The 57,159-nt window shown below is 32.0% G+C and overlaps 5 protein-coding genes and 1 pseudogene across 8 annotated transcripts; 3 read left to right on the top strand and 3 right to left on the bottom strand.

Moving 5' to 3' along the window:
* The first annotated feature begins 990 nt into the window (after window positions 1–990).
* On the top strand, window positions 991–3,490 carry LOC121203319 (uncharacterized). The gene is made up of 4 exons (XM_041079388.1): window positions 991–1,491; window positions 1,570–1,646; window positions 1,729–1,791; window positions 2,939–3,490. Exons 1-4 carry the CDS (start codon window positions 1,084–1,086, stop codon window positions 3,360–3,362), a joined length of 972 nt encoding a protein of 323 aa, XP_040935322.1. The 5' UTR covers window positions 991–1,083; the 3' UTR covers window positions 3,363–3,490.
* Window positions 3,491–7,493: 4,003 nt separating this feature from the next.
* Window positions 7,494–8,289, top strand: LOC107897455 (histone H3.2). Its single transcript, XM_041079669.1, has one exon. It carries the CDS (start codon window positions 7,703–7,705, stop codon window positions 8,111–8,113), a length of 411 nt encoding a protein of 136 aa, XP_040935603.1. The 5' UTR covers window positions 7,494–7,702; the 3' UTR covers window positions 8,114–8,289.
* A 2,163-nt stretch (window positions 8,290–10,452) lies between these two features.
* LOC107897456 (ethylene-responsive transcription factor RAP2-12) lies at window positions 10,453–14,440 on the bottom strand. Of its 4 annotated transcripts, none has more exons than XR_005903700.1 (4): window positions 13,948–14,440; window positions 11,828–12,761; window positions 11,608–11,697; window positions 10,453–11,054 (listed from the first exon to the last, which is right to left on the bottom strand). XR_005903700.1 is itself a non-coding variant. In XM_016822925.2 (3 exons), exons 1-2 carry the CDS (start codon window positions 14,231–14,233, stop codon window positions 11,875–11,877), a joined length of 1,173 nt encoding a protein of 390 aa, XP_016678414.2. In that variant the 5' UTR covers window positions 14,234–14,440; the 3' UTR covers window positions 11,471–11,697; window positions 11,828–11,874. The 4 variants fall into 4 exon arrangements, 2 of the variants coding, with proteins under 2 accessions (XP_016678414.2, XP_016678413.2); XR_005903699.1 differs by having other exon boundaries at window positions 11,832–12,761; XM_016822925.2 differs by lacking the exon at window positions 10,453–11,054 and having other exon boundaries at window positions 11,471–11,697.
* Window positions 14,441–34,583: 20,143 nt separating this feature from the next.
* LOC107897457 (subtilisin-like protease SBT1.5) lies at window positions 34,584–37,303 on the bottom strand. The gene has a single exon (XM_041079668.1). It carries the CDS (start codon window positions 37,138–37,140, stop codon window positions 34,822–34,824), a length of 2,319 nt encoding a protein of 772 aa, XP_040935602.1. The 5' UTR covers window positions 37,141–37,303; the 3' UTR covers window positions 34,584–34,821.
* A 10,218-nt stretch (window positions 37,304–47,521) lies between these two features.
* Window positions 47,522–51,457, top strand: LOC121208524 (agamous-like MADS-box protein AGL70). The gene is made up of 3 exons (XM_041079387.1): window positions 47,522–48,052; window positions 50,907–51,065; window positions 51,392–51,457. The coding sequence occupies exons 1-3, from the start codon at window positions 47,522–47,524 to the stop codon at window positions 51,455–51,457; spliced, it is 756 nt and encodes a 251-aa protein (XP_040935321.1).
* A 4,792-nt stretch (window positions 51,458–56,249) lies between these two features.
* LOC121208523 (subtilisin-like protease SBT1.5) overlaps window positions 56,250–57,159 on the bottom strand; it is a 2,704-nt pseudogene continuing 1,794 nt past the window's right edge.

Here is a 57,159-nt window from a genome sequence, read left to right as displayed (position 1 = left end):
TAGGCTTCAACAAGCAAACTTCAATCCAATTACCCTTTATATAAGAATAAGAATGAATCTTCATAAAGTCAGCTCATATAATTTTTTTTTAACAATCTTAATATAGGTTTTGATCATATATGTTCTTTTTGACATAATGCATAGAACTACCTATAACCCCTCTTCAACCTATAAATAGGAGTATAATGCGCTTCAACACACTCAAACCTACATCATTCTACATTGGCAATAATGCTTATACTAATCGAGCTAAAATTTAATCGGCCAGCTCATGTAATTTTGAATTGCATATATCGCTAAATAAAATAAGTAGATCATATAAGAATCATTGAAAAATTATCTTAATTCAATCTTTTCTCCAATAACAAACATAAGATTATCTAGACAAAATTCTAAAAAAATACAAATAAATAACTAAAATCAAATAAGACAAATTATAAAATAAGCCTAATACGAAATATGATCCTCAATGCTCCAAAAAAAAATCAATATTGATAACAAAATTAAACTACAACCGTAAATTTTACTTTTCAAAAATAAAATTGTAAATATCATTGGAAGCTAAATATAGTTCACAATTTTTATTTTCGTTTGACAAAATTGTGAATTAAGCATGAAGTTCAAAACAAGGAAAGAAAGGGATAAAAGTAATACATGTTATGTGAAGTGTGAAAAGGAATGCATAAATTCCATTGGCTGTTCGACTATCTCACGGATTCTCCATTTCTTAATGCCTTTACGTATCCTATCCGTTGATATATCATCAATTGACGTCTTAAATTCTTGAACAAAATATTAAAAATGCGCCAAACTTTAAATCAATGCCGCTTAAAAGAGCGAATCCTATTGGCCGTCTTTCATCGCACATGGATCACGACATTAAAAACTTAGTAGCCGTCGATAACCCATTTAATCTACGGCACAGATTGACCTATTTAAAATATTTCCTAAATCCTCATTCCCGCTTTCCCTTTTATATATCCCCAGATTCACCAAATCGTTCCATCGAAAACCTTTTCCTTCAAAAAATTATAGCTTTCGAGCAATCTAAACACTCATTTTCTCATCAAATCGTTTTGACATATGGCTCGTACCAAGCAAACTGCTAGAAAATCAACCGGTGGTAAGGCTCCGCGTAAGCAGCTGGCCACTAAAGCTGCTCGGAAGTCAGCACCGGCGACCGGAGGAGTGAAGAAGCCTCACCGTTTCAGGCCAGGAACTGTAGCTCTTAGGGAAATCAGGAAGTACCAGAAGAGCACCGAACTCTTGATCCGAAAGCTTCCGTTCCAGAGGCTTGTGAGAGAAATCGCTCAAGATTTTAAGACTGATTTGAGGTTCCAAAGCAGTGCCGTTGCTGCTCTTCAAGAGGCTGCTGAAGCTTACCTTGTCGGACTGTTCGAGGATACTAATCTATGTGCTATTCATGCTAAGAGGGTTACCATTATGCCTAAAGATATCCAACTTGCTAGGAGGATTAGAGGAGAGAGAGCTTAGGTCTGTTAGTTTTTAGTTGATTGATTCCTAGAATTAGAAATCTGTACTTTTTTGTTCATTTTGTTGTATTTGCAGTCTCTGCAAATCATTAATGAAATTCTATGGAATTTTAACGGTTTCATGAAATTGCAACATATTCTTCAAGTTGCGAGGTTCAACCGTATAAGATTTGCTTGTTCTATTTCACATTTAATCTGGTGATTGTTTCTGAATCTTTTTGGCGAGGAGATGTAGAGATATGCAGCACATAGACACATTGGGACAATTGCGGATTTCAAATTCTATTGTTCCCCACAGGTGAAATCTGCTTTGTATCTGTTTTTCCAGCAGTCTGCCTTATGTTCCTTGATGCCTTTAAACATTTTTAAAGGCATTGAATTTAACTTGTAATTTTTGTCCCAGCGGATTTCAAATTCTAACGTCGTGATTAGTGAAATTTGTACCTTTAGTGCAAAATTTTTGTCATAATAACTTGGAATTTTTTGAATTAATAAAGTAAATGAAATAAAAATTTATTTAGACTAATAATATATTAAACGAATAATATGAATTTACTTACTTGTAATATTCATAATAAAATTAAATAAATTTGAAAGAGTACACTTCATATTCATATTGATACACTTCTATTGTAATTTATGTTTATTATTATTTATTATTATATTAAAGTTATGTAAAATTCAAATAGATAAAATCCTATAAATATTGAATTGCAATTTATATTTATATTAAGTTACAAGTTCACTATAGTTTTAATTATTAAAATGTATAAAATATATATATATATTAAAATAAAATATTTTAATTATTTCATACTAAATGAATTAAAAATATATTATCAAATAAATAAAAATAATTAATTTATATACTTAAAAATAAATATTCAACCTTAATTTAAATAATTAACACTATTATTATTGCGACATTGAAAAAAACTAGACATTGTATAAAAAATTTAAAATAATTACTTACATTAATTGAAATTTTAAATATATAAATAATTAACCTAAAATAATTAAACATTTAAATAAATAACGCATGAAACTTGTAAAATTTAACTTTTTAGTTTTAGGTGCATGATAAAGTATCATGTGAATGTGAAGAGCAATATGAACAAAAGGCAAAAGAAAATGGATGAATTTCATTGGCTGTTTGAATGTCACGTGGATCACTATCAAGTTCTCACTAGCTTTATTTGATCACACCCGTCCAGATATCTCATTAATGAACGGCTTAGATCGACCCTCACAATCCCGAACTTAACTGCCGTCGATAATAATAAAATATACAGTTCATATTGGCCCAATTTTAAATATTCCCGCTCCCCCAAATTTCCCTTTATATATCCCCTCCAAATTCTGTCAAATACCTCATCGAAAATACTTTCCACAGATTATCCTTCTTCGTGCAATCCGATCAGCCAAATTCTCTTATTGTCTTATTGAATTGTTCAACAAATGGCTCGTACCAAGCAAACTGCTAGGAAATCAACCGGCGGCAAGGCTCCACGTAAGCAGCTAGCCACGAAGGCTGCTCGGAAGTCAGCTCCGGCGACCGGAGGAGTGAAGAAGCCTCACCGTTTCAGGCCAGGAACTGTAGCTCTTAGGGAAATCAGGAAGTACCAGAAGAGCACCGAACTCTTGATCCGAAAGCTTCCGTTCCAGAGGCTTGTGAGAGAAATCGCTCAAGATTTCAAGACGGATTTGAGGTTCCAAAGCAGTGCCGTCGCGGCTCTTCAAGAGGCTGCCGAAGCTTATCTCGTCGGACTGTTCGAGGATACTAATCTGTGTGCTATTCATGCTAAGAGGGTTACAATCATGCCCAAAGATATCCAGCTTGCTAGGAGGATTAGAGGAGAGAGAGCTTAGGTCAGATTGTTTTTAGTTGATTGATGTTTAGGATTTGAGATCTAGGTTTTTGCTCATTTTATTGTCTTTGCAGTCTCTGCAAATGTTCGGTGTAAATCGATGAAAATTTAATGGATGCTTTACCATCATGAATCGTTTGTTCGCTGTTCTATAGCACAGCAAGTAGTCTTCGCTTCCATCAACAGAATTCTACACTTGGTTAATTGGAATTTCTTCTCTCTTTTTCTTTACTTTTTGCTATGAACTTACCCGTAAAGTACAGTCTCCATTTGACCAATCATTGTATCAATCCAATAGCTGGTCTTCAACTTCCTTTTTCCTAGCAGAGTGTTCAAGAGTTCAAGATTAAAAATAAATTTGATTCATAGATTTTTGTTATTGCCAAAATCAACACATAACGTTGAGAAACGTGTTTGTAAATTGCAGTGTTGGATATACGTACGATGTTTTAAGGGTTAAAATCAGGCTATTGAGAAATATGGTTGCTGATAACCACCCAACGTTTGTGGTGATGTTGTATTAGATACAAGTGGAATGGGTGAAGAAAAGGCTCATTTAATCATCGCTTGCAATGTTAAATGATTTTACTTGTTATCCGTAATTGTCGAGTTGCTATACATAATGTTGTACTATTTATAATTATACAAAAATGACACGTTTGAAATTTGAATTGTTAGTATAATTGGTGAGTTTTTTTATAATTGGAACACTCTGTTACATTATACTTTTTAATTGTTGAAGAGAATGAGAATTAAAATAATTATTAAGTAATTTTTCAAACGATAGTATATGATTCTCCAGAATATATTATAAGCATGAACACATAAATATTTGAGATGATTTTGATCAAATTTTTATAAAGATATATTATAAATATTAAAAATTGTACAATAAAAAGTAATTTATGTGTATTTTATAAAGTTATAACAAAAATATATTATTTAAATTCTAAAAATGTTCTAAAGTTATGACAAAAAAGTATATTATAAAAAATAATTTACGTGTTATAAAAGACTAAAAATGTTATAATATATTTATTTATATAAAGTTAAGACAAAAAAATATGTACATAAGTTATTTATGTCTCCATACTATATATAATAAAAATAATATATTTATTTTAAAAAAAATTATTATAATTTTTTCACCTTAACTTATTTATAAAAAATAACTTCCAAAACTGTGGAAAAAAATATTATTTATAAGAAATATTATAAAATTTATTGAACACTTTATAAAACATTTTTTTTATCAAAGTTATATATTATAAATTTTATATTATTTTGATTTAATTTACATATAATCAGGGGCGAAGCTAAAAATTTTTTTAAGGGCTGAAATTAGATCGTATATTTTTTACAATAATAAAAATGTAATTTCACCATTTTAATATCTATATCTTTATAACCTTTAAAGGATTAAATCAAATTTTTATCATTTTTAGGAGGGTCAAAGTGCAATTTTACCTTTACTAATTTAAATTTTTATAAATTTTAAAGGGGCCTAAATGAAAATTTTTTCATTTTAGGGGGGTTGGGACCCTTGCCAACTCTCTAGCTACTCTCCTACATATTATAAAAAAAGGTTATAACCTAATATAATTCTTTCTCCAAGTTAGGTTTGTATAAGGTTTTATAATTAAAGCTAGAGACCCTTTGCGTCTTAAATCGAATTGTTATGTGTTAGATGCTAGTTATGTAAATACAAATGGCTTTCTTGTACCATATTATGGGGGTATGATACTATTTAAAAGAAGGGAGCAAGACACAAGCACCAGAGGTGGCTTATGAACTCTTTAATTTGAGACATTCAAAACTTTGAAATTTGGTTAAGAGGATATTTGTTCTTCAGAAAATATATTTCTCATATAAACAAAATAACCTCGATATAGTATAAAAATAATAAGGTTGGATGGTGTTAGTATGTTGCATACTTTATAACCCTATTTATAAGTGGAATTAGGATGATCCATACTTTAAAGAGTATATGAAAGAATGAGATCTTAAATATATGTTAAATGTTAAAGAGAGAATCATAAGGTGCAGTATGGTGGTTGCTCACTTCATCCCTAAACCATGAGGTCGAGGATTAAATCTCTACCCATTAGGATGGAACACATTTTATGACTAATTATTTACCTCTTTGAACATCATAATTACGTTGCTTCGTTGGGTCACCACTCCATAATGAGCATGTTGTCCACTGATGTATTATGTTATCACTGCAATTATTCTCATTATGTATGGTTTTTGGCCACTCAAATTACCTGTCAACTTCTGGATTGTATAAAATTTATTAAAAATTGGATGTTGTGAATAGATGACAAAAAGGATGAACAAGGCAAGCCTTAAAAAAACAAGTGTGGTGGTTGGTGGTTATGATGAAATTGATACGTGACAAAGGACATGGGAATTACCTCTTTTGTAGCGATTCTAGAGAGTGTTTGAAGAGAAAATTAAGAATATTTAAGTTTGTCGAAATATTTCAAAAGGCTATCAATGAAACGTTAAAATCTTATTTATACCTCTGTAGAGGATGTTATAAAAGAAGTGAGGGTAAATGTGCTATAAATAATGAGTAGTGTGAACGAGACATGGATAATGGAAAATAAGATATACAAATAGTAAAAATAACTTACATTCACCTCAAACATTTTGGTTAAGAGAGTGCTATTTACATACTATACAGATGCATTGTTTATTTAACAAGGAAAAGGAGAAAGAGGAGGAGTGTGTTTATTGGAAGAAAGAATTTGCCGAAAAAATATTCAATAATAAATGAATCAGTGTGTTAGTCTGAAAGTTACGGTGTTCATCGTCTCAGGTATGGTTTGGGTTCAAGTCGCGCTGATTGTTTTGCTGTTTGGACTTTACCCTACTCTTATAATTTACAAAAAAAAAAATCAATAATAAATGAAGTTTATTATTATGAATATATAACCAACTATGCTATGTAATGTTCATTGACCATTATGATTTTTAAGAAAAGCTCAACTTAAAAAAGAAAAGAGAATGATTTTTTTATTGAATTTGGTGTTACGCCGTGCAACAATGTAGTTGGATAATGACGAGAATATTATCACTTTATACATTAAATTATATTATTATGAGGGTGTTTTTATAATTTTATATAAAAAATCGAAATATAAGTACATTTACACTAAATACTAATATAAAACTTTTTATTGAGTTTGGTGTTATGAATTAGCTGTGCACCAACTCAATTAGGTAATATGAGAACATCTTTACATTATAAAGTAAATTATATTATTTTGTGGATACTTTTGTCAATTTATATAGAAAAATAGAAATATAAATACATATAATAAGGTTTTAAGCTGAATCTTTATCATTTTTAATATTTATATTTTACCATTTAATCAAAACCTATTTTGTTATTTATATAAATTCTTTTATATCTATTATATAATTACGTGATTCATTAATATTGTGTGTGACATAATCTAATAAATATTGCATTTATATGTCAATTATTGGATAAGCATGATCTCAGCATATTTCTTTTGCTATGATAATAAAAAAAACAAGGACATAAAAAAATAAAAGGTAAAATGTGCTATAAGTCCCTTTCTTTTAAAGATTTAAAAAACTAGGTCTAATGATTAACATTGTTAATTTTTTGTTATATTCATGATAATTACGTATTTTTTTAATTGTATGGATTCCCAATGAGCTTTTTTTGAAATTTCAAAACATCACACTAACAAATTTAATAAAAAATTAATAACATTAATAGTTGGACTTGAATTTTAAAATTTGAAAGATGGAGAGACTAAATTCCTGATAATAAAAATACATGGATACAAGGACTAAATTTTCAATTTTAGAAAAGAACAGTGACTTATGTCATATTTTAACCAAAAATAAAATAAAGTATGTACTACTATGTGAATTGTGAAGTGTCAAGATCTATGGATAAATCCATTGGTTGTCCGGATATACCACGGATTGTTATGCAATGCTCACTGACTAATAGATCATATCCGTCAATATCTCCTCAGTGGACGGATTAGATCCTCTTGAATAATCATCAACGAGAAGTAAAAAATGCGCCAAAACTTTGAAACCATGCCGCTTAAAAGCAATCCTATCGGCCAATTTTCATCGTTCCACAACTTAACAGCCGTCGATAACCCATCAAATCTACGGTTCATATTGCTCCATTTAAAATATTTCCTAATTACTGATTCCCGCCTTCCCCCAAATCCCCCTTTTTATATATCCGCTTCAATTGCTCCTATTGAAAATATTTTCTTTCAAATTTTCTTCAGCTTTCTCGCAATCCAAACACCCTTATTTTCTCATCACATTGTTTAACAAATGGCTCGTACTAAGCAAACTGCGAGGAAATCAACCGGCGGCAAGGCCCCACGTAAGCAACTAGCCACGAAGGCTGCTCGGAAGTCAGCTCCGGCGACCGGAGGAGTGAAGAAGCCTCACCGTTTCAGGCCAGGAACTGTGGCTCTCAGGGAAATCAGGAAGTACCAGAAGAGCACCGAGCTCTTGATCAGAAAGCTTCCATTCCAGAGGCTTGTGAGAGAAATCGCTCAAGATTTCAAGACCGATTTAAGGTTTCAAAGCAGCGCTGTCGCCGCTCTTCAAGAAGCTGCCGAGGCTTATCTCGTCGGGCTGTTTGAAGATACTAATCTATGTGCTATTCATGCTAAGAGGGTTACCATCATGCCTAAAGATATCCAGCTTGCCAGGAGGATCAGAGGCGAGAGAGCTTAGGTTAGTTTGTTTTAGTTGACTAATGCCTAGAATAAGAGATATATGCTTGTGTTCGTTTGGTTGTATTATCTTTCTCTGCAAGTGTTAGATTTAAATCGATCGAATTTTAATGGATGCTGTATAGTTTCTTGATGTTTTCAAGAAATTTGGTTAATGAAACGGGAACAATTTCTTCATATTTTAAGGTTCACTTTATGAGAGTTGCTTTATATTCCAATTATTGTAAACATTGCCTCAAATTCCACCATTTATTTTATTGTAAATTGTTGAAGACAAGAAAATATGAAGATAATTATGTGGAGTATATACAAATTTGAATCGAACAGGGATGAGTACACACATTCCACCATGATCATAACCACAAGGTCTTGGTGTAACCAAGATTTGTGTGAAGTTATTTATGCCATCCTAACTGCCATTGGAGATAAATAAGGAGATAATTATGGGGGGATTAACTTGCGTTATTATGGGAGTTTTAATGTCCCATCTTTTTTCATAATTTTCTGGCTGTCTTTCAACAAATCAATTAAATTATTTATTGGATAAAATCTAATTTACCATTTACAAGTATGAATAAATGCAATCCAACAATTATCCCAATTGTTATAAATTGCTTTCCCAAAATTACTATATTAAGCCAAGAACTCAACAAGACATTCAAATACAATTATATAAGGTATTCAAGATCACTCAATGTCAGGTAATTTTGTTTATCTACATACTGGGGGCGTACGGAGTTGGTATCTGTTTGCGGTGGTGCGAGACCAGTCCAGAGAGTGAATTGTTGGGTTTAATCATAACTTGAATGATTGCTCAATTTTTTATGCAGAGCTCTAGAATATATGGGATGGTTTAATTTTGTTACAAAAAAAGAGAGCATGATAAGATTTTGATTCAAATAGATTATTTAGAAGTGGATAAAGCTATTCAAAAAGGTTACTCCAGGTCCTCGAATTCAGTTTTGCTTTGGCAAATTTAACAAATGTTACAAAGCATAAATCATTGAACGATACCAGAGAGTGTAATCAAACTGTTAATCTCATAACTGAAATGTCTTCTGTAGGGAAGAAAAGTATGTAGGTGGTCGAAGATGTGCTTAAGTAGCTAATCAACGCTGTTGAACAAAACAAGTCTTCAGGTGTTTTTTGTTCATATTAGTTTGATACAGTATTCTTATGTCATTTTCCACCAAAAAAACAATCATATAAGGATCTTATCAGCTGCCTATTTATGGACCCTTTTCAAGTGATTATTTAACCGGTTTAGTACATATTTATCATCATCACGAAAGCCCAATCTTACCTTCATAATTATCCTGAAATAATCTAATTCAGTTATTTGGTCGGTGTTTGAATTTAGCTCAATCAAAAGTTGGTCAGTGATTTTTTAAAATTTTAGTTATTAATTAATTCAGTTCAAAATTGAGTAATTAACCGAATTGAATAATATATATTTATATATAAATTTTTATATTAACAAGGTATTTCTTAAACTTATTTTTTATATTAATCAAAATAAATAATATACTGTATATCATATATTTTTCGAACTATTAAAAAAATAAACATTAACAATATATTTTTTATATTTTAAATTTATTTTAATTAAAAGATAAAACATATAAATTTTGGTTAACCAATCGAATTAATTAAAATATTTAGATTCGATTAATGTATTTAAAATTTTTTTAATTCAGTTAACGATTAAGCATTTTACATTTTAGATAATTTCATTAATGATAATTTAATTTAATTAATAATTAAACTGAGCATTTGAAGATCCTCCCTGTGAGAATTCCAAAACAGTTTTTATACCATATCTCTGGTTTTTCCCCCCCTAATGTACGTGTAGAATTCCTTTATTGTAGGATTGAGTCAAATTAATCTCATTAAATATAATTCCTATATTATTAAAAAATTAAATTAAAATTTAATAAAGTTAATATTTATTATTTAAAAATACAGTTTTATAGACTTAATTTTTTGAAAGCTTAGCCTTGTAAATGGAATATCTTACTCGAAATTAAACTGGAAAAGAAAAATATATATATATGATTTTCAAACATAAATGTTAACACCATTACAATTTTTACAATTTAATGTTATTTGATTTATTTAATAATATAAAAATTAAAATCATCAATTTAATAATAAAAAGACTAATTTACTGTTTTTATTTGTTTAGAAATTTTAATAAATAGCTTACTTAAAAGACATTAAGCTGTTTATCACCCAATGCATCTTTCCGGAACGATTTGTTGGATATGGTAAGGTTTGATGGGTGAAGTCATCCCTTGAAATCAAAGTGGTTATGGCTTCCCGAAAAGTAGGGCTGTAGAAGACAGGGAAAAGTGATCTAAATGATATTAAGAACTAATGGGATCACAATTATATATGATTATTGTCAATGAAAGGGCCCTCGACGCTGGTGGTGGTGGTGGTCTGATTTTGCAAGCGATGTTATGCTCCTCATGCACAATCACGAGATCCCCTTTAACGATACCTTCCTTTCATTTCACCATTTTTGATTCTCTCTTCCCGTGGTTGCGGGTTGCCAATGGCTCAGCTACCCCTTTAACAACTCTTTGATGGTGGGAAATGGGGCCTACTGCACCTAACTTGACCCCCCCCTCCATCATATATCCCTTGACATTCAGACCCTCAGCTACCAAACAAAATCCCATCATACATGGGTGACCTTATCGACACGTTCCTTTGTCGATAATAACTTCGCCATGCTCCACCAAATGCTCTACGACCCTAAATGGAAGGCAGGGCAGATCAGAAAAAGACTGTAAAATTTTCCTACTTTCCATATGACCCTTATCTATGTCCTGTCCCATGCAGCTGCACATTGCTCTGCCACGCATATGACTTCACGTGCCTCTGCTGCTGCACATTGCCAACATAATGCACCAATTTCCATAACACAACACCGGCCTCTGTTTGGGAACCAAATGTTAATTTGATTAACAACAACACTATAATTTAATTATGATCGTCTTTTCTTTACTAATTTCATTAAGTTTTATATTATATTACTTATTATCGTTAAAAATAACATATTTTGCTGAACTCAACTTCTATATGAGTCCAACTGATACCATGATAGACCAAAGTACAACCATGTGTCCTCTATTTTCATACAGACCATAGATCTCACTTGTTCAGGCATTAAAGGACATCTCTAAACTCTTTCTAAAGCTGATACAGAAAATCTGAATGATGCACCCACACTAAAAAATAGATAAACAGCGTAATCCATTTGAACCTACTAAGGTACTATCGATTTGAACATTAACCTAAAATAATAAGTAGACCATGTTAAAGCACTAAAAGAGAGCATGCGAGAATCAAATAGCAGAATTTAAAACATTCATATGTTTTTCAGTATTCAAACATAAACAAATTCAGACACAATCACTTTTACAGTCACTCAAATTTAAAATTTAGTCCAAAGTCCACAAAAAAAACACATAAAAAAAGGGTACATACTAAGAACCTCTGAAAGCAGTGCAGGCAAGGCTTATGCATGCATATAGCTTGGTTTTTACTTCAACTTCACAACAGATTTTGACCAAATTCCTGAGAGAAGTAAAAAGAAAAAAAAAAAAACAAAGGTATAAATAAATCAACATTTTGTTCAATAAAGACAAAATCATTTTTATAACACAAACTAATAAAGCAGCTGCCAGAGGGGTTGTGAAAAACTCACTAACATGTTGCTTTATTTACAAACACTAGTTATTATGGAAAGTTCGTTCAGAAAACACCCTCCGCCATGGCAGGGAAATCATCAAAGTTCCAAAGATCCATCGGGTTTCCACCATCCTGTGTTGCATCTCCATTGAGGAAGGCATCAATAGTGGCGTCCCAGTTTCCTTCAATAAATGGTGGCATTTGGAAGTATTTCATCTGGTTGTCCAAAGCCAACAGCTCGTCCGACAAGGTCTTTGCGGAGTTCTCTTCAGCATGCATAAGATTGTCAGAACTTGGTTTCAGCTTCTTGCTAGGGTTAGCATCCTCAAGAAACTCTTCACCCACTACAGAAGCTTCAAGAATGGATGATATTTCAGGAGTTCTGGCACCCTGTTCTCCCCAGCCATAGTCGGAACAATTGATGGAGTTACTTCCCTGGTCCGAATTGAAGTACAAGGGGGCATTATCTGATTGATTAAATCCAGCATCTATAGACGTAGGAACAGGGTCCACATATGCAAACTGATTGACCAGTGGCTTCTCTTCTACGAAACCCATGGTATCGAAGTATTCCTGCTCAGGCTGGCTCAAGTAATTGTAATTCTGGTTGAGATTTAGCTGAACAGGGCTCAAATTCGACTTGGAAAGTGGTTTCTGAGAATTTGTCTTGACCGCACACTTTGGAGAGGTACGCGGAGTCTCGTTAGGGAAGTTCACCTTCGCTTTCTTACCACGAATTCTCCGCGCCTCAGCATCATAAGCTCTCGCAGCTTCTTCAGCAGTATTGAAAGTTCCTAACCAGACCCTAACCCCTTTCCTTGGGTCACGGATCTCAGCAGCCCATTTACCCCATGGGCGCTGCCGGATTCCACGATACTGGTTCTTCCTCTTTCTTTTCGCACATTTCTCAGCTTGACCATTGAATTGCATGGATTTTTCAGAGTTCGAACCTTCAATGATAGAACAAAAAGAAGATTTTAATATCATACAGATACAAGAACCATAAATAAACATTACTCATCCATGAAAAACTACAAATCACAACATAACTGTCACAAGGAAATATAATTTAGGACCTTTAACTGCAAGAAAATCATGAGACAGGCCTTTTTAGTGACTACATCCCAGAAATTATTAATCCGGGCATCGATTCTCAAATTATATTTCGTCCATACCAATTAAAAAATAAAAATAAAAGAACTTTGATCTCTCCTTTTGAAGATAGAAAACATATCTCCTTCATATCAAGATCTCAAACAACATTTGACAAAAGGAAAGAAGTACAAATACAAAGAAACCATACAGATCGGTCACAATGAAACAATTAAAAGTTAATTTAAATAGAAATTTTACTAATTAATATTGAATAAAAGTTTATTTTTAAAAGATTTATAGGTAAACAACAGAAAAGTTCAATTTCAATATAAATATATTTTTAATAAACAGAAAAAATATAAGATTTCAAAGTTAATTTTAACAATATTCAAAGAACAAAAACCCAGAATTACAAAATTAGGTGATATGTGCTTATAGAAAATCTCATTATTATTACAGATCTTCATTTACTCAAGTTGAAGAAGCTTTAAATTGCTAAAGCTTCATGATAAAACTTCTACTAGTATCTTTTTCATGTAATTTTTCGGCTTAAAACCAAAAATCTTAAAGGGCTAAAGGAAAAATATTTGACTTTCTAAAGTAGAGAAAGCAAAGAAATACGGCAAGGAAAAAAAAGAGAATTAAAAAGGAAAAGCTTATATATATATATAAATGTATAACCAGAGAAACATCTAGAAAAAGCTGGAAAATAAAGAACAATTATAAAAAATAAAAAGATTTAACAAAATTTCAACTGAAAATACTAGCCAAAGTATTCAAGAAGCCTAATTCTATTTTATCAAATAACCAAATAAACAAGGAAAATTCTACAAGAAGTCAACAACTGTTGAGCAATATAACAAAAAAAAATGTCACCAGCAATTAATCAATGATCTAACCCAATTAAACCTTCAAAATTATTACAGGAACAATAAAAATGAAAGATTAGCAATGAAGGAAAAGGTTTATTTCTACCAAGAAAAAAAAAAGTAACACAAAATAACAAAAGTAGAAAAATCAAGAGAGGAAATCATTATTTACCATGAGATACAGCAGAAGCAGGTTTCTTTGTAGCGTTAAAAGCAAAGGGCTTTACATCAGCCAAAACATCATCAACATCATAATCATCTATATCAGATTCTTCATCTTTGAACTCCTGAAAGTCAGTCTCGAAATCATCGCCCAAGTCGATCACGGGCTTCGAGTATCTCTTACCCGACCCCTTCTTCAACCCGGATTTTTTCAGATCGGGCCACAAGAAATCGGCCGTCAATCGTCGCGACCGCGACGGCGGTATGAAATCGGAGATAATAGCACCTCCACACATGGTGGTACAAAGAGAAAAAAGAAGTTCAGCACAAAAATTTTCAGAGAATTGAGCTTGAAATGACGATAAATTGCTACGAACAAGTAAACGATTCCTTTTATCTTTTGGGTTGTTGGGTAGTGAAATAAATGGGTTGGTTTTTAGGAGAATTAGCGGGGCTAATAATGTGTATTTATATTTCTTGCGGAGGAAATAATGGAACCCCTCATTTTACTTTTTCACCCTTGCTCCACTAATGAAATTACCCATTTTTGTTTTTCTTTTTAAATTTTATTAATTTTTAACAAAATATTATTTGTGCTGAATTAAAAATGAGTGAAAATTAATTATTTTAAAAATAATTTTTAAATTAAGTCATTACTTGATTAATTTATTATATTTAAATTTATATTATTCACACATAAAAATATGAAATACCAACATGTATATATACGATTGATGTTTATTGTAACTATGTATATTCTAGAATATTGTACTTTCCATATTAATGATAATTAAAGAAATCCATTTATTTTGATATAATTATAATTTATTTTTTCAAAATCAAATAAATCATTATTTTATAGCCTTGATTATTTATAATAATAATAATATTACTTTTAAGAAATAGTGTTTGTGAAGAATCAAAATAACTCCGACTTAAATAGTGAGAGCTAATTGTAATGATAAATTTTAATAGAAAAAAAAAGAGAAGCAAATATATTTTGTAATGATAAGATTAAAAGACTCTTTTAATTCGTTGATGAGACAAATCTTTTTGCTTGTGTATGACATGTGAAGTTGTTTTGCAATTGCAGTAACATTGTCTTTTCTCTATAAATGTATTATACAAGTCAAGTAAGATTACATTTTGAACTATTTATTAAAGATTGAGTAGATTAATTTCTATAGTTTTTTTATAAAATTAATTTTAAAAAAATTAATTAATTATGTAAATAATTTATTCTTTGATAAAATACATAAATAACTTAAAATTTACAATAAAAGTTAATGGAGCCAAAATGTTTAGCGCCGCTAACATGCCACGTCAACAGTCGAGATAAAAAATTAATTTTTTAATGGAGTTATATAAAATGGCATCACCTGTATAAATATTAGAAAAATACTATTTTTTGATAAAATGGGGGCTTTAAACAAATATAAATACTAATTAAATAATTTGGTGCCACCAAATTCTAAGGCACCTTTTGTCCTTTTTCTGGTTTTTTAAATTTTTTTTCTTTTTTTCTTTATTATTATTTTTTAATTTGTTTTAACAAAAAAAAACTAAAAATCCCAATTCAATCAATCTTTTAGCCTTAATTCAACCGGTTTGTATCGATTCCCAACCCATTCGACCGATCTAATCTAGTTCAAACAACACTATAAATAAGTAGGTATTTGATTTATGAAAAAACATTTTATACATAGAGGGGAGTAAGATAAATTTTAAAAATTAGGGATAAAATTAAAAAAATTGTGTTAAACTGACTTAAATTGAATTATTAATTTCTTGGAAGGACCAAAAGCTGTAAATTTTCATTTAGTTAAAACTTAAAAGAGACAAAATACAGCTGTTCAATTCAAGAGGGCCTAAAAATGCATTAATAACATCTAATTAAGGGGACACTCATTTAGGATGTAAACTGTATGAAACTTAAACAAAATTAAAAATTGTAACGTATTTTAAATACTAATTCTTTAATATATATATACACAATTTTATTGTAGATTTTGATTATATATATTCTATTTATTACGCATTTCACATGAGCATGACACTAAAAATTGAATTAATATAATGATTTTTTTAGATGTCCAACTTATATATTTTAGTTTTTTATTTATTTTTTTGTCTCTTTTAATTTTTAATTTGTATTTTTTGTCAAATTATCTCAAGATAAATGAAAATTTTAACTTTAATGACATGGCATAGACACGGATTTCCACATAAATGACACGTTAGCATTTAATTAATTTTTTAAAATGGTTTTATAAGTTGTTTGATTTTTTAATTTTAAAAATTAATTAAATACTGATATGTCATTTACATGACAATGTACGTGTATACACTATTAACAAAATAAAAGAAAAAAGATTAAGTTTTCCATTCATTTTAAGGTGATTTAACAAAAAAATACGACGTGGAATTTAAAAACTGAAAAAAGCAAAAAACTATATGGAGGGGTAAAATGACATTTTTTATAAAATTGAAGGGCAAAGGAATTATTAAACCAAATAGAATAAACTATTGTTTTATAAAGCACCCGAGGCTGGTGTTTGCCTAATGCAGGAGGAGCGTGTACGTTTCTTCAACAGATTTGACCCATTATCTTATTCACTTCACGAGTTTTTCCACGCACCCTTCAACAATTCAATCCCTTCTTCATTGATTTTGCACATGGATGTGTTGTTTAATAAATAGATACATCAAGGTGAAAATAGAAATTTAACATCTAATTACAACCATCATTTTCTTCTTTTCTATCGACATCCAAAAATTGAATTCCCATTATTTCAACTAAAAATTGTTCATCTATTTATCTCACACATATAAAGAATTGAAATTTATTATGAAAATAGATACAAACCCATTTTTTATAAAAATTATTTTGCAACTATTTTTTTTTTAGTTTCGCTGTAAGTTTTTGTTTGGATTATTTAATTAAAACGATTATAATTTGATTGTTGAATTATTTAAAAGTTTTTATTTAAATTATTAAATTATTAAATTATTTATATATTTTTATTAAAGTTAAAGTTTCATTGGTAAGTAGGGGCAAAATTGGGGGCTGGTAGGCCCCGACCTCCCAGAATAGTAGGCCTTTAAAATTTTTAAAATTTTAAATTAATAATGATAAAATTATATTTTAATCCTCCTAAAAATATAAAAAATTGATTTAATCTTTTAAAAATTATAAATATATAGGCTATTAAAATGATGAAATTGTATTTTTGCTATTGTAAAAATTACAATTTAATTTCAGCCCCTAAAAAATTTTTGGTTTCTCCATTGCTAGTGACCTCCAAGCAATGATTCGATGATCAGTATGGTGGATAAGTACCCATCGATGAGTAGAAGAACATATTTTAAATTCAAGTCGATCTGAAGGTTAGTGTCAAATATTAGAGAAAAAAACTGTTTGAATTTTGGTTTATAGATTCTTACGTTTAAAGATGTTTCATAAAAAAAAATTGAATTATAGAAAAAAGGAGTAAGATACCTTTCAATTGGTACAAATAGTGCGAATAACGAGAGCCATATATTATCGATTTTAACAGCCTAATGACTTAAATAAAAAACTTTAGAATAATTTAATGACTAAATTATAATTTTTTTTAAAATTAAAAATCAAAATCAAAATTTACTTATAATTTAATAACTACCTGTGTAAATTACAATTTATGTTGCTTTTTAATTCCATAATCATAAATTTTAAAAAATAAAAGCATATCATAAAATCAAATAAATAATTTATTTGTAAAAATTGGTTCTAAAATTACACCAATTTTAATTTATACTTTATATAACAGAGGATGTAATAAAGAGTAATGGTTATGTTGTTGTGGCCTCTTCTCTCTTTTTATGGTCACATTGTAAGTGATTCGCGTTCGATACTGGCTTCAACTCAAATCTCTCTCAATTTTCATCACAGTTACGCTAAATCGTGATTTTGATGTGTTATTACATAAAGGCTCCACTCTCGACATCTACACGCGGTACATGACACCTGTCATTTTTTCAGTCGTTTGATTTGCTAATGGTTTGATCGCAGTTTTACTTTGACTTCAAGGGTTCGTGGCTTGGTGTGTATGGCCTTTGTGCTTTTATTATACTTTGCTTTGATGATATATGAAAAATGCACGTGGCACTCTGGAAATATGCTACCTGCCCACCTCAACCCCTGTCTGCAACTTTACTTACCTTTTGTTTTTTTTTTTGTTGTGTTTCCAGTGCACATAAATCAACAAATTTCAATAGAGCTTCCTCCTTATTATTATATGCCCAATTTTAATTATATTGATTTCTCACTTCTAGATCAATCCTTGTAACTTTAGAAAACAACTGTTAGAATTTAGTTTTAACCTTTTTCGGAGACGGAGAGATAATACTTCCGTCATTTCAGCTGAGTTTCACGAAACAAATATCTTAAAATAAAAGTGAATGTTTGATTGAAGAATAATTTTTTTTCAAAGTGAATCGGGTTCATAGGTCTTATTTTATTATCTTACATCAATTTGAAATATTTTTTAATAGAGTCAAGTGAGATGAAATTTAAATTAAATTGAATTGAATAAAATTATTTGAATTAAATTAAAAAGACAAACATGTTAAATAAAAATATTATTACATTATAACTAATTCCATGCACATAAATTAATTAGCTTAAAATTATAAATTTTTCTATATATTTTTTAGAATTTTTATAAATATTTTGAATTATTTTGTAATTTTATTGAGAGAGACCAAATTGCTTACTTTCAAAGTTGATAAGGATCAAAATAGTATTTACACCAATTTTTTATTCGAATTGTGAAATTCAACTCGACTCAAACTCGAAACTTGAATCAAGTTATTCAAATTGACTCAATTAACTCGAAATTAGAATTTTTTTCTCGATTCGAATCGAATTTTGCTCACCCATATCTTGATGAGCTAGAAGGTTTTACTCATTCTCTAGCAAATGAGTGATTGTCTCATATTTAATCTGATTCATTACTTTAATTTGTGATATGAGATTCCAGACTTATTGAGAGGTTCTCAAAGCACAGAAGAAGAAAGGATCTAATTTTCTTTAATTTTTATTTTTCTTAAGTTGTTCGAAAACGTATATTATTTTTACTTTATAACTCTTTTTATTAATAAGAGGATGCGAATTTACATTTTAAAAAAAAATTGTTCTGAATTATTTAATATTTTTATATCATCCTAATTTATCGCATTTTCAGGGGAACTAAAATTTGGGTTTATTATATATTCAAAAATAAAATTATCTTTTTCTTATAAAAGCTTGTAACGTGCTTGGTTTTAGGATTTTAAGGGAAAGAAACGTGATACGGGAAAATTGTACTCAGAGTTTTCTCTTTTCAATATTTGATTTAGTTTTATTTTGTTAAGAAATTAAAATTACAATTATTAAAAATTTAATAACGTTGAAATTAGGTATTTAGAATATAAATTAAATTAATAAAATTTGAAATTAATAATAACACATATAAGTAAAGAATGAAAATAAAAATTAGTTTAAATTGTAAATAAAAGAAAAATTAATTGACTGAGTATATTAAATTAAAAATATAAAATGCACTCTAAATATTTATATATTATTGTCATTTTTCTTGAGTTAGTATTGAGATTAAAAGTTTAGTCGAAGTGATAAAGAAAATGTTTTATAGAGGCTGGTGGCGTGGATTCAAATATTAGTATTTGCAACTTTTTATTAGTTTTGACTGAAAAGGAAAATACAAACATCCCGTTATAATAATATAACTTGTTTTAAGATATGTAAGGAGATTGAGTTTATGTCGAGTTGACTCGTGACATTAATTCAGTCACGTACTTAAATAATAGTATAGATACATATATATAGGTTGAAAAATTCTCAAGTCTTTGTACTTTTTGTATATATAGAATTTAGTCCCTTTATTTTTATTTTCAAAAATTTAGTCCCTCTATTTTTTTGGGTTTAAAATTTTAAGTCTATTTGTTAAAATCGTTAAATTTATTCTATTAAAATCTTTTGTGTGACATTTTGAAATAGTAGAAATACTCACTTGATAGTCATATAACAAAATACATGACATTGCAATAGACGGAATTTAACAGAAGATTTTCAACAGTATTTACATTTGGACCTAAATTTTTAAATTCAAAAAATAAAAGAAATAAATTTTAAATATATGAAAAGTATAAGAACTTGAAGCATACTTTAATCTTATACATTTAGACCTATTTTGACTCTTGGGTTTTTTGGATGAACTAATCTCCCTTGCTTCGTTTTGACTTCCTCCATATTGTATCACCGCATTAATATGGATAATTATAACCACAATAAACCGTTATAAAACATGTTCGAACTGAAATCGAAATACATTTGGATCTAAATCAAAATAAATTTAAATAAAATTTATTTAAACTAAAATAATACTGATAAAATTTAAATCAAAATTCAAAATTTTCGGTAACCAACCTTTGTTAAGCACTTAAGCCTAAGCACATAAGTCAACAGGTGAAAAAGGAAAACATTGACTCCAAACATATAATATAACCACATGTTTCCCAAACTCATGTGATCATATTCTTCCATCCACTACCAACCCCAGATTCTTCCATTAATGGCCTCAATTTATTTATTATTATTTTTGATATATTTCTTTTTATATAAATGTAACATCACGATTTTTAATTTTTATTTTTTGATATAATATTTAGAACTACTCATAGTCCCTCTTCAACCTGTAAATAAGAGAATAATATGCTTCAATGCACTTGAACTCATGTCCTCTTATACTAACAATAATACCAATATAAACTGAGGGGTTATGAATAGTTGTAGATATTATTAAATTTTTTTTAAGCAATTGTATTTTATTTAATATTTTCCATTTAAAACAACCTTGATTTTTTTATAAAGAGCTTGTAATTATAATTACAAAGAATAAAATCTATGTAATATAAAACAAATATTACATTGTACTATCAGAATAATAATCAAAATATATCTAGATATAAATCAAAATAAATCTTATTTGCACATTATAAAATTTAAAAATTTATTTATTGTTAAAGACGAATTTAGTTAATAATTTAACTATTTAGCATTTTGATAAAAAAGTTTTTGAGGAGATAAAACACTCATTTTAGATATTATTTTGTAAAAAAAAATATTTAACTGATATTCAAATTTGTTAATATTATGATATCTCTTACTTTTAAGTACCGCTTCAACGAACATCTACCGAGCAATCAAAAGGTAGACCTATGCAAAGCTTGTATTACACCATATAGTTGTCCTTTTTTTTTGTTGTTGTTGTTGAAATTATCGATTACCTATAACAATGATTAATTCTTTTGTTAGAAGTCCCATCTTAAAAAGAAAATGATTGATCATTCATTCTCATAAACCAAAATCGAACCCTCCAGTACATGATTAACGGACAAAGTTAACAACTATCTCGCCATTTATATTCAAATAGTTGGTCCATGTTTAACCCATTTCACTTCTAACATGTGCTGCATACTAGGAATACGTACGGATGGTCATAATTTAGATATATGTGTGGTGTAATGTTCCTAGACTGCATTACACCACACATATAAGCAAACTACGGGGAAACTTCCCACCAAATTTACCGCGGGGGACCAACGTGAATTGAGCAGAATAATTGTGAAAAAAAAAAGTGGAAAAAGGTAAAAAAGAGGAGATGCATGCATCAGAATATACAAATTGAAATAAAACGACAAATCCAATTGATAAGTTTGAATATAAAATTCTATAAAGGAAAGAAAGAAAAGCAAAGGGACCCGCTGGCTGGCTAACGACAAGCTCTTGAGTTTGGCCCTATGCGACCATTTTCAAATTATTGCCATTATAATTGTTTATATTTGAACATCAGCGTCTACAAACCGTCCTTCTTTTATGGACTCAATTTTATTTTTATAATACTCGCAAATAAGTTCGATGTAATTTCGTTTTTAATCCCTCTCCAAAAATCATTTATTCAATTTGGACTAGTTTTTTTTTTTAAATTCTTAACCTTTAATACAAAATTTTTAGCTTTGTCGTCCATATTTAATAGTGTTGTCAAAGATGGAAGGTCCAAAGTTCGACTCTCATCTTGCGTAAATCATGTACAAATTGCCACTAAGTTTATCTTGACTTAATTCAAGAGGTAGATCGTAATAGAGGCTAAGAGGAGCCTTCCCCTTAACAAAATTTTGAAAATTTTTACTATGTTTTTTTAAATTTTAATTATATCCTCACAGAACTTAGTCTTAAAATGATAAAATCTGCCACTGCTTAAATCCCACGTTTAGATTCTTGATATATTCAAATTATTAAATTATTGTGTTATGTAATGCTTAATTTCGATTATAATTTAAGTAAAAATAGTAGGACTACATCTTGAAAAAAAAATATAGTATTTGAAATAAATATCTATTTTAGATTAGGATTTAACAGATTTATTCCTTCTAAATTTATGTTAATAAAATAATAAATTTTTTAGATCGACCTAAGCTATGATTATAATAAAATAATGGTTATTTAATTTCGGCAATTTGGAGATAATTAAATGATGATAATTAAATAATGCTTTCCTTTCCCCGCAATTGTTCACAATTATTGGTCGCCTCCAATTACCTGTGATACGCCCCGGCCTCGGTGATGAGAGTCGAGTCGTTGATGTACCCGATCGTGAATTGGAGTAATATCAAGGTTTGTCGAAGATAGGTTAAGAAAGAAGGGATAAAGGCTCAAATTTAGTTCAAAAGGGGTTATGAAGTGTATTGAGGATGATAGGTGAATGAAAACCAAGTATTCAAGTTGAACCAACACAATATAAGTGTGTTAACCCGGGGCTTATACGAATACTTAGGAAAGGTTAAATGTTGTATGGATGGAAAACGAATAAAATGGAACCTTGACCCACTATCAAAGATGATAGGAACCTCGGTATAACTTGAACACCACACTTTGGATGCAAAGTGATAAGTTCGGATAAGAAGAATGGGTTGACGCCACAAGGGTTACTTGATAAGTCAAACGAGTCTTTGGAGAACAATGAGAGTTGTAAACAATCTCACAAAATGTAAAAACATTAATTCCAGGTTCTTCTCCCCTTACAATGAAATTTAACACATATTTATAGGCAAAACAAAAGGGTAGCCGAATGGGTAAAATTGGAAGCCAAATTCGGCCATGGTGCTTCCTCAATTTGTTCCTTAAATTATGCATGATGTTGGCCAAATGCTTCCTTAAATTCTTCCATGAATTATGCATGATGTTGGTCAAATGCTTCCTCAAATTCTTCCATGAATTATGCATGATGTTGGCCAAATGCTTCCTCAAATTCTTCCATGAATTATGCATGATGTTGGTCAAATGCTTCCTCAAATTCTTCCATGAATTATGCATGATGTTGGTCAAATGCTTCCTTAATTTGTTCCACAAATTATGCATGATGTTGTCTACCTCTTCTTTGTCGTCCATGTACATTGTCCTAGCAAATTCAACAAATTTACTTAGCTTAAATCTCACACATTAATTCGGCTGAACCAAGAAATATTTAACTAAGACTCAAATTAAACTTAACAGCAACTAAGACAATTTAATTAATTATTTCAAAAAAAAATGAATAAGCTAAAAACGAGCTTGTTAAAAATTAAGCTGGAAGAGCTTGAAGTAAAGTGCACGGTTTGCTCATCTTGTTGGTCCATGAGTTTTCAAGTAGACTGGCCACGGATTCACCCCAAACCCGATCAACCAAAGCTGAAATTGTGTCTTTAAACTTCTTAGCCCTAGCTCTGGTAATAGGTCCTTTAGGCAGCTCGAGGGAAACATCATTCGCATTTGATAACTCATGGGGCCCGATTGCATCATTCCCTCCCTCTTCGAGGCGATTTGTCCCCAAATCGCTACCTGCATCAAAGGGAGATAAATCAGCCACATTAAAGCTTGCGCTAATATTGTAATCACCTGGGAGATCAAGCTTGTAAGAGTTCTCATTAATTCGTTCCAACACTTGAAAGGGTCCGTCTCCTCTTGGCAACAGCTTTGACCTTCGTTGGGCCGGGAACCTTTCCTTCCTCATGTGAACCCAAACCCAATCTCCGGGTTCAAACACTATTTGCTTCCTTCTTTTGTTTGCAGCTCGCATATATTGTTCGGTTCGCACTTCAATGTTGGTTCTCACCTTTTGATGAAGTTGCTTCACATAATCGGCTTTTCGTTTTGCATCGGTATGAACAAGCTGATCACAGGGCAAAGGAAGCAAATCTAATGGAGTTAGAGGATTGAATCCACACACAACCTCAAATGGTGAATGTTTAGTAGCAGAATGGACGGATCTATTGTAAGCGAATTCCACATGCGGTAAACATTCCTCCCACGCTTTGAGATTCTTTCGAATAATTGCTCGTAATAAGGTTGATAGCACGCGATTCAGAACCTCCGTTTGTCCATCCGTTTGGGGATGACAGGTTGTTGAAAACAACAGTTTCGTTCCTAGCTTTCCCCATAGAGACCTCCAAAAATGACTTAGGAACTTTGCGTCTCGATTGGATACGATGGTTTTTGGAATTCCGTGAAGTCGTACAACCTCCCTAAAGAACAAATTAGCAATATGAACGGCATCGTCAGTTTTAGAACAAGCTATAAAATGTGACATTTTGGAGAATCTATCTACAACAACAAAAATTGAATCCTTCCCCGTTTTAGTCCTTGGAAGTCCTAGGATAAAATCCATAGAAAGATCGACCCATGGTGCGTCAGGTATGGGCAACGGTTTGTAGAGCCCATGTGGATTAATCTTGGACTTGGCCTTCTTGCAAGTTATGCAGTGACTACAAATTTGTTCAACTTCTTTTCTCATTCCAGGCCAAAAGAAATGTTCTTGGAGGGTTGAAAACGTCTTAGCCACCCCAAAATGGCCCATGAGTCCACCACCATGTGCCTCGATCACCAACAATTTCCGTATTGAACTTTGCGGAATACAAAGCTTACCTTCGCGAAAAAGAAATCCATCAAACCTGTAAAACTTATCAACAGCTTTGTTTTCACAAGATTTATAAATATCACCAAAATTAACATCATCATTATACAATTCCTTCAAAAAGGCAAATCCGAGCAATTTTGAATCTAAATATGATAGCAAAGTATATCGTCGAGATAACGCGTCAGCCACAATGTTTTCCTTACCCTTTTTATATTTGATGATGTAAGGAAAAGATTCTAAATACTCTACCCATTTGGCGTGTCGTTTATTTAATTTTGCTTGTCCCTTGATATGCTTCAATGCCTCATGATCCGAGTGTATGACAAACTCTTTTGGCCATAAGTAGTGCTGCCAAGTCTCGAGAGCTCGAATTAGAGCATACATTTCTTTGTCATACGTCGGATAGTTGAGAACGGCTCCATTTAACTTCTCACTAAAGTATGCCACGGGCCTTCCATCTTGCATTAGAACGGCTCCAATTCTGACACCTGATGCATCACATTCAACTTCAAACATTTTAGCAAAATCAGGTAACACAAGTACCATATCAACAACTTTGACTTTGATGGCAACATGTACCATATCAACAACTTCGACATAGTGTTGAAGTTCCACCACGTTAGCTATGTCACGATTAAGGCCGGCTAAGAATCGAGCCATGGTTGCTTCACGATCTTCATCCACGTTTGCTCGAATCATGGCAATTTCCATTTCTTTGAAGTAGTCCTCCACACTTCGATTTCCTTGCGTAAGATTCTGTAATTTTTGATAAAGTTCACGATAATAGTAAGAGGGTATAAATCGCTTACGCATTACGGCTTTCATTTCGGTCCAAGATGAGATTGGCCGCTCCCCGTTCCTTCTTCGACTCGTTGTGAGTTGATCCCACCATACCATTGCGTAATCGGAGAACTCGATTGCCGCCAATTTCACCTTTTTGCTCTCCGAGTAGTTGTGACACTCGAAGATCACCTCTATTTTTCTCTCCCATTCTAGATAGGCTTCCGGATCAGATTTCCCATGAAAGGGAGGAATGGATAGTTTAATACCTTTTAAATCACCATCAACTTGGCCTCGATCTCTAGGACCCCTATTCCTTTGACCTCGTCGTCTTTCGTTTTGACCCAATGCTTGGTCACTTTCCTCCTCGCTTGGCTCGAAGGGATCATCCACAAAAGGTCTTGCTCGCCCCCGCTCCCTTCTCAGTCCTTGAGGGGTTCCTTCTCGTGTTGGCCCTCATTCCACTCGATCTAGCCTCTCATTGATGGATTCAAGCTCGTTACGGAGCATTCGTTGAAATTCTCTTAAGAGGGCTTGTTGGCCTAAATCGGGAACTCCTTCTCTTCCCACCACGTTTTGCTCGGTATCTTGAGACATGATTATATACTAAAAGAAGAAATGTTAAAAAAAATAATAATAATAACAGAAAATTAAATACCTCACCACAAAATTCTCACCAGTTCCTCACAAAGAAAATTTCACACAATTTGGCTTTTACTCCTCTCTAATGGTCTCACCAATCGCTCTTGCCTTTTACCACTCGATTTTCGCCTCTCGAAGTTCTCCGCAAACTAGATAGACAAATCAATACCGTTTGTCGTCGGCTTACAAAATTGAGTTGGCTTGGTGGGCAATGATGTCGGAAATGGTAGGCTATCAAACAAAACTTAAAATGAATTTCAATCACTTTTTTTTAATTCTGAATTTTTTTTTTGAATTTCTCTTTTTTTTTAATACCGAATACAAAAGAAGAAAGAAAAAATAATAAATTGGATAATTTTTTTTTGAAAACGTGAAAATTCACTCAAAGGGGTATAAAGGAGTGTAGATTATGATTCAAAAAAAATTGTTGAAGGGTTTCCAGACTTTTTTTTTACGGATCTTTCACGTTCTTTTCGTCCGCGCCTAGACCGTAGGAAAAATTTTCTTTTTTGATTTTTTTTACAAAACCATAATATCAAAGATGATGATTCTTACTCCGATTCGGCTAGCTCTGATACCAGATGATATGCCCCGGCCTCGGTGATGAGAGTCGAGTCGTTGATGTACCCGATCGTGAATTGGAGTAATATCAAGGTTTGTCAAAGATAGGTTAAGAAAGAAGGGATAAATGCTCAAATTTAGTTCAAAAGGGGTTATGAAGTGTATTGAGGATGATAGGTGAATGAAAACCAAGTATTCAAGTCGAACCAACACAATATAAGTGTGTTAACCCGAGGCTTATACGAATACTTAGGAAAGGTTAAATGTTGTATGGATGGAAAACGAATAAAATGGAACCTTGACCCACTATCAAAGATGATAGGAACTCGGTATAACTTGAATGCCACACTTTGGGATGCAAAGTGATAAGTTCAGATAAGAAGAATGGGTTGACGCCACAAGGGTTACTTGATAAGTCAAACGAGTCTTTGGAGAACAATGAGAGTTGTAAACAATCTCACAAAATGTAAAAACATTAATTCCAGGTTCTTCTCCCCTTACAATGAAATTTAACACATATTTATAGGCAAAACAAAAGGGTAGCCGAATGGGTAAAATTGGAAGCCAAATTCGGCCATGGTGCTTCCTCAATTTGTTCCTTAAATTATGCATGATGTTGGCCAAATGCTTCCTTAAATTCTTCCATGAATTATGCATGATGTTGGTCAGATGCTTCCTCAAATTCTTCCATGAATTATGCATGATGTTGGCCAAATGCTTCCTCAAATTCTTCCATGAATTATGCATGATGTTGGTCAAATGCTTCCTCAAATTCTTCCATGAATTATGCATGATGTTGGTCAAATGCTTCCTTAATTTGTTCCACAAATTATGCATGATGTTGTCCACCTCTTCTTTGCCGTCCATGTACATTGTCCTAGCAAATTCAACAAATTTACTTAGCTTAAATCTCACACATTAATTCGGCTGAACCAAGAAATATTTAACTAAGACTCAAATTAAACTTAACAGCAACTAAGACAATTTAATTAATTATTTCAAAAAAAAATGAATAAGCTAAAAACGAGCTTGTTAAAAATTAAGCTGGAAGAGCTTGAAGTAAAGTGCACGGTTTGCTCATCTTGTTGGTCCATGAGTTTTCAAGTAGACTGGCCACGGATTCACCCCAAACCCGATCAACCAAAGCTGAAATTGTGTCTTTAAACTTCTTAGCCCTAGCTCTGGTAATAGGTCCTTTAGGCAGCTCGAGGGAAACATCATTCGCATTTGATAACTCATGGGGCCCGATTGCATCAACCTGGGATTTCTCCTCCTTTTAAACCCTAAACCAAACTCAACCTTAATAATATCTCACTACATCACAAATTTTCCATTTCTTTGCTTCTCAACTGTAAACAACACACTTATACTTGTAGACTAATTCGATTTCGATTATCATTATTGCAAGGTTTTCATAAAAAATCAGTGATAAAATCGGTTAGGTCATCGGTTCGTCAGTTCAACTGATTCAATTAAATAAATCATTGAATTATATGACCCCTATTTTCAAATTTTTCAAGTTTTTATGTTTTGTTTCAAAATGACCCTTGATTATTTTCATATTATTTTTAGGCCCCGTGGGCTTGATTTAAGGTCCATAAATGTAATTTTATCTTGAATTATATGAGTTATGGAATGTTATTAGTTAATTTTGTATAATTGTTTCTTTTTAAAGTTAAATGTTCTATATTGTGTTGTTACACTCTGTAACCCTAATCTGACAACAAAGACGGGATAGGGGTGTTACAACCGCCTTTGCCCACAACCACCGATACCAATAACCCTTACTCCAAACTCCTCGATTTCCATATTATTCATCATTGCACTATCTAACTAGGAATTAGTTGTGGAGCTATTGACATAGCTTTCCATCTACTAGATCTCCAAGATCTCATCCTCACCCATATATCTTAATCATGCCCTCCATTAACTGTAGCCTTAAATGCAACAAACTTATTTTGGGCGATAACCTAAATACATTAATTCTCACACTTTTCTACCTCAGGTTGTAGTTTTTTGTCTAACCTGAACATGGTGCTTGTTAACAAAAAAAGGAAAAGTAGAATCTATCTAGGTATTTCATGGTTTCCCCGTATATTTTTTTATTTATAAGATTATTATTTTATCTATAAAAATATTATTTTAATAAATAAATTTTATGTTAGAATATGAGAAAAATATATATATTCATTTATTTAGAAATATTTTTATAAAATCTTATGTATTTTTAACGAAAATGAATTTTTAAATAATTTTTATTTTTAAAGTTTTTTTAATTTTTAAAAATCTAGACTAAATTGATAGAATGTGTAAAATTAAAGTTAGATTTGTTCAATATTTTAGATTTAGGACTAAATTGATAGAATTTATAATTATTAGAGGGCTAAATTTATTATTAATCAATAAAAAGGCCATCGTTAGCGATTTAATAGAAATGCAACCAAAATATTAAATTTTAATAATATTAGTGATTAAAATAAAAAAAATTAAATTTATATGACCAAAACTGAAAAATGAGTAAAATTTTTTGGCTTAAACAAGTGGGTTCACCCACCAACACAAATTGCATGCAATTAATTTTGTTTTAGAACCATGTTCTTATTCTTAATTAGGTTGAAACAAGTGGATTCACCCACCAACGCAAGTTGTTTAAATTCTTTATAATTAAGTGACTTAATCATAATTTCACATCAATCTTCAAAAAAAATCTTCAATTAACTTTTGTATTCTATATCAAGAATGCCGAGTTCTAGAAGATCAAAGAAATAGGTTAAAATTTATTAGTCCCTGTATTATGTGTAAATTATGAATTTAATACATGTATTTTAATTTAGTCATTTTAAGTTTATATATTTTTCAAATTTTAAAATTTTGGTCCTGATCAAATCGTAATTGACCAATGCATCAAGTTATGCTATTTCCAAAATCTCATACAATAAATATATTATCACATGTATAATGCTATATCAAATTGCATGCCATTTTTACATATTATCTACACACAAAAAAAAGCCAATTAATGAATTTAACAATCGTCATTTAATTCAAGAATAAAATTTCAAAATTTAAAATTTTAGAGACTATGAATGATCAAATTAGAGAACATAGAGTAAACCTACCACTTTACGTATAGTACAAGATTAATAGTGGAATTTACCCAAAAGGATTTAACTGAATTAGAGCTGAAATTTTAAAATTCAAAAAATAAAGGAACTAGAATTACCCAATTCAAAAAGAAGAAAGACACTAATTGACCAAATTAAAGTATAGAGACTAAATTCACACTTGTGCTAAAAAAATTGATAGAGAGTCTTGACCAAGAAAATAATATACGTATACAGGGGAGATTCTTTTACATTAGTGTTAAATTGAAGTAATTTTGTTCACATTTATAATTTTTTGTGTGCTTAATATATTAATAATATAACTAACATATTTTATATATCATTCTAACTATTTATTTTATGTAAAAAAATCGATTATTATTTTTGAATAATCTCATTATAAGTTCTGATCATATCTGCTCTTTTTGACACAATACCTAAAATTACCCATAGCCCCTCCTCAATCCATAAATAAGAGGATAATACGCTTTAGATCAATTCAAAATGTTAAATACATGAGAAGTACAATTGTTTGACAAATTCAATAGTTAGATAAAAATGTGTAAAATTGCTTTAATTTTACATTAGTGTAAGTAGACCTCTTCTTCTCTCTATATATCACTAATGAGATTTTAGTTTAATAAGCTTGCATTTTGTACAAATCACATATGTTATCTCTCTAGACTTATTCTAATTTAACTTGCACCTTGTATGGGTTATATCTAAATTAATTCTAGTTGCTATATGTATGAATCTCTCTCTAAACCTCGCCCTAGGGAAGCCTCACCAAGTCTGGGACTAACACGCCCACTGCCAATGCCTTGCCAAGTTGAGAGGCCTCGCTTAGTATAGTTTCTATTCACATTCAACACATTCAACACGTTGAACCTCGTCTTTCTAATCTCACAAAGTCAATAGATTATGTCCTTTTCTTATTTGGACGACACATGAAACTCTATAAAGTCTATTCAAATCTAATAGTCATCACCCAGACTAGAAAACTCTCTAAGTTGCCTATCAAGACAATACCTCAGTTGAACATATGTAAAGAGCTGAGAATGGTTTGGCAGTCAATACCCCTTTTCTTTAGCAATGAGGCAAGACAAGCTTCCACCTAACCAAAACTTTGCTAAAATCTCTTCCCACAGTTCAACTATCCACACAGCATTTTCATCTTGTGTATCATCATTAATCTACATCCGATTATTTATGACTCTATTTATGTTCATACTCATTGTCGTGATTTGATTATAACTTCAACAAATAAAAGATGATGAAATTACGATAAGAAGGTGAAAAGAGGGGTAAGGCGAAGTTGGTGCCTGGCCTACACGCCTTTTGTTTTGAGGTGGCCTACACGCTTCGCTTTGACAAAATTAAGATTGATTAATAATTTTATAAAATTTTGATGTTAGGGATACACTGAACTTAGAATCCAAGTTGGCAACTGGTTTCAAAGCTTTGCTCATTAAAATTGCCTCCAGCCTAGCAACCATTGACCAATTTGTACGGGATGAAATTCCAATATAATATAAAATAAAATAAAAAAATTGTTATGTACGTCCTCATTAAGGTTGTTAATAAAAAAGTCTTCTACCATTATAGATGTTTATATTCGAGTCCTATCACATTTTACTTGAAAATCTGTTTTATTTAAAATTGTTCATGAATTAAATTATATATTCAAAAAATGAACTTGAATAAAAAAATTTCTGTTTAAAATATAAGTTAAACTTGTACTTAAACACTAAAAACTTAAATTTATTTTATTTTCAAATTTATAAATATTTTATATTATATTATTTTTATATGTTATATCTCATAAAAATCAAATCTAGGATAATATATTACACTACTAAAAATAAATCAACATGACTTTCATCTCCACCCAAATTATATTTGAAAAAGAATGAATGTTAAATGATCCATTTTTAAAAAGTATAAAAACATAAAAAAATTTAAGGGTTTAGGGAAGGAAATTTGAATGGTAGTGTTAGGGTGACAGACCTGATTAGAATAGTCATCCATCAGGTGCGAGATAGCAATGTCAATGACATGGAAATCGTGTAGATTATTTGACCCTTGGACTTAACAGAGATTTTAGGGGGTGACATTTTCCTCCACTTCAACCTTATCTACAATCTAGATGGATAAATACTATGGTAGTTAGTCAATTTTAATTTATTAAATTTTATCTATTGTTATTATTAAAGTAACTCAAATCAAATAGATGTTTACATCATAAATTTTAACTTTACCTTTTTATTCGAGACCTCTTTAATATTAATTGTTACAATGTTATTAATATTGAGATAAATTTTAAAATCAATTTTTTTCAATTTTTTTCAATAAAAAAATAATTTGGGGATAAATGATTGTTAATTTTTTTTGAATTAAATTATCTGTAAAACAGACTAAATTAGGTGCAATTATTTTTTCATTTTGGAAAAAAGTAAAAAAAAAAGAGAGAGGAGAAAATCAATCTAAAATTTCTAAATAATTAGTTTTCTTAATTTTGTTTCAAACTTCTAAAAAAAATAGGCAAAAAACTAGGATTTTTTTTCTTTTTTTTTCACAGAGAGTTTTTAAATTTTATTATGAGGTCATAAAAGAATAAATTGTATTTACAATAATTGAAAATAATTAAAAATATAAAGTTTTAATATTCAATCAATATATATTTTTATTAAAGAGTAATGTAGTAAACCATTTTAAACAAAATTAAACTCATCAGTTATTAATTTTAATTTTTTTCGATTAAATCTTATCTCAATTGATATTGACATTATTGCTAATGTAAGAGAATGTGGATTTGAGTACGTTAAAGCACATTATTCTCTTATTTAAGGGTTGGGAAGAGACAATAGGAAATTCTAGGCATTAAAATTAATGTTAAAAATACTTAATTTTTTTAATAATTAAAATTTCAGTTTATAAATAACCATATTTTAATTAAAGCCTTGAAAATTTTTAAATTTTAAAAAATAAAATGACAATTCAAATTAAAAATCAAGATATAAAAACATTTAGTTGAATTGAAATATTAATATTAGAGACCAAAGCCTTATTCAATGTAAATATATATATATATTGATGAACTATTCAACGAGGCGTAATATATATGTATATATATTTGGACCAATTTATTATTATTATTAATTTTTTACAATTTCGTTTGAATTACATTAATTTTACATAAAATTGAATAAAATAACAAGACAAAAGGATTGTCCCATAATTAGAGTGTAATTATATATATATATATATTTCAATAATTATTTTTGTCCGCTTCTGTATTTTAATATTAAACTTAAATTTAATTATAATTTCATAAAAAAATTGTTAAGTCAATAAATTTCAATGTTAGATGAGGAAGTCCATCATTGAATGTTGCTATCACTGATAACCCTAAATTGTTAAAATGTAAGCTCTAGAACCTGCACTCAAACTTGCTTTCTTCATATTGAGTAATAAGAGACAATTTTATTCGAATTTGATAAGTCGAACCATTATTATAATTATTTATAAAATTTAATACCAACATATAAATTATATTTTAGACATTAAATTTAAATATATAATTTAAAATAAATTAAATGATTAAAGATTGAACTTATAATTAATGAATATTTTATATATAATTTTATTGATGAGTTTTAGTTCGATTGTATGGGTATTATTGCTAATATAAGAGGATGTGAGTTCGAATGCGCTAAAGTACATTTATCTTTCTATTGATGAATCAGGAATGAATTATGAATAGTTTTAAGTATTGTGTCAAAAAGAATAAGTATATTTAATCACTTAATGCATTTCTTTGATGTTTTAAAAGCCTGGTTTTGTAGGCCATAGTCTAACAAATTGGGCTTATTTAGATGCACCAATTATCCAAATAAAACAAAACTGAATTTGATTACTTTATCTAATCTCCTGTTTTGTTGCCCGCAAATTGCTACTTTTGGTTTAGCTTCAACCGCAACTGAAAGCTACTTTTCCCCTTTAGCTAAACAAAAACAGCTAGAAACCGTGTAACTTTCATTGCTTGATTCTTTTCCAGCTATCTCCTGTTTGTTGCACTGTTAGCATGGATTATTAGCTGGGTCACACATTTCTTTCAGTGATCGATACATATATGTATGCAATATGCATGCATGCAAATCCACAAACATTATTGTATCTTCTCATGTTACTTCTTCCGAGGAAATGGGATATGTTTAGTATGGGAAGCCATTCATTTCGTTAGTGCTGATTCAACATTTAAAGCTTGCTGTCGGCTGATACACAATTATGCTCTCATTTCTGGTTTTTAGGACATCAAATACCTGTTAAGTGCTGACAACCTAAACATGCTCAAAACAGACATAAAGTTGCTATTTTCACTTCATCACCCAACCATACTCAAATACATTCAATAGATTAAAGTGAAAGATTCTTTTTCCTTTTTGGAAATCAATGTATCCATCCATCATTGACAGTCACTGGGAGCTCTTTAAAGAAGTAATCGATTGGGTATAAAATATACATGAATAAGGATCAAACTTCCAAACATCTCATGGTTAAGTAAAAGATTTAGATTTTAACAACTTTTGTCATTACCCTTTGGCATCTTCTCAACACATACAAGTTTTACAAAACATTCTTTGCTTCATAATTGCATTACAAGCCAACTCCACCAGCTTTTCTGATATAGAAAAACGCCAGCATAATTTCGTTACACAGAAAATTCTTAATAAAGCCTATATAAAAAACAAGGTGACCGAAAATCCTAAATCTCAAAAACACTGACAATTTAACATAATGACAAAGTTATATAGGTTGCTGCATGGTCACAGTTAAGGGACTAGTGACTTCATGCTTCCCATCACTCCATACTATTGAACCAGTTTTCATGCTAGTGCCACCAGGGGAGAGCTTCACTGCCATGGTTTGAACCCTTACAAGGAAGTTGAGTTTTTGGCCAACTCTTCTAAATACAAGCTGTTCTGGTTTGACCGTAACCACCGTGCCGCTCGGTGGTTGAATTGTAACTTTATAGATCGAATTCGGGTCACCGACGTTAGTGACTCGTCTGATGAAATGTGTAGACATGTTACGCCTGCCATACTGTTGGAAAACGGCGGAGAGCGAAGGGTAATTCAGGTTCCCGACATGGCCGGCTCGTTTTGCGCCGCTGCAATCGACATTCTTCCTGGTGAGTACTCGGATGTTGTTGATCGTGTAATTGGAATTGCATAAGAAATCTATGTAATCCATTGTGGTGATATCGTAAACCAGTCCTGGATCCATAGCTTTCGTGGGATGAACGTGACCGGATCCGAAATCTAACACGGTGGAAGTATTCCCATTGGATTCATCGAGCATAGTTTCGCCACGGTTGTCAACTGTATAAGCGGTGGTCATCAAAGCGGATTTTATGGCTGCGGGGCTCCATTCGGGGTGAGCCACCTTCAACAATGCGGCCAACCCGGAAACATGGGGACAAGCCATTGATGTGCCCGAAAGAATGTTGAACTCAATGTTTCGACTGTCTGATGAAACACCAGATGGACCAACTTTGTCGGGCCAGGCGGCGAGGATGTTCAATCCTGGAGCAATAACATCAGGTTTCAGAATTTCGGGAGTTTCAGGGTTAGGCCCTCGAGCTGAAAATGAAGCCACGACGGGTGCTGGTCGTACACCTAATCGAGTTCCTTTAAAGAGGATGGTGGCGGTGGCTGGTGACTTGGATTTAGAGGCGGAAACAATGTACCCCCTAATCTCATCCCCATTTGATGCACCAACGGCAGTCGCTGGCAAGACATGGCAATCGGCGACTAACCCTTCACCGTCGAAAACACCATTAGCTAAAATCATTCCAATTCCGCCGGCTTTTTTGACAACTTCCCCTTTAGCAGCTCTGGAATTAATCCCTCTATCACACACAACCATTTTACCTTTGACAAACTTAGGATCCAGTGAACCTTCTAAGCATAAAGAAGATGAATAGCCATCACCACCGCCGGTCCCGCCATATACCAACGGGTACATCCGGCCCGGAGATAAACCCAGCCCATTGTACACACTGACTCCAGGCACGACTTTCCCGTTTCCAAGCTTGACATCAGCTGGAAAATCCCTATCAATCGTCCCTGCACCGATCGTAGCCACCCAAGGAGCCACGTTAGTGACGGTCAATCCACCAGGACCACCGTTTCCAGCTGAGGCAGACACAAATACCCCCTGATCAGCAGCACTGAAAGCACCGATAGCAATGGCGTCAAGGTGATAGGGTACCACGACACCACCAACACTCAACGAAATCACATCAACCCCATCAGCTACGGCGGCGTCAAATGCGGCGAGAATATCAGAATCAAAACAACCGGCAGTCCAGCAAACTTTGTAAGCAGCAAGTCTCGCTTTAGGCGCCATCCCGGCAGCCACTCCTTTAGCATAACCTAATGTAGAAGCCGGAAATACGTACCTCCCAGCAGCAATGGAAGCAGTGTGAGTCCCATGACCGTCCGTATCTCGCGGGGAACGGAACTCGGAGGTTTCGTTCATTTTCCCATTACTTGCTTCGTACCCGCTGCAGAAAAACCTTGCTCCGATCAACTTTTTATTACAAGAACCGGGACCGAAATCTTTTGTCGTCACACATTGGCCTTTCCATTTAGAGGGAACAGGCCCCAAATCACGGTCGTTGAAGCTTTGACGTTCGGGCCAAACACCCGTGTCAAGGACTCCGATGACAAGATCCGACCCAAAGTCGGATTCTTTCAAAAGGCCGGCGCTGTCAGTGGTTTGGAGGCCAAGGAAGTGAGGAGAGCGCGTGGTGTGCAGGCGGCGGACTTGTTCGGGGATAACGGCGAGGATATGGGGAAGCGTTTGGAGATTGAGGGCGTCCGTGGGGGAAAGCTTAGCGGAGAAACCGTGGAAAACAGTGTCGTAAACATGGAGAACTTGGGCGGGAGTGGAAGGGGAAAGAACGGAGGCAAGGGAAGACTCGTACCAGTGCTTGTGAGTGGTGAAAATGGAAGGCTTGGCATTGTTTTGGACTCTAACGATGAAGGTTTTGTGATGATCCCTGGAAGCTGAAGAAGCTAAAGACAGTAAGGAAAGGAAGAAGAAAAGAAAGAAACCCATTGAAAAGGAAAGCAAGGAGCTTTGAAGAGAGGGAAAATGGGTGAAGTGAAGTGAAGTGAGCGTGGATGAAAAATGGACATAAAAAGGAGAGAGATTTCAACTGTGTGGCAGCTGGAACCCTGGCCTCGACAGGACAGGGATTGTCACGTAATACTATTGTCATTCTGTAATTTGCAATATACATAACTTGGAAAAAAACCTTCAGCCTTTGACCCACGCTATGTATTATGTAATATTTTCATTTATTCTAAAACAAAAATTTTCCAATGTTGTTCTTTTAAAAATAAATAAATAAATAAAAATGTAATTTTTTTTTTTGGAAAAATGAAAATTGAATGGAGGTTTTTTCTTCTCATTTTGTATTATTCAGCTAAATAATTTGGAAGAGATTTGTGTCACCCTTTAATTATTATTTTTTTATTTTCTTAATCAAGAAATTTAAAATTTTTTAGTAGTGTTTGTCTTATTATAACTATAGAATAGATTGTTTCTTTGTAACAGAGTTGTCACATGCTTTTCTTTTAAATGGTTTGGAATTTTTTATTCAAAATTGATTTGGAATGTTGTTGCAGTTATATAGTTTATGTTTTTTTTTTCATTTATAGATATTTCTAATTTTCGATTTTAATCTTATCATCAAATCTTGAAATTTAATTAAGTATTTTATTTATTTATTTTTATGTGAATGTAGTATCATCATTTCTAGTTTTTATTTTTTATATAATGTCTATCTGTAGTTTTATTTTAACTTTTAAATAAGAGGATAATCCACTTTAGCGCATTTAAACTCACATTCTCTTATATTAACAATAATGTCGATGTTAATTGAGCTAAGACTCAATCGACAAATAAATTTTTTTATAAATTTAATATAATATGCTTAATATATGTATCATATTTGTTTTTTTTTAAATCTTGACCATTATAAAAAGGAACACTTACACCATGTTTGGTTGGGGGAAATGGAATAACATTCTCTCTTTATTTATTGAATGATAGACCATTTATTTATTTGGTTGAACATAATATTCATTCAATGGAGTGACCATTACTTGTCTTCCCGTAATAGTTATTATTTGGTGACATTGAATAACAAATATTTTTTTCCAAATTAGTCCTTTAAAACTTGGACTTAGAAAATATAAAAATGAAATATTTGAAATATTTTAATATAATACTAAAAAATATTTTAATATAATTTAATACAAAAATAATTGAATTAAAATATTATTAAATTATATATTATTATTTTTACTAAATTATATTTAATAATAATTATATTAAAATATGATAACATTATTTTTTATTTTTTATTAAATTATTTTTGATAATAATCCTATTAAAATTTAATAACAATAACAATAATCATCTACCTAAAAAAATTGTTAAGAGTACTTTGATCATTTTAGTTTTTTTTCTTTATATTATTACAATATCATCCCATTCAACCAAATATAAAAATATTATTACAACAGTTAAATTACTGATTATAGCTCTATTATATTACAACAAACTAAATGTAGTGTTAGATTATAATATTTATTGAGATGAGGATGAGTAATAGAAAGCCAATGATGTAACTATTGAAGGTGGTTTGGGACCATTTTTCACATGTCATCATGCAGGATGTTTATACCTTATGGTAAAATAATATAAAAATTAACATTTTATCAAATTAATGTATCTGAAACTCAGTGCAAGGACTGTTTATTTCCAATAATTAATTAATTTCATAAAAATATAAACTCATCCATTATTAAAAATGTTTGAACACCATTCCCAACCAAACTTTTTTCTTCAAATTTAATATTGAAAACTTTATTATCATTTTCTTTACAAAGAAATAGGATTGCAATTTCATCATCCATCTATATTGTTGTATTTAGAGGAATTAGTATTAATATATTTCGTACTTGCTCAAGTTAATACGAGTTTTGATTTTTCTTTAAATCAGTCAATATTTTTTAACAAATAATTTTATTCATTTTAAATCAGTTTATATTATTTTTAATTTTATTTTTCAATAAAATATTAATATTTATTGTAATATATAATTTTTTATTAAATATTAAAAATAAACAACTTAATATAATTTTTTTGTGTTCGCATTATAAATTTAATTTTGATGTTATGTGAATTAATATATAAAAACAAAGAAATAGATATTATTAATTAGGAAATGGGCCGAATCAAATTAAATTCGAGGCTTAAACATTAGAACTTAAGCCTCACTCATATTTTAAACAAAATTAATATTTTTTATTCAAATGCTTCTAATAAAATTCAAATTTGAATGAATGATTTTACCTTTAAACAAATTTAATTATACTCAAATATCTTAATTAATACATATTTTAACCTTAGTGTAGAAATAGTATGGATTGGATTACCTTTTGTGAACTTTTAATCAATGATGAGGCAGGTGGGAGCCATTTGATAAAGCATCGCATGGGGCCGTGAAATGATCAACGAGGCATCATCGGCGTTGCAGGAGGGCCAAAAATGGAGGGCGGGTCTCTCCATAGGCACTAAAACTAGATATAAAATAATAGTACAATGTAACCCATTAGTTATATTTTGAATTATAAGCCCCCATTGAAAACCCCTTTTTGTTGTAAAATGTTGCCCCCTTTTTAGTTTCAAATTATGCAAATCTCAACCAACCATGCAGACTAGTGGGGACTCACTTGTCTGCACTACACACATGCTTTCCATCTCAGATTTTCTGGTTCCAATTTCAAATCTTTCTAATTTATACATACATATATATAATTTTTTTATCAAAATTAGGATGTTGACTACTAATTAATCCTCTCGTGAGTGCTTTTCAAAAAGGTAAATGGTTGATCATAAAATGTGTTTAATTCTCATGGGCAAGTATCAAACTCCTAGTCTCATAGTTAATGAATAGAGTGAGCAACCATCACACAACACTTCATGGTATATATATTATAATGCAATGTTATATAAGGTGTTGGGCATATAATGGTGGTAGTTCACGTGATGAATGATGCAGAGAGTCATGAAAGATTATGGTAACTCGTATAGTCGGTGGTGTGGAGAGCCACTAAGAATGGACGTTTATCTAAGCTGAGTTGATGTTTGAGCAAAATGTGGGTTGTAGAGTTGATCACGTCTCCTTCTGATCTTGGAAAAATAGGAAATTATAGATTAACTAGGATAAGTCCCTTATTGCAGAATTATCTATTTGATAGAACCCATTTTAGACTTAAGTTAGGGTATGGTATGAGAATATCCTAATCTGACCATCTTTGGAGTCTTTAGAGTTAAAGAGCTCAGAGAATTGGAAACATTAATGAGTTTGGATATGATTTGACAACTATCTTTAATGACATCGCGATAATAATTACTTCGGTTATACTCTCTTCAAGGTGCGTGTAATGACCTAAATTTTAAGGTCATCGAAAAAGTAATTTTCGGGTCTTCGATTCTGAAAATTAGATCCGCAAATATTTATTAGAAATATTTACGAAGTTAAGTAAGAGATTAATTAGATTTTGGTTAAGTGAATTAGCTTGAATTAAGGTTAATTAGGTATAAGGATTAAATTGAATTAAGTGTGAAAGTTTAATTAGAAACTATAGAAAAATTAAGGGACTAAATTAGCAATTATACCATAAAATGATAAGTGTGTGGTAAGTATAAATACATATGTATTATTTTAATTGGTACAAATGTATGTATATATATGTATTTACTTATTATATAAGTAAATAATAATATAAAGTAAATTATATTATATAATTATAATATATTAATTAAATAAAGAATGAATAAAGAAAATAAAAGAAATAAAACATAAAGAAAAAGAGAAAGAAAGGCACGAATGGCAGGGAAAGAAAGAAGGAAAAAGGGAAAGGAAAAGAAAAGGAAAATTTCAGGTTTTGGAGTTTCAAGCTTGATTGGTAAGTCAATTTAATCTTTTTTCTTGTAATTTTGGTGTTTATGGAATCGTAGGAAGAAATATTATTTGAGTTATGTTGAAATTTATAAAGTTATTGAATTTTTAGATGTTGATTAAGTTGAATAAATAGAAAAAAATTATGGGTTTAATTGATAGAAATTCAAGTTAGAAGTGGGAGAAGGATTAAGTTGTAAAAAGATATATAAGTTTTGTAATAGTAGGGATTGAATTGAGAGAATTCTATAATTAATATTTTATGTTATAAAATTTAAGAGTTGGAATAGTTTAAAGTGATAATTGAATGAAAATATAGGATTTATTTTGAAGAAAAAGAATGGTTATGGTGGAAGCACTAAATTGGAAATAATGTAAAGTTACATGGAAATAAAAGAGTGTGTTATTAAATAACATACATTGATGATTTTAAATGTTAAATTTTATGTAGCCAACGTAGCACAAGAAACATCATCGAAAAAGGGAAAGGAGAAAGTGAAAATGGATATCGAATAAACTCAAGAATTACAGTTTGTATTTCTATAAACTATGCTTAATAATTTAATACATGTAATTGCTATTTTAATTAGTTAGTATGTATGATAAATGATGTGATGGAAATTGTTACTGTTTCTGTATCAAAATGAAATGATTCAAATACCCTATTAACAATGTCGGACTAGTAGGATATAGTTGGCATGCCATAAGATTGGAAGTGTTCAGGGATATTCCAACTGTATTTCGATGAGACACTATTTGTGTCGACTATTGTTACTGCTCCGGATTTGTTCTGAAGAGGTACTCTGTACTTGACTATTATTGTTACTATTGTTACCGATACGGTGTATTCCGCTTTGGTCGATGAAACACTGTATGATATCCCGGTGTGTGGGTTGGATCTGTGTATCCATCCAGGTCCGAGTTATGTTAATAGGGGTAAATGAAAGTAACTGACTGCTATTGATTATGTGACTTTGACTGTTATACGATTGTTGAAAGGTATCTAATGATATGAAATATATATAAAGAATTGCTTAATTACATTTAAGAGTTATAAGATGAAAGCAAGAGATTAAGCGATTAAGACTATGAAAGTAAAAGTTTTGAGTTACAATACATATACATGTCTTATTATTGTTCTAAGCATTAGTTTATAGAAATACCACTAAGTGTATACTCAGTGTACGGTTTGTTTCCGTGCGCAGGTTAGGTACAAAGTAACTAATGTCTCAGCATCCGAGCCAACTCCCGAACTCAAGTACTTGGTGAAGTTTCTTGTCTTAAAGAATGGCATGTACCTAGGTTGTTTTGATGTTAATTTGTTTATAAGTGATATTAGTGAAGAATGTTAGTAGATAGTTAATGGATGTAATGAGTATTAAGTGTGTTTATCATGTTTTGGATTGGTTGAATGGTGGAATATTAAATTGCTAGTTGTATAAAGTTTGTAGGGTTGGTAAATTTGAAATACAAAGTTCATTTTGAGTCCACACGGCTTGCACACAGGGATGTTGTTAGGCCGTGTGTCCCCTGCACCAAAAATGCTACAAATAGGTTGCCACATGGGTGTGTGCCTTAGCCGTGTGAAATTAGTTTATTTATAAGCTACAAGTCAGAGAGCTCTACGGGTAGAGGATACGGGCGTGTCCAGGCCGTGTGAGCCACGCGGTTAGCCTACCACGGGCATGTCACATCAGCCACACGAGCGTGTGGTACTATTCAAAGGAAGAAATTTTGAGATTTCACGAAAAATTTTCTAAGCTTCTGATCAAGCCCCAGTTTGTTTTAAATGTTTTTATTAAGTACTGTAGGCCCATTAAAGCTATATTTAGATGTATAATGTTGCATTTATTCTTGTTTTACATGTAAATGTACTGTAATGACCTGTAATACTCCGTAATCCTGTTCTAGCGACGAGACGGGGTTACGGGTGTTACACATGTTCATTCATGGCAAGAGTAAAAGGTACCTTGACTTAAGGGGTGTAACAATTACCCCAATTGATGAAAAGTTTATTAAGTAAGCTTATTGAGACAAAGTTTTTATGGTGATGTGGTGTCATTTTTTGTCATAGGAGAAGCCTCTATTGTTTGAATTATTCCTAGGGTTGTTTTGAAATTTTAAAATAATGTCTTTAATGGGTGTGATTACTGCCCTTTGACATGGTGCCATTCTATTGGCCAATAGTTATGTCACTTTAGGGACTTTTTTTTTCTTCATATTTCTATTGTTTCCCAAGTTCAAATATTTTCCTATAAATGAGAAGGGCGTTAGGAATTTTGAAGGAGATTTCACTTTTGCCTTTTATGAGAAAATTTTCTCCATTCGAGTGTTAGTTCTTTCCAGTATTCTTATATCACTTTTAGAAGTTCGTCAAGTTTTTATGTTGGTAAGTTTCTTGTTGCAGTTTTTGTCCCTTTTTACTCCTTGTTATCTTTCCATTTTTTCCCCCGTTAGTTCTATATTTATCAATGGCGGGTCCATAAAAAAACTTGTAAAAAGAAGAGAAAGATCCAAGATAAAGACATTCCTATCTCCAATAATTGTATCTCTTGTACGAACACCACTAAAGACATGCAACTAGTCTTTTTGCTCAAGAGGATTAAAGATCCCCACTATAGGTATAAGGTTTTTTTTTAAATACGTGGCTAGAAGCACTCAACTCCTCAATATCAACATAGTGGTGTGCCTTCTCGTGTAGGGTGTATAGCTTTTTCGACAAGTGCTTTATCAACACATATTTTAGACGCTTACAATTTACTCTAGTAGTGAAGGATTGAATCACCTAGTCTTCTATTAAACCCTTAATTACTTTGCCTTGTTATACTCTTGCAAACTTTCACCTTTCTCGTGCCTGTTGTTAACAACATAGTGGCTTTTTTCTTACAATAATGTTAGTCAGAGTGTTAACTTTCAACCTGGTCAGCTAGTTCATAAAATTACCGATGGACCTTGTTGACAGCTTTAAGGGTGTGCTTGATTGAGTGGAAAAGTGAAAAGTAAAAAAATAAATAAATTTTTAGTATGTTTATTTGGGAAGAAAAGTGAGAGGAAAGAAAATAGAAGATATAATCATTTTTCATCCTAATGCAAATAAACTAATCCTTCCAAAAAGATGAGAGGAGAGAAAATGAGAGAGAGGTGTATGTTAGTTTAAAATTATATATTTTTTAAATGTTTTGTTTACTTTCTTTTTTTTTAACTGCACCAAGCAATGGATGGAAACAAAACGACATTTTCTTTTTCATTTTTCTATCTTTTCTACCAAGCACACTTGTAAGAAGAAAAAAATATGTTTTCCATCCTTTCAGTTTTCTTTTTAGTCTACCAAGAAAAGCCTAAATCACTTGCATTTGAGGGTGCTGAAGGCTCACATAATCCTTATGTAACAATTTTATGTCTCTTTTGGTGGTTTGAAGGAAATTAAAACCAATTCCATAGTGACCTGAGTAGTTATTAGATCATTTGCATATTAGACTAATGAAGCCTCTCTTGGTTTCACTAATACTTTCAACAAGTTCATGTCTCCCCTTAATGCCCCCATTTGCTATTCGAAAGGAGACTCATTATTGTTTCACCCACCCTTATGGGTCACGGTCTAAACTTTTATATCTACTCTAATGAGGTGGTTCCTCCGTTTGGCTTGGCTGCTGATGAAGTTGTAGCTTCATGCCTTGGTGCCACATTCACCATTAGCCTAAGTTGTTCTTAAAGCTAAGTGTACCTAATTTTAATAATACCTAGGTAGTTACTCCTTTCGAGGTTGTTCGTAGTAATCTCTTAGTTGTAAACGACATAACCTTGATATTCTAGTCTTGGTTGTTGTTGATAATATTGCTTGATTGTAACGATACTGTTAGTATTGTCCTTGGTCGTTTATTATACTGGTTATCTTTATACTTATGTAAATATTAGTTGTAATATTGGATCATCTTGCTCGTAGTTGACATCACTTGCTCTTACTTCTGGGATATTCAAGGGCAGTTAAGCCAGATATTGTCCAAGTTCCCACAAAAAAAAAAACTAAATGTTATAATAAAGATGTTATAAAAGATGTTGAAGCAAATAATAGTGGTGGTTCATACCATGGATGATGCGAACAACCATTAAGGATGTTGGTTTATTTGAGCTGGGATGACGTTTAAGCAAAACATAAGTTGTAGAGTTGATCTCGTCCTCTTCTAATCTTGAAAGATGAGGTATATTGGTGAATAATGGAATGGAGTGGGTCCTTTATTGCATGAAAGCATCCTTGATAAAGTCTAATTTAGATAAAATTGGGGTGTGATCTAAATTTATTTCAATTCAATTATCTTTTGAGGTTGGTGAGCTTGGGAAGTTGAAAACATCATTGAGATTCCATCTTAAGTTATAACTATCCTTGATAGCACCACAATGAGGCTTACTTTGGTGATACTCTTTTCATGGCATGAGTTTTTCATATATGGGAGGCATGGGAAATATTTAAATGGGGAGATATAATATATATTTCTAAAGTTTCTTTTTCTAATTTTCCATAAGAAATCCATTACGAAGATGTTTAATTTTTTAAATTTGTAATGAAAAGTTTTTAAATTACTATGAAGGTAAGTGCAAGGTATCCATATATTTAAGGTTTTTTTTTAAATTGTGTTAGACACAAATATTTAGGGAACAAAATAAAGTAGCTAGTTAGATGGTTTGATGAAGAATGTCTTTATATTTGCGCAAGTCCATGGTTACATTAAATTTGGGGTTAAATTAATATTTGGGTCTCAACTTAATTTTTTATATTGGGGTTTGAAGTTTTTTTATTCTTCAAATTAGACTTTGAATTTGGAACTATTGTAAGTTCAAAACTTAATTCGAACTAAAAAAAAGGTTAAGACTCAAATACAAGAAAAATTATCAAGTTCAAATTTAAAAAATAATTTAACCCTTAAATTTGAGATTAAATCTTTTTGGGTTCGAAGTAGAGCGGTACGTGAAATGGATTAAGACACTATTTCAAAAAAAGTTTCAAGCTCAGGATTGTTTTTGGGTCAACTCGGCACACCCAAAAAGCTCATTAAATTAATAAAATATTTGTAATTGTTATTTTATATATTTTATAATTAAATTTAAACTTAAAATTATTATTTTTATTATCTAAACTGAATTCGGTCCAATCCAAAAAATCTTGTTCAAATCTAATTCAAGTCGAGCTGTAGAGACTATTCGATCCTTAAATAAGTTTAGTCAAAAAGATTACTTTAGGCAACTTGAAATTTAAACTGAAAAAGCCTATAGCACTATAGGCAACGGGACATTGACGCCCTAATGAAATTGAAAACTAAGGATGGAGGGAGGAGTTTAAGAAGTGGGGCTTTGCACAACTTTACATGCAAAATTGAAAAGATTCAACGGTGGTAGTAAAGGAAGTTGTAAATGTAGTATCCAAAGAAGGTCCTTGCATCTTCCTTATGCTTCTTTTCTTTCAATAATTATTGTCACCAAATCCTTACTATTATAGCAATAATATGATTAAAACTGAGTTAATTAAATAATTGATTAAATCGTGCGTGTTCATATATAATATTAACAACTTAATCCACCATTTGTTCATATACCATACAACAAGGGTTATGTTTTTATGATTATATAGTAATAACTTATTACATGTATGATTCATGAGACATTGATTACAATTTGAAAACTTTATCTACCATAGAAAAATGACAACACATTGGTCAAAAGTTCATATCAAATTTATGATTCAAAATAAATGCATGTGGCATTCGTCATCCATATTTATTTTTACTTAATTCCACAGGGACAAAGAGAGCAGCATTTAAATATTTCATTCAATTTTTACGTGCATGTATTCTTTGTTCAAAAAGTCCATTCAAATCACCAATAAAATCTTTCTACTATTTATAATAAATAAAGGCATTAAAGTTCGAGTTTTATAATGCATAATTATATATGTGTGAATATTTAGTCAATTCAAATTACCGATAAAATCTTAATATTATTTAATTCTTGTCAGTTCTTCATGTGCCATATACTGTTTTAAATTTTGATTCAATATTACAGTTGATCGAACACTATAAAAAGTCAAATTCGAATTTATTTTTCTAAAATAAAAGAATTGGAGTTAGTTTATAAAGAATGGGGTCAAAACATGGTGTAGCAAATATGTAGGACAGGTTCGGCCCAATTTTGGCCCAAAATAGCCTTCTGTTAATTTTATTTTTTATTTTTAACATGCAAAAAGATATCATTAAAATTTTTAAATATTTAATTGTATAAATAAATGGCATTAAAATAAATAGTAAGCTTGCAAGTCGGTTTCTTAGGACAAACAATTAGCAATGGTTGTTTCTTGTCGTACAAGTTAGGTTATTGAGTAAACTATAAAAACCCAATCAAGCTCAGTGTTGAACTAACAATATGTCTCTCTTGGGTTGATCTTCTCTGTTTGTTTTTTTTTTCTCGATCGCCATGGAAGACGTCGCAATGCCTATCACAACCGAGGCGAAGAGAGCGAGAAGCAGCCGAGGTCGTCAACGGATCGAAATCAAGAAACTGGAAGTGGAAAGCAAACGTCAAGTAACTTTCTCCAAACGAAGACAAGGGTTGTTCAAGAAAGCTAAAGAGCTTTCGACGTTGTGCGGGGCCAACGTTGGTGTCCTCACGATATCGAAATCCGGAAGAGTATACACCACCGATGATGTTGACATAGTCCTCAATCGACGTCTAGCCGAGTCATCATCCAGTCACGACAATGATTCGGTACGAAGGCAGAACGAAATTGTGGAGCGACGTACTAATGCGGGGTTTGGGTTGGACGAGTTAATCGAGAACTTAGCGGTGGAGAAGCTGGTGGAGTATGTGGCGGTGCTTAAGGAGTTGAGAGAGAAAGCAGCTTTTAGATTGGAGGAGCTTAGCATCCAAGATTCTTCTTCTTTATGGCCATTCGTTGCTGATCGAGAAGTGAATAAGGATGGATTTGTAAACAATTTCATGGCTGAAGTAAAAGATTATAATTAGGGTTTTTAAGTCTAGAATTGAATAATATTTATACAAGGATTAAATTGCAAAGTAATGTATTCGTATATATTATTTCTAATTATGAATTAATAATAATGAAACCTTGAATTAACATTTCTAATTATGAAAAATTTTATGAGAATTAAGTTAGCCCCTTTAAATTATCAAAAATTAATTATTATATTTTATAGGGATAAATCTCATAACTATATATAAACTATGGTCTAATGTGCAATTTTATATATGAATTTTGATTTTGCTCAATTTTATACACAAAATTTTGATTTGATCAAATTTTCATAAATTATTTTATGTTTATATATTGCATACAAATATAATTATATTTATCTAATATAAAAATAAATTGATTATTTTTATTTCTTTAAATGTGTATGATTGAATCAAAATTAAAGTTTCATATATGCATTTGAAACACAATCAAAGTTACATGTATATAATTACATCAAATCAAAGTTCATATATGATTTTGAGATGGCTTAATAACAAATTTGGCCACTAACGTTTGCAAGTTTTGTCAAATGACCTTAATTGTATTTTTTAGCCTTTTTCGGCCATCAACCTTTTTTCTTTTTTTTTTCAATCCGCTTTATTTAATAGATTTAATAAATAAATTCAAGGTTTTAATTTTTCTTTTCTTTCAAAAGGTTTCAATCTTTCATACCTTTGTTTACCGAGAAGTTTTTATACTGATTTAATTTTTTAGATAATTACGTTTATTTACTTTAAATTAAGAGTTATTTTTTAATTTAATGTATTATTTATTTTCTTATTTTCCACATGTAATTATCTTATTGGTTTATCTAAATAATAAATTATATCTCATTAAAAATGTTGACACCATTTTTTGGATGAAAAACGGGGTCGACTTGGGTTTTGAAGAAAATGAAACAGGAGTCGCCACCAATCTTTTTTATAAGGTGTGATTGGATCACCTCGAAAAGCGGTTGTTTTTAATAAACGGTTCGATTTTATTAAAACAACAAGTTTGGTCCGCGAAATTCAGAAAACGGGTTCGGGAGTCGGTTACGCACGAGGAAGGATTAGCACCCTCGATACGCCCAAAATTGGTACCTTAGTTGATTACTTAATGTCTTAATGTCGAAAATTGAAAACTTAGAAGAATTTAAAAAAAATTCGATCCTTGTATTAAAACGTTGAAATTTTTAGGAAAATGGGCATATTTCACATTATTCGAGAAAGAGAATCATATCCAGTAAGTTAGAATGCAATGTCTCAAATTCCCAATACGTGAATGAATGCCAGAATTTTACTTATTTAAAGATATTTTATTATCTCGGGTTTAGGAAAGGATCATGCCCAGTAAGTTAGGACACGATCTTTTCTTAATTCCCGAGATCGTTTCAAAATTTGAGTTTGAAAAGATTAGTGTATTTAGATTTATTGTGGAAATCGAAACCCAGTAAGTTAGGGTACGATCCTCTCGAATCTAAACACAAAATATCATTTTTTTTAAACAAATTTTATTATCGAGTGAAATAAAAACATGAAGTCGTAGTAAAAATGTGAAAGCAAATTACATTGTTATACATGACAAAATCATAATGAATACAAAAGTGTAAAAATGATACGAGCGATAGCAACAATATAAAATAAATAAAAGTCAAACCTACAATCATATAAAATAACAATATATATATAAACAAATAAATTAAACATTCGTTCAAAATAATAATGAAAATGAAATAAATAAATAGTGAATACAATTAAAATTTAAAGGGATATATATATATTTATATGTATAGACAAAAAAAATAAAATATGTGTGTATTCATAAATTACAATATATATATAGAGTATACTTTAAAATATAAAAAAAATATGCATATAGATAAAAATATGTACACATATATATAGGTGTATAAAATTATGGAATATGAAAATAATGAAATGCATATATAAAGTAGGCGCATGAAAATATGTATGTACAAATTAAAGTTTAAAAATAATGAAAATATACCTACGTATACAAATAAATACGTTAATTATATATATATGTTTAAAATATATTGAAAACATGTATGTATATGTCTATGCAAATTAAGATATACAAAAACATATAAATACATACATATAAATATATATACTTATAAAAATAAAAATATGTATATGTATATAGATATATATAAAAAAGAAATATGAGTATACGTATATATATTAAACAAATTATATGTAAAATATGTACATGTATATATACAAGCACTTATATGATAATAATAAGGCATATATATATATTTAAAAATACATAAGTATATATGAATAGAGATATAAAAGTAACAACAATAATACCAATACTAATAATAGTAAAGATGATAATAATAATAATAATAATAATAATAATAATAATAATAAAGTTAACAAAAATTGACTAAATAATAAAATATGCTAAAAAGGGCCTTAAATCGAAATGAAATAAAACATATAGGGCCAATTCGAAATAAAGGAAAACGAAAGGGATCCAATTGCGACGCGCGTAAAAAAGGGAAGGACCGAAACAGAAAATAAACCCAAAATCCCAAAACGCAGCACCTCAATGGACTAAAATAAAACAAAAGTAAAATGTTAGGGCTAAATCAAAATAAAATAAAACAACAAAATAGGACCAAATTGAAACACACCGCGAATCAGAGGGACTGCGCGCATAAATTGCCCAAAAAACTAAAACACGCGGATCCTTCGGGTCGGGTCGGGTCGACGCGCGGATCCCCCTTTGCTAAAACGGCGCCGTTTTGTGTTTAATATAAATATAAAAAAAGGCTAAAAACAAAACTGCTTCATCATTTTGTTGAAAAAACAGAGAGAAAACTCTCTCTTTTTCATTTTTCTCAGGCTCCGATTCCGGAGATGGCTCGGCCAAGGCTTCCGGCGAGTCTCCGCCGTAGAGCCACCGCGTGTGGCGGCCGGAGGTCCAAAATCGGACCTTTTCGGTCCCTTTTTGAAGCCTAGCGTCCCTAGGGTACGGATCTAGGGCCAAATCCCCGAAAAAGAGCCGGAGACCCGAAGATCGAGGGGAAACCGCTCGTCTTCTCCCCTCCGGTGCGGCGCAGGTAAGGTTCTTTTGGTTTTTCGTTTGTTATTTAGTGTAGAAGATAAAAAATAAACAATAAAGAGAGAAGAGATTTAGACACCAAAAAGGTCACCTTTTTTTATCTCTTTGTTTTTTTTCTTTTCAAAAGGGCTCCGAACCCCTTACAACTGATTTTGCTTGGCTTTTATAGCCATTTTACATGAGTTCTTTATCTATTTTTGTCTCTGCTTTGCGTGTTTGGTTTCATCTTGCAGGGAGTCAGAGGAGTTGGTGGAGCAGGTGAGGCCGTGCGTCGGTGGTCAGAGGAACGGCGGCAGTAGTCAGGACCGATTAGATTTTCTTTCTTTCTCTATTTTTTGTTTATTTTGGGCTGGTAGAAATGGGTTTGGGTTAATTGGGTTCTTGTTTTGTGTTGAATTGGGCCTCGGGCAAAATGGCCTGTAACAGCTGCCCCTCTTTGCTCGTTGTCGTGTAACGAGAACAGAGCAAAGACCAAGAAAGGCCAATTTTGTCCGGTCTTGCCGAATCTTGACTTCTTCTAGTGCTTCTTTTCTTCAAATAGCCTCCTTCCAGTCCACTATGTCTTGTTGCTTCGATCCACTCCACTGCACTTCAGAGTGATGCGTCCTGTAGCCTTTATCTTCTTCGTAGCAACTTCAGGGGGACGAGGTTTGTGGTTTTCAATCTATTCCACTGCATCTTTAGGGAAATAAGACTTGATGCGACCTACTCTGCTGTAACCTCAGAGAGATAAGATCCTTTATTTTAACCCACTCCACTGTAACTTCAGGGAGATAGGATAGTGTCTTCGATCTGCTCCGCTGTAATCTCAGGAAGATAAGATCCCTCATTTTAATCCGCTCCACTGTAACTTCAGGGAGATAGGATTTCTGGCTTTAGTTTGCCCCACTGTGACTTCAGGGGGACAAGATTTGTAATTTCCAACCTATTCCACTACAGGTCAGGGATATAGGACTTGTGGTTTGAATCCGCTTCCTTACACTTGAAGATAAGATTTGCTGTCTTTGATCTACTCTGCTACGGCTTAGGGAGACAGAATCTGTAACCTTTAACCAGCTCCAATGCAACCGATGGAGGCAAGGCTTTGTTTTTTTTTTGATCTGCTTTGCTGTTAATGCAGGAAGGCAAGATCTGCTTCTTTAACTAGCTCCACTGCAATCGATGGACGCAAGGCTTTGTTTTCAATCTGCTTCGCTGTTAATGTAGGAAGGCAAGATCTTTTGTCTTCAACCAGCTCTATCACAACCGAAAGAGGCAAGGTTTGTGTCTTCGATCTGCTTCGCTGTCAATGTAGGAAGGCAAGATCTTTTGTCTTCAACCAGCTCTATCACAACCGAAAGAGGCAAGGTTTGTGTCTTCGATCTGCTTCGCTGTTAATGCAGGAAGGCAAGATCTGTAACTTCATTGATCTGTCCCTTGGGGAACATGACCTGTATGTTCTATTTTATGAACCTAATTGTGCCTAGTGATTAGGATGACATAATCAGAATGAATCAAATGCTCCTAACTAGATATGTATGAATGACATTTGAATGAATGCAAAATGTCATGAAGATGATTCCTTAATGCTTAGGTTAACATCACATAAAAACTTATTAAGGTTTTATCACTGACGTACTACAACGCCTTTTTGCTCGTCGGGTATATCCAAGGAAACACTTAATCTGGTTGCCCCCCACTGTAAACCTTAAAGTTTAATCTATTAGGGCACAAAATTTGTACCATCATTCTCCCTCTACAATCCAAGGGTAGAAAGGTATGACTTTTCTCAATCTTCTCCTATCGCAATTCAATGATATTGAATGTGAAACTCTTTGGTCATTTACCTCATTCCCAAGGTGTCATACCAAATGCTCATGCACAATTGCAAAATTTTCTTCTCCCAGAAGACCTTCTCCTTTTGCCTGGTAAACATCGCTTGTTGGCTCATTGAAGCTTTGCCACCAACACGACATCTTGTCATTTTGCTCAATCAATATTTGGACAACAAAATCTGAAGAGAAAGTCCAAACTTAGACTCTTCCTTCTCAAATTTCCAACCTTCGAATTTGGCATGTTCTAAACAATAGTCTGTTTCAGGTTCCTGTATTATTTAGAAACTTTTCAGAGTAATATGCAAAACTTCCTTTGTGAAAGTTTATTAGTCCATTAATCATTATTCAATGCTTGCAAAAAGGTCATAACAATGGATAGAATAAAGTTGGTTCTGAGCATAGCTCGAAAGAAAAGTTATCGAAAATAGTGAAGATGGACAACAAAAGAATTAATTGGGAATGTATATCTTGGAAAGAAAGAAAAAGTATTCCAAGAACAACAAATAACATGAGAATTGGGTGCCCCAGATATCACAGCTTGGATTTCTCTACACAAACTTTCTGAAGACCCTTTTGAGTTGGACATGTGTTTAGGAGATCTACAATGCTCTGTCGATGCCCCCAAGATGTCGCCTATCCTTTCCTGTTGATTCAGGTATGGCAAGATCAACACATGCCTCAATATGAACAAAACTTGAGCAGCTTATATCACCTCATGCCCCATTCTGATCAATATTTGAGCCGCCCTTTTCGGTTTTCAACTCAAATCCCCTTTGGCCTAAGGTGCCCTTTGCGGGTTTTCCCCTTAGCCTCTCCATTTTTACTGTTTCATTTTTTTATTTTTTCATCTTCTTCTTCTTCTCTTTTTTTTTTTTTTTTTGAATCAAAGTGCCCTTTTGCAGGTTTTCACCTTGGTCCTTCCTTCTTCTTTAAACGAAGTGTTTCTAGACTGGATCCGAGTTTATAGGATTAGCAATCTCACTCAGGATCAGTGCTCTTCTAAAAATGGTCTTCTTTACAACATAGGGACTTTCCTAGTTTGGCATTCATTTCCCTTTAGAATCATTTCGTTTAAGGAAGAGTCTTTTTCAACCTCCAGCCCTCTTGTGGAATTCTCTGAGACGAGCACGTTTATTATGGGCTCATATTATTTATTTATGGTACATCTGACCCTGATGAATAGCTTTTAACCCTTTTCCTAGGGCCAACTAACCACATTGCGATTGGATCCCTTCATCAAGCAACGAGGGGATTTTAATAGGTAGAACTACCTCAATCCTGTAAACCAAAAAGAGAAGTGTTGCCCCAATACCGATGTTCGACAAACAATTAGGGTAAATGGTAATTTCTCACGTCAATCCTCGTAAGTCTCAGTCATTTTCCTTCAATTTTTGATGTTCAACTCTAGGAACTTCAGTGACGAATCGTGGTGTCCACTTCTGAGCTAATTTGAGACTTCAGCTATCGTGCTATTGTTTAACCTCAATGCATTCTCCAATACTCTCTTCTCTAAAATTCTGTATCGGTATACCGATGACTTTAGCTCATGAAGTAGCCTCTCAAATGAAACAATGCCCATTAGAAGTCTTCGATAATGGTGATGTCCATGCCCCATTGTGCTCAAAATTTGAGTCACCTTTTTCGGGATTCATCTCAAAACCTTATTTGGTCATAAAATGCCCTTTGCGGGCTTTCGCTTTGGCCTCTCCCTTTTTTTCTTTTCTTTTTCATTCTGATTTTTCATCTAGATTTCTCTTTTTCATTCTTCTTTCTTTTTCTCATTTTCATTTGATCTTGATTTTGATTTTTTTCTTCTTTTGTTTTTTTATTCTTAAGCCTTTTGGGGCGCAACTGCGACAAAAACTTTGGATCTTCCTCTTTGATCAGGATGGACCAACAAAACCTGAAGAGATGGAAATTCGACTTCAAATGGGCAAAGCTATGCTGAATTGACGAGAACGGTATTGCCCCCGGTAAAGAATTGCATCGTTCGCACTGTAAATTTCTGACATCGTACTGTTGTGCAGGTTTTATTATAAGAATCGAGGCATACCCTGGTATGATCATACAAAGACATCTTTGAATTTTTCGTCTCTGTAGGCAGGTCAATTCTAGTCTTCATCAAGCTCACAATTTCTAATGATTCACTGAGAGGTAGGATCTGTTTATCCTTTTGTTCTACCATCCTCAACAAGTTTGGAGATAAGCTACGATCTGTGTCATCTTCAAAGTCGTGAGATCCCTCAAAACACATATCTCGCTCAAAGGAGGTTCTAAGTCTGTAGCAGTGTCATTCATGTCGTTGATATCCAGGGACCTATTGTAGGTACAAAATAATATATAAGAATGTATGAATTTAAGAATAATTATCTGCATAGTATGATTATGAATGAATGAAAGAATGATTTGGATGGAAGAATAGAAGTATAATCAATGAAAAAAATATTAGTTCAAAAGATCGCAAAGATGCATTCCATAATGACGTTCAGACATAAGCCTTTTTCACAAAAGACTTCTTGTTGCTCTAGGCTGAAAGCAACAATTGTGTTTGAATATACTCTGAGTAAGCTCTAAATACTAAAAGGTTTCTTTAGAAACTCCCAGGTTTTATAAGAGCGACATCTAATAAGATCCTTTTTCAATTATGCCTTCATATATGGTATTGATGTGACAACTTCCCAACACTTTCTCATATATTGCGTTCACCCTATTGTTAATCATGATTGGGTGGCGAATTTTCTGGCATTAGATGAGTCACCAAACTTGACGACACCCATGTTGATGAGCTTTTCAACCAGTTTCTTGAAGGCTATGCAGTTCTCTATGGAATGCCCCGTATTTCCCGCATGATATTCGCAATGTGCATTCGCATCGTGCCATTTGGGGTACGGTGGCTGTGGAGGTTTCGTGTAGAGAGGGGCAACAACACGTGCGTTGAATAAGCTTGGATACAACTCCTTATATGCCATCGGAATTGGCGTGAATTGAAGGTTCTCAGTGCCTTGCTTCACATACGATCTTGTCTAGATGAACCTTGCTGACTAGTAATCACCTTTCTTGGCTGTGTAATCGATTTGTTGTAGGTGTTCACATTGCTCACATCATTTTCCTTCCTCTTTAAGTCTGACCTTCTAGTATTCTCCCCAGCATCAATCTTTCCACTTCTCACGGCACTTTCAATCATTTCACCGCTCATGACTATGTCTAAAAAACTCATCGAAGCGTTTCCCAACATGTGAGTGATGAACGGGGCCTTCAATGGTGGATGAAAGCATCGTCATTTCTTCTCCAGGAGTGGCGGCTGAACTTGAATAGCGACCTCCTCCACCTTTGTGCGTATTGCTAAACTTTCATTAGCTTTTCTCCATATTTGAAGGTAATTCTGTCAGGACCATATCAGCTACATGACTGTATTTTCATAAAGGCTTGTGCTAAATCCTCCAAGAACTAATCCTGGATACGTGTCAATTGATTGTACCACTGTAGACGGCTGTCCCTCGTGAGGCTATCTTGAAAACAGTGTTATGAAGAAGCAGTTGGTCGTTGTTGAAGTATCCAGCATAGCGCCTACAGAACGAATAGTAAATATGAACTTCTGGGCAGCTGGTCCATTATTCATTTTTTTTGCTACAGTGGAATCCATATCGGACTAAAATAGATTTTTCGACTATTCCGAAGCCGTGGATTTCAATCTGAATTTGCGCTTGCGGAGGCGTGTATCCTGGAGAAAAAAGTGGCTCATCATTGTTTCCTTCTTCATCGCAAACCACAGGATTTTTCCTTTTATCCACTCCCTTGGTTATTAATTGCGTCAATTTAGTCATTAGTTCATCCTGAGACTCCTTCATCTTTTGTGCCATGTCTTTCTGGATCTTTTCCATATGTTCTTTCATTTGCACCTGTAACTGGTCTTGCATCTCTTTTTGCGTTTGCTCCAGTTTCTCTAATCTTTGATCCATTTCTTTGGCTTTGCGACGAGTACCGTAAGGATGTTTGGTTGATTGGTTTTCCAGATTAGCTGAAATAATTTTACATAATTAGGGTCACTTCGTGAAAGTCTAATGCATATGATGCGATGTAATGCAAATGCATGAAATGAATGCCTAAAGAGATGTTGATTCTGATTCAATTACATTTAGGAGACTTTTCTAGAAAGCAAATTCCCTTACATAAAACGGATACATGTA

Source organism: Gossypium hirsutum, chromosome A10 (genome assembly GCF_007990345.1).
Source record: "Gossypium hirsutum isolate 1008001.06 chromosome A10, Gossypium_hirsutum_v2.1, whole genome shotgun sequence".
Lineage (NCBI taxonomy): Eukaryota > Viridiplantae > Streptophyta > Magnoliopsida > Malvales > Malvaceae > Gossypium > Gossypium hirsutum.
This window is presented reverse-complemented; position numbering and strand designations above follow the sequence as displayed.

What these genes read in the sequence shown, in the direction of transcription:
- LOC121203319 (XM_041079388.1), top strand. Translation starts at nt 1,084, where the DNA reads ATGGCTCGTACCAAGCAAACTGCTAGAAAATCAACCGGTGGTAAGGCT. An exon ending in CATATTCTTCAAGTTGCGAG is followed by an intron (nt 1,647 to 1,728) that starts GTTCAACCGTAT and finishes GAGGAGATGTAG; the next exon opens with AGATATGCAGCACATAGACA. An exon ending in AATTCTATTGTTCCCCACAG is followed by an intron (nt 1,792 to 2,938) that starts GTGAAATCTGCT and finishes ATTGTCTTATTG; the next exon opens with AATTGTTCAACAAATGGCTC.
- LOC107897455 (XM_041079669.1), top strand. Translation starts at nt 7,703, where the DNA reads ATGGCTCGTACTAAGCAAACTGCGAGGAAATCAACCGGCGGCAAGGCC.
- LOC107897456 (XM_016822925.2), bottom strand. Translation starts at nt 14,233, where the DNA reads ATGTGTGGAGGTGCTATTATCTCCGATTTCATACCGCCGTCGCGGTCG. An exon ending in TGCTTCTGCTGTATCTCATG is followed by an intron (nt 12,762 to 13,947) that starts GTAAATAATGAT and finishes CTATCATTGAAG; the next exon opens with GTTCGAACTCTGAAAAATCC.
- LOC107897457 (XM_041079668.1), bottom strand. Translation starts at nt 37,140, where the DNA reads ATGGGTTTCTTTCTTTTCTTCTTCCTTTCCTTACTGTCTTTAGCTTCT.
- LOC121208524 (XM_041079387.1), top strand. Translation starts at nt 47,522, where the DNA reads ATGGAAGACGTCGCAATGCCTATCACAACCGAGGCGAAGAGAGCGAGA. An exon ending in TAAACAATTTCATGGCTGAA is followed by an intron (nt 48,053 to 50,906) that starts GTAAAAGATTAT and finishes TTGAAAAAACAG; the next exon opens with AGAGAAAACTCTCTCTTTTT. An exon ending in TGAAGCCTAGCGTCCCTAGG is followed by an intron (nt 51,066 to 51,391) that starts GTACGGATCTAG and finishes TTCATCTTGCAG; the next exon opens with GGAGTCAGAGGAGTTGGTGG.